We start from the raw sequence: 60,948 nt of genomic DNA, 5'->3' as shown, positions 1-60,948 counted from the left end.
TATATAAGAAAACTAAAAGAAAAGAGTGCGGCATGGTTGAATGATGGACACGAATAAAAGTAATTTTAAGATCTGAATGTATCTTATATTGAATTCACATGATAAGTGGAATGAATGTATATAAATGGGTATGCAGTCCTAATTACTTAACCTTTTGAATTAGAATGCAAACATGTCGCACCCGAAAGTTGCTAGAGTCCATAGAAGTGATCAAATTGGAACAAAATTGTTAGTGAGTTTGATTTTACAGAACTATCGAAACCTTTTACAACACATTCATAGAGTACTGTTACAAATTTTGAAAAGAAAATTAATGCATCAAAACCATTGCATTGCAATAATTAAGTGATTGTACGCATTAACACCGAATTAACTCATTATTCACGAACTTTTAAAAGTAACCACTAAAAATTTTAAGACTTTAATTTCAAGTGTTATTGTAAATTGAGATTTTTTTCTTTCTAAATTTTATTTGAATAGTAGTGTAATTTTCCTTACATTATAATTTTACTATTTCATTTGTAGAATAAATTTTAGTGCAATCATAAAAGCTCAAATTAAAATTTTAAATTTTCTCTCTCAGGCATTCATCATTTAACTTTTGTGATTAAAATTCAAATTATTGATAAATTAATTTTTAATGCTAATTATTTGAGCATTATGGAGAGCAGTTACTAGAAAAATACAGTTAATATTATTGTGAAATAATTAAAAACATATTGTTAATTTTGAAATTATTCACCCATTTTTCTATAAAACCCTAATGGACAATCTAAATTAATTTAGGGTAAAGTGTATTAAACCCCCTTAAACTATTGGTCATTTGTAAGAAACCCCCTGAACTATAAAAAAAAATCCTGAATTATGATTTTGTTGCAATTTACCCCCTTGCATTATTGGTCATTTGCAAGAAACCCTCCTGAACTACAAAAAACTCCCCTGAACTATGATTTTGTTGCAATTTACCCCCCTGAACAATGATTTTGTTGCAATATACCCCCATGACATTAGCTTCCGGCACCAAAAATTTTGAAAAACCAGTTTACCTTTATAACACACTGCGTTGTTTTAACTTATATACTTCTTACATTTTTTTTTTTTTTTTTCCTGCCAAAAGATGTTTTTGCACCCAACACAACCCAAAACAAAGAGCTAAAGAAAGAGAGAGAGAGACCAAAGAAATCCGAAGTCGGCGGGATAACTCGGTCTCGGATGATGGCGGCTTGTGCGTGGAGGACACAACTATGATGAGAGCTCGGTTGACTCGGGCGTGAACTGTGGAGGCGGCGGCAAGCTCAAGGGGGCTTAGCGGTGAATTATGGACGGCTGTGTGCTCGGCTATGGAGATGACGGAATGGGCCGGCGAGCCTGGAATGGACGGTGGAATGGACTGGCGAGTAAGGTGAGCTGAACGGCGGGCAAGGCAGTAACGGCGATGGGCTGACGCAACGGTGCAGAAAAGTGCGATATATATGGTCGACGGGTCTGGCGGGTGGTGCAACGGCTATGATGGAGCTATGACAGGAAACCCATCGATCCCAGCAACAAATTCCTTGGCTTCATTGTCCCTTTCAGTTAATCAATTCGCGCGCGATGGGGTAAACTGCAAAAAAATATATAGTTCAGGAGGGTTTTTTGCACATACCCCAATTATTTAGGGGGTTTTTTTGTAACTTTTATAGTTCAGGGGAGTTTCTTGCAACTTTTATAAATCAGGGGAATTTCTTACACATATCCCAATAATAATTTAGGGAGTTTTTTTACACATATCCTAATAATTTAAGGGGGTTTAACACACTTTACCCATTAATTTATAAATTTTTGTGATTCTCTTGAAAAATTAAGCACTGTCCATCCTTTCCTCTTTCATTCTTTTAATTTTCCTCCCCAACAAACACTCTAAAAAAACACCACGTAACCTTCGGCTCAAGTTAGCAATCCCACCATGCCACCTATAAATACTGAATAGAATACCTCACGCGAGTGAAACACTATACAATTCGAAAAGGACTGTGAAACCCTTCTAAGGCGAAACCCTAAAAACCCTCGTCTCTCAACCCATCACAGTACAACTGATCACAACTTTCTCTCTCTGGAAAATCAAATTCGAAACCCTAGTTTCTCTATTTGCTCAATGTTCTCAAGTCTTTCTTGTACATAATTGATTATTACATATATTTTTCCGATTTTATCATTGAAGATGGACATTGAACAAAAGCAAGCAGAGCACATCGAGTACTTTGTCAAGCAAGCCTCGACTCACAAGGGCTCGTCCCTCGCAAACGTTGTCGTTGAAGCCACTTCTCATCCGTCTCTCTTCGCCTTCTCTGAGATTCTCACAGTTCCTAGTGTTCTTGAGGTCTGAATATCGTCCATCACTTACTCAGTATCTAGGTTCAGTTGATTCTCATTACAATCTGTATCACTTGCATTAGTTTTAATTGAGTGGAATTTTTTGCCCTCTTTTTTTCTTAATTAATTTTTTGGGCCTTGGTTGCGGAGCAAAACGATAAAAAAAGACCTAGGATGTAGTGTTTTATTTATTTATTTGTGGTATTCATGTTCATAAATTTGATCTATTTTTCTTTTTACAATTTTCTGGGCAACCAAACAGAGTCTTACATATTTGTAATAGGTTTATAAGATTTTCTTTCATATAGTAGTTTTATAATTGTTTTGCACACACATGTATATATACACTATGCTTTTGCAGTGCTGTCTCAATAATGTTTTTCATTAAGTTGATGCACCAATTATTTTAGTTTTAATTGGATTCTGGCCTATTGGGAACTTGTTCACAAATATATATCCAGTTGGTATCCTGTACAATTCAATTTTTTTACCTAGTTACTGTATTAACTGAGGAAGCATTGTTGGCGGGAGGACAACAAGGTGTCGTGGAAGCAACTAAAACATTCAAACACCTTCTATGAATTTCAAACTGTGTAAATTGGTGTCCTGGCAAAGATGATGACATCATGAGTGCAATGAAATTTATTTCACTCCCACGATCTAGTGCAGGGTGGTTATGGCATAGTACTGTGCGTCTTTACCGGTTAACTGTTTATATCTTTTATCCTCTACTATCATCAAGAAAGCATTAACAACAACTTTGGCTGGCTAGAAAAGACAATCATTTCATCATTAAGCTGATATTGAGCTGAAATTTTGTTTTGGTTTTCAATGCTTCCCAATGCTATAGCCTTTGATTCCTTTTATGGTTTATCTCAACATTGTCAATTTTTTCTACTCAGTCATGGATATATTTGATTATAAGTAAACCTATAGATGAGGACTAGGCTAATATAAAACTAGATGAGTTAAACCTATACACGAGGATTAGGCTAATATAAAAACAGGACGAGTCTCGTCTGGAAGAGAGCCTTGAGGGCAAAGAATCTGAATAAGCAAAAATATAATTGGACCTAAAACGACTTAGTAAAACCACTAGGGACATGTATTCATCAGCATTGAATGCCCTTGTAAGTGGTAATTTCACGGCGTATAAATTGCTAATGTGTGTGCTTGCCATAACTGTGACAAATGCATGACTATTCACAACAAATGACTTGCGTCTTCTATACCCAGCGGATCTTGATTTTTAGCGCGTGTTCACCAGTGTGGATATGTTCCACCTACCTCTTTGTTTTTATCTCAATGTCTATGCATCAAATACCTCTCATGCTACTTTTTCTCCTCTCAATTTTTTTCTGATATATGGCTGCGCACTGATTAATTGATTTTATTTTCTATTCATAATTATTTTAGGTTAATTTCTTTGGTTAACTAAGTGTCAGAGAATTGTCTTGTGCTGCAAATTACGTTCAAGAAATACTTTGTCCTCTCTCTGGCTAATTAATGGTTTTGACTAATCTAACTGAATTCAGCTCCAAGGAACCGAGAATTCTGTATATCTTGATCTGCTTCGTTTATTTGCTCATGGCACATGGAGTGATTACAAGTGTAAGCATTTGTACTTATAGTTATATACATATGTTCTAGAGCTATATATTCCAATTTGTAACATGACATATTTTATTGATTTTTATGGTGTTTATAATGCATCTGAATTTTGTTATATTGTTTTAACTATGATATTCAATCATTGGATGAATAATTTGAATAATGGTTCAGAAAAGAATGGGCAATGGCCAAAATGAGCTGGGAATGATGATTTGTTAATATTGCCTTTTGGTGCCTTAATGTTCTAGATCCATGATTTGGATATATTTTATTTATTATGGGGCATATTTATTGATTTCCTCTCGTTTGTGGCTTTGGTAATGTGTGATTTGGACACTGGAATTGAATTTTGGTACGGGAATGTTAATGGTTTTCAGGTAATGTTGGTAGTCTTCCACAATTGGTTCCTGATCAAATCCTTAAGTTAAAGCAACTTACCGTGCTCACGCTAGCTGAGACAAACAAGGTACTTTGTTTTCAAGTTCTTTCAGTATTTTTTTTTTTACTTTGATTTGCAATGACGATTAATTGTTTTGAATGCATCAAGCTGCTTGATTGATTGAATGATGTCGGACTGCTAACTGTTTGAGTTGGCAACAGGACTAAGCAATTTTTTGGTTTCCATAACTTTATATCTCTTTCTGATTGGACCTTGTGTTTCACTTTTTGCAATGTAATCAACATTTTTGCTGGGAAAACAAGATAAGTTAGCTTATGGCCAGATATGTCCAACAGTCCAAGCCAATTTATGTCCTGCCTGGTCAAAAGAGCAACTGATTTGGTTTTGTTTAGAAAACCCTGATCAATCATTTATATCTGTCCTAGTCGGAGTTGAATTGGTTTTTTTTTTTGGTCTTGAATAGTTGAAGGGAAATTTCATGTTCAAATTTATTTGAAATATTGGGACTTGTGTATGGTTAAAGGAAAATATCAAGATTTACTCAAAGCCTAACTAGAAGTTTGGTGTACTGCTCAATAATGCTTGATTCATAGTCATTGAACTTCTACCTGAGTTTGTGTATGTACTGACTTGACATTGTTAATAGGGCACATATATAAGAAAGTACTATTTCAAGAATTGTATTTCTAAATTGCATATTATGTTACTACTTTTAGTTGTATACCGTACAACCAATGTATTTGTGTCTTGGCTCCCTTGTTGCGTTGTTATATGTGTTATATGTCGTAGAGCCTTTGTTTTTGTGTTATTTCTTCTATGATCATATGTTTTGGTGACGGGTAAATTACGATGACCTCCCTGAGGTTTGCAAGTTGCACCCACACATTAAATTTTAGTCAAAATCACTCTGATACGCCCTGTCAGAGTTAAAAGCTGTAATAGTCTTAAACATCTAATGTGATTTTACAAATTTACCCTCAACATTGTAGTAGTCAATACTAAAAAACGACACACGACTAATACTGGTCAATTTAGATGTGAAACATGTAATGAAATCCAATTATGTTCTCAGATTACCAGTAATCCAGATTCTGCCCATTATTAGCTGTCATTACTCAAAACTTGTATGCTTACAGTCAATATAAGTTACTGCCTTTCCACATATCATTAACTGTTACATTTCCTCTTCTCTCATTTCAAGTTTTCCGGTCATATATACTTGAGGACCTTGTGGTCACAAGGAAATGAACAGGACAATAGTATGTCTAATTGTTTCAAATTGCTAATTAACTATTAAGCACGGATACAGACACTGCGATATGACAAATTTCAAAAAAATAGGACACATACACGGCAAGGATACGGCAAAAAACTAGTCTTACAATTGTTATTATATATATAAAAAAATAAACTTTTACTCAATTTCTTATATATATATATTTATAAATATGACTCATTTAAATTAGACCCCCACATGAACCATCTTTCTTTTGAAAAACATAAATGTCCACCGTCCAAATTCCATTAGAAAATAAATAAATATATAGCTCTTTATGAAGAAAAAACAATAATAATAACACAATTCTTGTAGCCAAACAAGGAAAGATAAGATGGGAATCTTATTTGATATCTCCCCCTCTACATTGGTGTCTAGTGGGTCATGCCCGGACCTCAAGGGATTTAATTGACATTCGGAGGGGCAAGGGTGGGGGCACATGTTTGCGATTTTTGGAGGGTGACCCCCCTTTGTGTTTGGTGGAGCCTTTGGAAATAGCGGAATAGAAGATCTTTTGATGGGGAGGAATCTTCCATTGGGGCGTTGAAGTTTTCTATTATTTGTTCTCTCTTTTGTTGGGGTTGGGGGAGAAATTGTTCATCTTTAGATGAAATTGTGGACTTTTTGGGTTCTTTGGGTCCGTAGGTCTTTCCCCCTTTCTTTTTTCTGGGTTTTGTATAGCTCTTGGGACGCGTTCACCTTTTGAACGCTTTCTAATACATTTTTACTTATCAAAAAAAAAAAAATCACCAGCGTCTTTGTGCTCCCTCCCTTCCGGCCGATTCTATCTCATCCCCTCCATCTTCTCACTTTTTAGATCTATATGAATTAGTATATACACATGTTATATATATATATATATATGATACCCACAACCGATCTTTTCCATATGGGTTTGGCTCCCTCTTCATCTTCTTCCTCTCTTGCTTCCTCTTCATATTCTTTCCTCCCGGGGGCATGCCTGATGAGTGTCCGGCATGTCCAATCCGTGTCTGACCGTGTCGATATATTAAAAAAATAAAGGGACACGGTTTGGGAGTGTCAAGCATGTGTCCAACCCTCAGGACTCTCCGACATGGTTACGGCACCCTATCAGCTGTGTCTGTGCTTCAAATCTAATTAAAATCAATCTGGACACATCAAATTTGAAGAATTTAACGCTTGTATATATATATTTTTTTACCTTTTTATAATTAAGATTTCATTGAAAGCAAGGAAGGGGAGTGCGGTCGAGGATCTGCTTTACAGAAAAAGAAAGCACTATACCTTCACACTACCCAAAAATTCAGAAAAATCCTCTACAGATATAAATATACTCCCTCGCACCTGAAAGCACCCATATTGGTGTTTCCACACCTTCTATAGATCTATTCCTTTCTTTCCCTAAACCCCACCAAACTCATAATGGACTATTGGACTGACCCTCCTAGCTTCTCGGGTTTGTCTTCCCACTGTACATTCCCTCCAAGACTCGAGAGTTTCTATAATGCTGGTCGGAATGACCCACTACATCCTGAAAACAGTCAAAAGCATAGCCCCAACATCACTTGTTACTGGGCAATTGAATAAGAGATGACTCTTCTCATCTCTTTTGCGCATGAACACCAATTGACTACAATTTGGCGCTGCTTCCTCAAATCGTCCATGGTTATAATTCTTCTTAATGACAGAGTCTCACCTAAAGAAGCCACAGAGAGGGGCTTTTGTCCTTCACACCGGTTTCTATGGAAAAATGGCATCTGAAGCTCCCTTGAGTGACTGATAAAATGATTTGATATAAAATCCATCCTGCCTGGCTACCCTCCAGCACCATATATCATTGATCTCCATATCCACTGGCTGCTGATAGATCAAAGGATAAGGCTACCACCTCTTCCAACTCCCACTTGTGAAATATCCCATGTCACCATTACATTAAACAGTCAACTACCATGCTATGGTTGTTAATCACCAGCCTGAACAGTCTAGGAAATAGATGAGCAAGAGGTCTGCCATCGCACCAAGAATCCAACCAAAATCTAATCCACACCAGTACACCAAACACAAACATGCACGCAACACTCCTGATATCAGTGGCTAAACCAACACTCAGAATGTTGACTTTGGCCTCCCAAATACGGAATCAGATGATATCCGTTTTCACCAACACCATCTCAAATCATAGGCACTGGATGTCATGGCATGGGAAATTGGCGGTGCCTGTGTAGCCCAATCTTCGAGTAAGGAGTGGGTCGTGAGGGTCTGATGATCACCTCAATACTCCCAGCCCACTTCATCTTTGATACGACCACTCCTCCGATGTCCATCCACCTCCTCTGATATCATCATTTACAATGACAGTCAAATTCTTCCAATGCTTCAATGTGACATCCAGAAGAAGCCAGAAGAGAGAGGAAACCCCAATTAATGGCTTCTTTTGGTGAGTAGCGGTGGTCAAGAGGTAAGAGAATAGAGAGATGAGGAGAGGGAAGAGATTGAAAAATAAGAAATCTCAGAGACGAGAAATTTCAGAGTGTTTCCAAGAAAAAAGAAAATAATAAAGTAGAGAGGGTAAATTAGTCTTTTGAAGAAGGGACATATATGTAATTTCCAAATAATGAATATGGATATTTACGTCATTACGTTATAATAGGCAACTTTGGCATTCTAGAGAAATTTTTCCACGGACCACACAAACGCAACGGGTGAGGGAATTTTTGTTGTTTTGTCATAATCTCTATAGAGGTTGAACATAATTCTTGTAAAAGATTAATGTATGAGTACAACATGCAAAAACCTCGGGGAGGTGAGTGGTGACAGTGACTACATATATAGGTTTTTTGTTGCAAGATATCTCTACTTGGATTTTTTTTGGTATTTTCAGGCTCTGATTATTGGGTTCTTTTGCCAGGTACTTCCCTATGATGTACTGATGCAGGAGTTAGATGTTACAAATGTACGCGAGCTTGAAGATTTTCTCATCAATGAGTGCATGTATGTGGTAGGTATTCCAGCACTATTTTGAGATGTACTTGCACGGATAGAATCTGCTTAATTGTCATTAGGAAAAATAGTACTGGAGTTTTTTTTATACATAACGGAGGGTTCCCCCATCTCCTCCCCGAGAGGGGAGGGGGGGAGAAACATAATTCCCTTTGGATACCCACAATCGCCCCCCCAAAATAGTAAAGAAGCTCCTTATGTTAAAGGGTTTGTATTTTGATGTCATGTATTTTGCAATATTTTTGGAATATACTTGCACTGCCTGATAAAAACTATGTAATATTACCAGTAGAGAAATAGTACCGGAGTTCCTTTTGTTTAAGGATTTGTATTTTTTATTTTATGTTATGCATCTAGAGGGCATATAACCATCTTGAGATTAACTATTTGTTTCTTTGCGTAGCATTCAATTCATTTATTAACATTTGAAACATTTATTTTCTTTCTTGTGCCTGCCTTAATTAAAAATACAAGAAGCGTGCTGACTTTTGCTTTGCCTTTTTCTTTTGTTGCAGGGCATAGTTAGAGGAAAGCTGGATCAGTTGCGAAGATGCTTCGAGGTCTGAACTCATCATCTCCACCTTGCTTTCTTTGTATAGTTGCCATTTTTGGCCCTCATTGTATAAATATAAGCTCTGTTGTTGGTACCTGATCTATTTTTTTTGGGGTGATGTTTAGGTGCAATTTGCAGCCGGAAGAGATCTAAGACCAGGACAAGTGGGAAGTATGATACAAACATTAACTAACTGGTAATCTCTCTTACTGGTTTACTGTTTGGTTGTATGTTGGAGTGCTTTAATTAGTAGTCAGTATTGTTGTGGCTTATTCAAGAGAGGTCTCACTGTGCACAAATAAAAAATCTTGTTTGGCTGATCTCGAAACTGCATGCTGAGAAGCAGTCCTGTGTGGCTAACTAGAATTTTTGCTTAAGACTTTTTAAAAATGGTTTCCGAAATTCAAAAATATTTGAAATGACTTGGTCAGAAATGTTATATTGACTGAAACTTGCGAGACTTTTTGTCATTCCTGAAACTTAAGTGCTTTTTCTATGCTATATTCTTCACTCGAATAACTTTTGAGTGGGCAAAGTTATTTGTGTACTGCTGAGTTGGAAGTCATGTATTCAGGATTACAGTTTTGACTTTTTGAAAGCATGTATCAGGTGCATCTTGGGATATGATTTGCAACAATATATCTCATGTGAACCCAGCATATTGATTATTGACCTGCTGGGCTTTCATTGATGACTTGTGTTGCAAATTCTTCAATATTGGAAATATTAAGGAAAATTTTTCTTGCTAGAGAAATCCGAACATTGGGATGGATGTGCAGCTGGACAATAAAAGACATATATATATATAAAAGTAAGAAAAGATAAAATTAGAAATGAGCACATTCTTGGCATGGTTGAAGTGGCACTTATTGGAGATAAAATGAGAGAATCGAACAAAATTGGTCCACATTGAGGGTGATGCTAGGGAAGGGGAAGACCAAATATAATATGGTTTTTTTTTTTTTTTTTTGTTTCTTCTTTCTAAGATATATTTCATTAGAAGACCCTCCAGAGGGGAGCACTCCCAAGAAAGCACTAAGCGGCCAACTATACTCTCAACTATCAACAAGATCCCAACAGATTTACAAATTCTCCCATTGAACGATAAGAATAAAAAACTCAAAATAGTTTATTTGAGAGACCAAATAGGAGTCAAAATGTCACTTGATTATCTATTTTTTCTTTTAACCGTGTTACTTGATCACAAATCATCTGTTCCTGCTAGCTGAAAATCCCTCCAACTCCCACCCCACACTCACCCACTCTATCCCCCCTCGTCCCGTCAATCGTACTAAAAAGAGGAAAAATAAAAATGAATGAATAAGAAAGGAAAGGAAAATAAATCCCGTATGCTCTTCAGGGATACTTGTTAAAAAAGTTATCTTTTCAAGTGTTTCAACCTTTGAGCCATTCTGGTTTTCAGACCTATCAACAGATTCATTCATGTAGGTAGGATATAGAGTGGGGTGTTCAAATCTTAATCATCACATGGATATGTAGTTGTTAAGCTAGTAGTCTTGGCAATTTATCCATGCATTGGCATCTATCTGATTTTGAACATAAAAACAGGTCCCAGACCTTCACGTCGCACCTTGTTTTTCCACTTGAATAATTTTTTTTGGTTGGTCAAATGAGACCTGTAATGACCCTTGTCTTTATGTGAGCTTCATTTCATATTCTTAGGATGTTCAAGCAATTAGGCTCTGTTATGTATCACAGTATCAGGGATGTCCTAGCATGTACTTCTAGCTGCATTATTAACAGTAAATCTTGTTTTCAGTTCTGCTTGTATTTATCCGTGACATTCTTCAAACATTCATTTGATGGAATACATAGGTTGGCTACATCAGACAATCTACTTATTTCCATTCAAGATAAGATAAAATGGGCAGATACCATGAGCGAGTTGAACAAGAAACACAGAAAGGAAGTTGAAGACAGGGTGGACGAAGTAAAGAAGTCGCTCTCCTTCAAGGTCGGTTGAATCAATTCTTTGTTTTATGTTACTACTCATCTGTTGTTTCTTTCCACAATTCAGTACGAGTCAATATTTTGATTGCATTTTTTGGTTCTGGGCTTTGGACGTCTTTTGGGATGAAACTTGACTTTTCCTAAGGCACTCAAAGGTATGCCCATTTTCCTCAATTGAAGTGTAATGAAGCAAAAAGTAGTCATAATGGACAAAAATTTGGCCTCCTCATCATATTAAATGATGTCGTCACACAATCAATAAAATGGTGCAGAATAGATGGTTCATAATGTGATCTATGTAGCATGACACTTTGTAAGTAGAGCCATGATCACGTGACACTGTTGTACACGGCACTCTTCTTATCCTCCTAGAAACCTGTGGGCATAAGCAAGTCAAACATGCATCAAGAACTATTTAATTTGGAAAAACCTACAGTTACAGAAAAGGGAATATAATATGGAGGAAGTAGGCCTTAACAATATTGTGTAAATACTTATCAAGCTTCATTTTTGGATAACATAAAGTTATGATAAAAATTCAAGTAATTCTATCAAATTTACATCCCATATAATGTATAACAATTTACAAGAGTATTTGTATGTAAATGTATATGTGTATATATATATATATTGGTTCACAAGTTAATACACATTCATACGTCGTGTGTTCTGGCTCTGTCAGTGTCTGAGCTTCCAGGAGTTTGTCTTGTCGAAGTGTCTTGTTTTGTATGCATCAATTGTCACGTGTAGTTCATTTTAGATGTCGAGCAGACAATTTTATATCCACTTGATGTCCAAAGTCTGTGGGTGGGTGCACATACAACTATAGTGGGGAGATAGTAGATAGGGAGGGGGATGTGCGGTTGGACTTCAGTCCGATACGTATGCCAAAAAGGGAGGTTAATTGGATGCCAACTAGTATATGATGGACCTGGCTCATTTGAATCTCTAGTGGCTATTATTTGTAGAAACAGAATGTTAAAACGAGTCTTCATTGAATTACTGGGATATGTTAGTCGATGTGTCTTACTTACGTTGTGGCAGAAGTTACAAACTGTAAGCAGGCCGACATTGACTTCCAAGGGCATGAGGAGATCTACTCTGAACCTGGCGGAGTGATGGACTATGAGGAAGACCGAAGCCGACCCAAGAGGTAATGCATGGCACTTTACTCTTTTAGTTGTGATTGTAAATCCATGAAAGTCTGGCTCTTTATATACTGTCATTGACTTCTGTGAGCCAATCTGGCTATCTTTTATAATAGATGGAGACCTCTCCCATTCTCTAGTAAATGTGGTATAACATGATAATGCAATCTTTATGTTTTGGTACCTGAAATTTGTTATATAAATGAGAAAACATGATGAACCATCAGAATGAAAGAAATCCCAGAAGCATTACGAGGGAGAAAACTAATTAAACTAAACCAATGGATTGTGAAATCACCAACTGTTGGCTTGAATGATATCTCCAGTCATCTTCAAAAGGGGGGAGGGAGGCAAACTATATTTATACTGTGACGGTATGCCATATACCGGGGTAATTGTCGGGTGTAGGGTTAATGTCCCAGTTGGGACACAGGACTCTTGCCAAAAACAAAAGGATTGCGAAATTGAAGAGAACTCTATTCAAAGACGCAAGACTTTATGTTTAATGATCTGCACTTTATAGCATCTCTTTGCAATATCTTTCTTTTCTTTGTTTTGGCGGTGCAAAAAGCGATAATTGTTTATTTATTTATTTATGAAACTTCCTAAATTGCAGGAGGCGTCATCCAATAGGTTGAAGATATATTTACCCATAGGTTACCTTGTCAGGCAACTAGCCGTTTTTTGTTCATGGCATTTCAGCAACACAAGGTCGCTTCCTTTGGAGACATATTCAACTATTTATAGTTGCTCTCTTGAATCAGATTCAGAGAAAAATATAAAGTGTTAGCTTGGACTGGAACACATTATTATTCATTTGAGTCAGCAAGAACAATATCAGACGCGTTGCGGCAAAATTTTTTATGGAGTTATGCAAGATTGTAGATACAGTTTTATGCTTCATGTGGTTGCCTTTTGCGTGTCTTTATTCAGTTATGGAAATAGATATTATATGGTCAGATATAAAATGCTTGGTTCCCCAATATATTTTTGTGTCCAATGAGTTTTATTGCTATGTTGTATGTTCTTTTTTGGTAGGAGGGATGGAAATGGTGGGAAGGGACAGTCCATTAAAAAAAAAAAAAAAGAATGGATGCCCAATGCCCGCCCCTGTTTTTTGTTTGGTTAAGTTGGAAGGAAAGAGGTGTACTATTATTTTGTCATTATATTCGTGATGTTTGAAATGATGTATGGCCTTGGTGTAATACTAAGATTGCTCCATTATGACCTAGAGGAAACAAAAATGGCTAGTCTTGACGGATGCATCAACCCTCCATCCTTCCCCACTTTCTTCCAGTTTGGTTTCAAGCTTTATGAGGGATGAATGTTAGTCTTGACGGATGCATCAACCCTCCATCCTTCCCCACTTTCTTCCAGTTTGGTTTCAAGCTTTATGAGGGATGAATGTTTTGTTCTATGAAATCATTTAGGTGCAAAAGGTGTAATGCCAAAGCATTGTGCATTGTGGCGGAATTGTGCTAATATAGTTTTACCAACGCGAGTTATCAATTGCTATATCCTATATCGTGTGGAATGATTCCTCGGCCCGAACCTTTGGCTCATTTGTTTAATGGGGACTGTTTGGATTTGGATCATTTGTGGTTCAGTCTGGTCTCATGACGAGCTTAATTTTAGCCTGGTTTGGGTTCGTCTGGTTATGAATTTGTGGCATTATCACTCTTTTAAGCTTTACATTTTATTTTTTTTATATTTTATTTTATCAATAAAAAGCTAAAAAACTAGTCAAAATCTAGAAAGAAAGATTAGAAGAAATAAATGCAAACGATTCAAATCCATGCTATATTTGCAAGCTCGACTTTGGCTCGTCTGTTAGACGAATGGCAAGTAGATGATGAGATCCTATTGAAATGCAGGAGATGAAGCCTTAAATTTCCTCCTTTTATTTCCGTATGTTTTTATTTTTTATATGGATGGAGAGCAATATTTTGGATGCATGTGTATATATATATATATATACACACACACATTGTATATGAAGAAAACTTGCTAACAAATTCAGGAACCAGGGCCTACAACTCTCTCTCTCTCTCTCTCTCTCTCTCTCTGTTGTCAAGCCAAGAATCAGTTTTAAACATAAAGTATTGAAATGGTAATGGATAGTGTGAAAGTTAGTTCCAAGCCAGGAATCAGAGTATTCTTTGCTTTCCACAGTATATAAACAAGCCATTTGATACCACCTTATTAACTCTCTTTGTTTCACAATATAGACCGACATAATTCAACTTACTTTGGCGTTTTTTCATATTTGGAAGGAAGATGGGGATGGTCATAAGTTTCATGGCAAGAGGTTAGTTAACTCTTGTGTGCTCTCACTTCATTCATTTTTTTTTTTTTGCTCTCTCTGTCTCTCTTCTTATTTTCATCCTCAATGTCTTTGTTTTCGTTTGAATGATAGGATCATCATCAACAAATATGGATGCCTCGATTGGAACACATTACGAGAAGCTCATAAATATCAAAGAATTTGAGGAATTCCACAAGATTATTCTTGATATCTTCAAGTAAGATATTGACATTCACAGATATATATATATATATATATATATAGAGAGAGAGAGAGAGAGAGAGAGAGAGAGAGAGAGAGAGAGAATTTCCCTTTACAAAGACAAACAAGAGAAGGGTTAATGGTGAATATAATTAAATAGAATGCCAGAGGTCTTTCGAGTATAGCATCAAGTTCTAAATTTATTGATTAAATTGCTAAAAAACCAAAGTAGAACAACCTATTCTTTGCTGCATATCTGACTGTTTCTTGACCTTTAATTGATCTTATCCAGCATCTTCAATGCATCATTACCCGGTGGCCGTTATGAAGTTCCAGGGCGGAAAAAAGTAGAGGTCCTCTTTCTCGTCTTTCTTTACACACACACGCGCATATATGACTATTAAACCATATATTAGCAAAAATGCAGGAATGTTTTACTAAATGGAATAGCACCGAGGACGAGTCAAAAAAGAAGGAACTGCTCACTGATTTGGTGAACGTCAGCAAGTTGGATCAATGCACCTTGATCACCGGATTGGTAACACCTCCGGTAGCCATGGCAGCAAAGAAAGCAGGCGAGCGCGTGCCCCAGCTGAGATTGATCAAGTCCATCCCTGACGTTGCCTTTGTACCCTCTGCCACCGTGGTGGCCCTTGTCACGGCCAAGTTTGTTAGGAGGATCTTCCAGGGAAATGTAGCATCAAGTCCATCCCAGACGTTGCCTTCGTACCCTCAGCCCTGGGACGAGGCTACTGCACCTTGGGATGCTGTGCCTTCTTATAATGCTGCTCAGCCAAGTTCTTCATGGGGATCTTCCAGGGAAAATGTAGCATCATGAATGCAATCTTCATCCCATAGGTGTGGAAATGATTGTCAAGTTCTCAATACAAAACAACATAATAAAGTTGCCAAACAAAAATACAATAACATATCCATGAGATGATATAAGTAATTGTGTGTGAAGTTTGTGTTTGCGTGTGTGTGTATATATATGTATGTAGAGAGCGATTTCAATAGGCTGCTTAAGATCCTCCCACAAACCAAAGTCATTACATCTTGATTTTCAAAGAATTTGAATGCATCAATACATCCTATATAATCAAATAACCGTGAACCTGTAGATCACTTGCCATCTGTTAGCCAAGTTAACCGGGCACGCTGACCTGGTTTGGACCAATCCGTGACTTAGTCTGGATTGAACCCCGTCACCAGCATTAGGTGAAAAATGGTTTACATACACGTTTCTTGTGAAACCTCATATTTAAACCAATGACACTCAGAAAATCAAGTATAGTTGAGTGCTTAAATGAAGTCACTATTAAGCAACATGTAAACACATTTTACTAATAAAGGTTACAGAAAATACCCCATGTAGTCTCAGAACAGCTTCTAATATACTATTATTATTATTATTATTTATACAGACTATATAGTTGACATACAAAAACACAAAAAATGGCGAGGTGTTGGTCTTTGGACCAATACTTCACCGGAAGTACTCTTACAAAAACGGTACAAGAAAAAGAAAGATCACATACAAACCTACACGAAACACCTTTAACTAGATTGACAGAGCTTGTTGGTTCTTTATTCAGATTAAGATTACAGAGCAATATCTTCATATGGCCCTTTAAATTGCCAAGCCATGGAAGCTAATTGAGCATGTTGTGATTGGCATCCATTGACTACGTTGATATTATTTTCGGTCTGCGTGACTAGTCTCTAAATTGAAGGTTCTATCTGGTGGTGTTCGAGGTTCCGGAGGACAACTCTTGCAAAGATTTTGGCTTCAAGAGGGGCAGTTGCTGCTGCTGCTGCAGCACGCAGAAGCCGTGGTGCTCCAGCATTCTGTAGAAGGGTCACATGGTGCAGTGCATGCCGACCACCCGGAATGGTGAACTGCAATTTAAGATCAGATTCATGGAAGAATCTCCCATATTAGTTAGGATTTGACCATAATTTTATTGTATTATGGAAGGAAAGGAGAGAAAATAATTATGGATATCGTTCACCGCATAGAGAGAGAGAGAGATGCAGCCTACCTGGAGAAGTGCAAATGCAGCACACACCTTCAGTGTAGAAGATGGATTTCGTAGCATGGCAACAAATCTTCCAATCTCCGCTCCACTGAAGAATATAAAAGTATGACATTAATATAGGATTAGAAAATAAAAGAATTTTAGCAGGAGCACGAAAACTTAGAGATATCCTGAAACAGGCATAGAATTCTAGTTTCAAAAATAGAAGTAAAAACAACAAGACAGCAGACAATTTGAAAAATGAAAGACATTTTTTTATGAGTAGAATTTCCAACCAAGTGTATTTTTAACTAATTAATAATGTTGTGGAAGTGGAGACCTTGATAGAAATGGAAGGAGAGAGGAAAAAGGGTAATGGGAAAATTATAACAACAAAAACCTTTTAGTTTTCTTGTTAATGCTTCGTTTGGTTGGAGGGAAGGATTGAGGAAGGATGGAAGGGAGGAGAGCTAAAGAAGCTTTTCCCTTGTTTGGTTGGAAGGAAGGGAAGAGAATATTTATTACTAAACCTGGAACCAGGCAGGTAACCTTGAAATTTAAACACATAAGAGACTTTTTATGGAAAAATACATTAATTATAATGATTGTGGTATTAGCTCATTACTAATTAGCATTTAGTCCCCAAAGTAGTTTTCTTGTTCTTTCCATGGATTGAATTTTGAAACGTTTCAAAACCTTCAGTATACATATATACCACACTGCAAGCCTGCGTAGCCCCAGGACCTGCCAGGACCAAAACTGTGTAATGTCCCTTCCTAGAAATCTGCAAAGCATTTTTTGAAGTTTCACTAGAACTTCAGATGGTTGTACTATTTTCATTCCCATCCTTTAACTATGACTCATTTGCTATGCCAAGGTTTTCATAATGCGTCTCAATTTTAGAGGTATGATACTGTTCGCAAGAATTGAGATTTTTTAAACTTAAATTATATTAATTTAAGAAATATAATGCACCATATAAAGGATGGCTCTATATTAAAAATAAATTAAGAGAACATATGGTGCTTTGGTTATAGTATTACAGTAGTAGTAATAACAAAGAAGAAAGTGTATTCAGAAACACTTTATGGTGAAGTGATCTGGTAAAATTGATTAGATCAGATCAGTAATCAACTGCGCGCATGTGTGCGCGCACACACCCACACAGAGAAGTGGAAAACCTGCATCTAAGATGACCGGCCTCTTGGATACGAGCTAATTCAGTTACTTGTGTTAGTGCTGCAGAGGATGATGATGCAGCGGCAGCAGAAAATGCTTGCGGTTCAGAAAATGTAAGGACAAATGCTTCAATGTGCTTCAAAGCCATCCTCCTAGCACCATCTAGGCTTACACTTTTAGATGTGCTTTCTGATGAAGTCCCTATCAGTGCAAATTCATCCATTCTGTACAAAATAAGAAAATTTGTGGGAACACGAGTCATGGTTTCAGAAAGGAAAAATCCCATTTTGCAGCAGCCCTTTGCTTGATGGGAAGACAATAGGGATCATAAATAGCCTTTCTTCATTTATACATCTGTAACCTGCATTTAGACTCAGAAGAAACTGATTGTTTCTAATAGGCACCACAAACTCATGAGAATGAGCTGCAATGCAACTAAATTTCATACGAATGCAGCAATCTCTTTTTGCTGTGATACAAATTCTCTACCAGAACAAATCCAAGTCTTTCACTCTTCAGTATACAATACTTTACCATTGGAAAGTTCAACTGGAAAGTACTATACTACTGGAAAAGAAAGCACTACTGGCCTATAAACAGAGAGAACTTGGTTGGACTCTCAACTTTAATCTAAAGGGCTCAAGTCCCTTCAAAGTTTCCTCTACAGTGGTGCAAGCAATTATGTATATACTAATTTAGATCCCAAACATTTTCAGATGAACTCCGAAAAGACGAGATGCTATGAACTTGATATTTGGTTAAGATAAACAAAGACATGATATGATTTAAGTACCTTCCATCAAACATGTAGGCCAATGCCAATGCAGCCATGAAGCGTGCCATTTTAGATACTGACGAAGAACAAAGATGAACAAGGGCTGGAACTCCCCCTTCCTCCACTATACGTAGAGCGTTACCAGGGTTGAAAGCAAGATTCCAAAGAGCTCCAGCAGCAGTCTCATGGACGTCCTGAAAGAGTAAATATATATATATATATATATATATATATATATACATATAGAGATATAAAATTCAATGTGTGCTTTTATTTTTATTTTATAAGTAAAATTCAATATGTGTTTCAATGCATGAAAAAAACCACTTCTTATTAGCTGATGTGAGCACGATTTGCAAGTATAAATATTTAACGAAGATGAAATTGCTGAAGAATCAAAACACAGATTATACACATAACTATGAAAAATATGCAACATACATAACAAAGAAAGAACTCCTCATAGAACATGAGCATAACTTGTCTCCAAGAAATCCAGTAAATATGAACTTGTTCAAGTAACTATTTACAGGTTAAACACAAAAGACTCAAATTTCTATCAAGAATTTGCAGGTCAGTTAATCATATTTGCACAGATTCTCCCAGAATACCAATAATGATGAATAAAAATATAAACGATTTCACCAATGACCAACCTGGTGATTTTGAAAAACAAGCAAAATCAAAAGATGGAGGACAAAGCATTTCCAGAGTTAAGAAATTATATAACAGGATATGTAGTGCTTCAATAATCAAACTCAACATACTAAATGTCTTTCTCATTTATGAAAGCATTCCTTATGTCATGTCATGCGTGACACGGTTTACAAAATCCTCTATATATACATATGCTATAAAAACATGACACCATCCACCTCAAAGCCTGCATGACAGTCTACATGGCACTCTCTCTATATACCATTTAGTTTACACAGTCAAAAATAGGAAACTTAGCATAAATCACAAATTCTCTCCCATATCTCTCTTACAAACACAAACACACACACACACACACAATTACTAGAAATCCCCCTTAAATCTTCCTCTTATCTGTTTTTCTATAGCCGTAGCTTAATTTTTGTGTCCTTTCTAACTGTATTCAAAATATCCAAACCAATTAGGGCATTTATATGTGTGCATGCCCATATATATTAAAGCACTAAAGAAGACGTCTCCATTCAGTGCCTACATGAACTCCCATGCATCACACGGATCACTGCTAGTGTTATTGACTAAAGACCAAACAATGCATCCTAAATGTCAAATAGGGGTGGCAAAGTTTGACACGACCCGCTAACACGACTCGAACACGACACAAGTTAAGCGAGTTTGGGTTGACCTTAAACAGGCTCGGGTCGTAAATGGGTCGACACGATTAACCCGTTTAGTTAATCGTGTCGTGATTGGATTGAGAGGTTCAACCCGTGTATCCTGTTTAACTATACGTGTCATAAACAAATTTCTATTTAAGTTCCAAAATAACTATCTAAACTTATATCTTATAATTTATTCTTTTGTAGATTAGAGATTATTTGGTAATTTGGTTGGATTGAAAGTAATATTTTTCTAGTATTTATTGTTGATTGAGTATTATTAATAATTTAAATAATATAATATTTCATTTTATTAAATAGGTCATTAAACAGGTTACACGTGTAACCCATTTAATAAACAGGTCGGGATCAGGTTAGTGTCGAGGTTTCCTGATACGATTATTAAACATGTCATGTTCGGGTTGAGTTGTTTAGTAGAATATCCTTAGGTCGACATGACACCATTACGACCCACGAACAAGAATTGCCAAATGAGGATCCAAAACCCGAGTATGCATCTAAATAACTATCAAAGCCACTGCTCATTGCCAAACTCAGTAGAATGGCAGTATATTCCATATAAACAGGGTCAGCAAATATCTCATTGCAGAAATAAATGCAGCAGACAAGTCTTCACCTAGAAATACAGATTAGCTTTCCATTTAAAATAAGCTAACAAAAAGAAATATGACCTAAGAGAACAAGGAAAAAAACTCGCCACTTAAGAGATCCTTGAGTTCCTGTCATAAATTAACAAGGGGTTGAAAATCTGGATCCAGTAACAAGTTTCGCTGCTTCGCAAAACGTGAACGCTAGGAGCTTTTGATAAAAGTATTGAAACAGATTCTTAATTTCAAAAGGAAGTCTTGCAATAACCATCATGAAGCCACAGTAAATACAACTTGAACTGGTAAATGGCCCTATATCAGATTCCACAGCCGAGGAACTTCCTTGGCTATTTGCTAACACAGAGATTATTGGACAACCATTCTGCTAAATTTTACATTTAGTAAAATGATGCCCTTATCCATTGTGAGAATAAATTGATATCAAAACATGCTAATTACATATGAATTACAAGCTTAGTGTAGCTCAAAAAAATGAGGATCCAATCCTTCATAAATTTTAAAAATAATAATAATTTTAGAGAATTACTGACTAGTCCAACTTTTCCCTTTCAAGGACTAACAAATCTAAACAATTTTCAATAATACCACTCACTCCTACTTTTTGATAGATGTTTCCACATTAGTTTCAAATCTCTCAAATTTCATTATTACCCTTTGTAATATGAGGATTGTGTGTGTGTGTGTGTGTGTGCATTTTTACATTTAGTTCATTAGTAGCTTTGTTCAATATCTATGCATTCTTTTTAAATTTTAGTGAATTAATGAACATTACATAATGACTTAAAAAAAAATTAACTAATTTGATTTCAATTCAACTTAGAAAATCTTGTCTAGACATTATGTTATGACTTTAAAAAATTTGCCACAATATAAAAAAAAAAAGGTCATTTAAGTATTCTTTGAAAAATATGTAAAACATTTTTGTTACTTTATAAAAAAGAATCAAATTAAAATAGATCTGATTGCCAAGAAGAAAATATTAAACATGTTTACATAGTTAAAAAAAAATTAGTGTTAGGTTATATATAATATATATGATAATTGCAAATTTTTAGTTCTAAAATGCAAAGGGTATAAATAAATGATTGGTAGATTCAGAACTAATATATATATTACATATATATAATCAAAAGTAGAACCTAATGGTCATATTGAAAATTGATATGTACTATTGATCTTTAAAAGGAAAAAAGTATCACTAGTTGGAAATTTCCAAAATACTTTATACAAGATCTTACAAATGATGAACAATGTCCTTATTTCCCCTATAAATCTAAAGCCATCTTGCCTACTTATACGAGCCTTATTCTCAAGAATGGGAATAAGCATGAAACTACTAGAATGAAGAACCCAACGTCATTCTTTAAACCAAATTCCAGGATTTTAAGCCACAAATCCTGGACAAAACACAGATGAGCTATCCCCACATTAACTAGGGCTTCAGCTTTCCAAAACAGTCCATGTCAAAACTAGGAAGTAAAAAGTATAGCTACAAGATAAATGCAAACTGAAGTGCTAAGCAGCCAACCACATTAACGCTTGTACAGTAATAATCAGTCACTCGACAAAACACAGATGGCTTAAACAGCAAAACTTCAGTATAATAGGAGTTGCATTTCACTATCTATAAATGGAAGGGACGAGTTCATGTAATGGATAAATGAAATTTTCCATAAGCAAAGGAGTAATTTCAATACTTACTTCAGCATCAGAGCGTGCAAGAGCTATAAGAGGTGCAACTCCTCCTCCTTGTCCAATCGCAATGCTAAAAAAAATAATAATAATAATAACAACAACAACAACAATAATGCATAAACAATTTGAGAAAAAAAATGGAAATTGAAAGGGAATAAATTTGTCTTAATGGAACAAGGGCCTATTATCATAGAGGATTACACAGCATGACCAAATATTATAATGAAATAATCTTTTTCTGGTAAGCACATTAACACAATTGTAAAAACAGAAGATAAACAGAAACTTATTATTCGGTCAACCATTTTTCTTTTATCAGAAAGTTTCAGTTAACATGCTTGGATTGTTTATACGCCTTTTAGATATCATTACCGATTATGAACACGTTTCAAATGCCTGTACTGTAATCAAGCATAACAACATCGCATCATTACAAGAATGGCTATCAAGTAATGCTTCTTGTGCAAGATATGTTTTACAATTACTTGTATCCACATCCTCTCTCTCTCTCTATATACACACACACACACATATATATTGTTCGCTTTGAACTGAACATGTTTATTTACTTGAAGAACTGAGCTCTTTGGAATTTCTTTTATTAAATGAGCTGAGTCCAAACAGTCATGAGCTTGGCATGATGAGGCTCATGAACATCTGTAAGACGGTAAATATGTAATTATGTGGCTAGCAATTAGTGAGGATGGAAATTGGTCTGTATTGCCGATGCATGTACTCCAGTTGTGTAGTTAGGAGAAATAGTAGAGAAAGTTTGAATAATTATTAAAAAGAAAAGCCGAAGATTGTTTAATTCATTATTGGTGGTATCACATTCTAGCCTGTCGTTGCAATCTCATCCTTTGTTCCTTTATTTATATATACTCTATTCAAATGTGCGAACACTGGTAGTATAAGATCTAATCATCTTAACAAATAAAGATTTTCCATGCCAACTTTCTCAGTGTTTGCTGTCTATAATGCTAACCATCCTAGATGAGAATTAACCACCATCAAAAGCAAATAAGAAGGGGTTGGCATTAGAGGCCTGTAAACTTGATTATATTTTTTATTAGTTCATTTATGTATCTTGTTATTTTGTAACTGCATGCACGCCAACCCTTCAGATGAGTTATGGAGTTATCTACAGACAACTTTTAGAAAAAATATGCCCAGTGCCTTGGCACATGCACCACATCAGTGACCACAACAAAAGGGGTATTCATTATAAATAGAACATCAAAAATTTTGCAGTTGGAATTTGAAAATTAAATCACTTCAGAACAACAAGCTTAAAATATATTTACAGTATGGAGTCACAAGAATGCAAATGCAACTATCCCTGTGCACTAAACATGGAGTCAAGTCTTGTTTCATCTATTGATTTTCAGATCCATAATCACAACAGAAGTCGATCCGACAAATGACTGTAGATCCAACATATACGATATGAATATACATCACCAATGTGAACTTAATTACATAAATGCATTTGATCAAATCGCTACCAAAGCTTTTTATCTTAATTATGTTGTATTTATACATGGAGGACACAAACACAACATGTTGATGCAGTGAGTTCTTAACACAGGAGATAAAGATATATGTGTGAGTATGTAAACACTTTTAAGTCTGTCTCTGTATGTATGTGTGTATATTATATGTATATGGACCAAAAACATAACATGATTCCTCTCTTTTCATCTCCACTCCTTCACAAGGACCATATATCTTATGTATAAAGATGGACAGATATTTAATAACCTTCATATGTCTCATGTCAGTCACACTTTAGGTAATCAATAATTCAAAGATAAAAATACTAATCTTATTAGTAGATTTCTTTTGCATAATTGTGAATTTTATTCTTAAATGTGGACATATCCAAAATAAACAGCATGCATGTTCAAGTGTAGAGAAGATTCATGTCTAACAAAGACCTTTTAAGAAGAAAGAAGCGTTTAATGCATGACATGAAACAATGAGAATATTATTACAGTGAAAATAATGAAAAAAGTGAACTTTCAGACGTACCTATTGGTTTCTGAGACTGATAATCCCCACAGAGCGCCAGCCGCTCTCTCCTGAAGACCTGGGGAAGCATTTGTAGAGGAATGCGCAAGAGCAACCTATATAACCAATAATAACAAATCTTCATATATTAAGATCATTTAGCCTCCATGAAATAATATTATAAATAAGCAAAAATAGAAATATGGCTATTGTAACTCAAATGTAAGAGCACTCAGGAAACCTATTTCATATATATTGACACCAGTCTACGACTCTATGATAAAGATGTTTGAGATAATCCTTGTCGAAAGGTGTCCAAGTAAATCTTTAAGAGTACTCTATTAATTCATGTATATTTTCACCATTCTGGCATTATTAGTAGCTGGGGAGGTATAAAAAAATTTAGAGGGACTCTTTGTGGGGGTAATATAGGGAGGAGTTCAAATGCCATCTCATGGCTTGGAACTGTGAGCTACCTTTGCATCAACGGTGTCTTGGGGTTAGAATTTCAAACTATTCAATCAAGCAGTTAAACAAGTAGATGGAGAAATTTTTATTTTTTTTGATAAGTTAAGTAGATGGAGAATATGCAGTGGCATATAAATGTATGTGGAGAAACATAAAATGGGAATGGAAATAGCGGTTGACATCAGGGCTTCACTTCATCTAATATATGAATAGTCAATTAAACAAATGTGTTTATGACTCCCTGTAAGCCAATACAGTCAGTAGACTATCAAGTAGATGCACATACATACAACGGCCAATAAATTGCCACCAGTTATGAAAATGATGCGCTATCTGCATTAAGGAGTGGTTCTACATCGATAGGGCTGTAAATGAATCAATCTTTCAACAAACTGCTTGAGCTCAGTTCGTGTTCGTTTGTTTAATAAACGAACCAAGCTCAAACAGGAATTTCAAGCTCAATTAATAAACGAGCCAAACTCAAACAACCCTCTACTCAGCTCGTTTGTTCGTGAACATGTTTGATAAGATTTATTTATCAAAAAAAAAAAAACATGTTTGATAAGATAAGTAATATAGATATAAATATACATATTAAAATTTTAATAATAATAATGAGAACCTATACATTAATTTATACCCAACCCATTTAGTTTATATCGAAGGCCCGTTTAAATAGAAATAAAATTAAACTTAAGTCTTAGCCCAATTGAGGCCCATAAACAAATAAACTCCTAAGCCCATATATATATATATATGCGTGTGTGTGTGTGTGTGTATGTATGCCTAACCCTAATCTAACCTCCTCATCTATTTTTCCTTCACATTGCCACACAGTAACTGAAGAAAGCTCTGAAAGCGTCTCTCTTCATCTACAGTGTGTCTCTCTCTCTCTTCAGCGACTGCCATCAAAAGCTAATTTTAGCTTCTACCAACTTCTATCTCTCTCACACATATGTATACAATGATCGACAGCTAATTTTATTTGGAAAATATATTTAATAATTTCTTTCTTTTTTTTTTAATACATTTGTGTAATATATATATATATATATATATATATATATATAGGGGTGGCAATTGGGTAGGTTTGGGAGGGGCTGGTCATGAATGGGCAAGATTCATAGTGGGTCATAAACGGGTTGGGTGTTTAAATGGGTGAATCAATTCACACCCAACCCAATCACCCGAATATTTTTAGACACAAATTGTTAAGTTATTTTGGTTGTTGAATACTGAAAAAAAAATCTGTTACATCAATTTTTTGGTTTCAAACATTACAAATTTTTTATTATAAATAATCTATTGTAATTTTACCTCTTTCCAACGCATACATATATAATACTGTACATACATAAACACACAACTATGTTTGCATTTAGTTTTTTTATTTTTGACAGTGAAGTATATTTGTGTGTATAGATATATACACACTCTTGTATCAATATGATAATATGTTGTCTGAATTTGGACAAAGATATTAATTTGTACGGCTACTAAACATATTAATAAAATGAATTGGAGTATTAAGCTGCTTGAATAAAAAAATAAAAAAACAACTTAAGGAAATAAAAAAATTAGATCCATATGGTATATATATATACCATATATATATATATGGTATATACATATGGTATATATATATACTATTCAGACGGAGTCGAGAATGGAGGAGAGTGAGAAACGGATGAGAGAGAAAAAAGGGGGAAGAGAAAGGAAAACAGAGGGGAGAGAGAGAAACAGAGGAGAGAGAAAATGGGGAAGAGAAGAGAAAACAGAGAGAAAGAAAGGGAAGAGAGAAAAATGGGGGAGAGAGAGAATACTAGGAGAGAGAAAAAAGGGTTTTGTTTGAGTGAGTTAAAATGGGTACCCATTCTTAACCCGTCATTGACCCATCCATTATAATGGGTACCCATTAATAACCCACTCATTTTATATTAATTACCCATTGATTTAATTTTAGTGGGCAGGTTTGTGCGATTTAATGGGTTTGGGTATAAATTGCCACCCCTATATATATGTATGATAATTTGAATTTCTCTCTGAATCTCTCTTAACTTGTATTCCTTCTGAACCTGGACTCCAATATACGTGTGTTTGTGTATATATGTGTGTATGTACGATATGAATTGTGTGATACTCGAGCTCGGCTCGATTGGTCGTGAACTTTGTTCGAGCCGAGTTCGAACACTGAGGTATGAGCTCGAGCTCAAACACACTCCTGTGAAAGCCGAGCCGAGCTCAAACAGCCTACTACTTGGCTCGACTTGGCTCATTTACAGCCCTATACATAGAATGACATATCAGTGTCGGGACTGAACAAAGTTAAGTATGAACTCCTGGTCAGAAAAGTGGTCTGTCATAATAGACTCGTAGACCCATGCTACAATGATAAAAATGATATCGGAAGTTTTGTAGGTTTATAATTAAGCTTCTTATGTAGAATTCTAGTCTTATGGTATATATATTTTTTTTCCTGTTGTCTTATGGTTTGTGCATATTAGACTTTTGTAACTTTTATTGAAGATTTTACAAAGGAGACTGCCTTAAGTCTTATTTTAGAAGTTATTTCATGTATGCTATACTTGTTTTGGGTCAGACTTTGTATAATAGGTTGGAAGTCTCTTCAAGCGTCTAGGGTCAGGAAACAACCCCCCCCCCCCCCACGCGACCCACACACACACGCACGCAAATATAGCCTTGGAATACAATATCACACCCCCTCTTGAAAACCTTTTTCTTTCTTCTCTTTATCTTTCACTTTCCGTCCCCATTCTCTCATCTCCTTTCTATTTCTCGCTTCTTATTTTGGAATGCCCTCCCAAAATTATATTAGTTTAGGAATTTTGGGCATTAGAGCAAGTTCTAATCTTTCGGATTCCTAAAATTATTAATGCTACAAGAAGTTCCAATACGTGTTAAAAAATTGTCAGAAACAATGATAAGTCATTTAAACATTAAACGGTTACATATATAAAAATCACATGAAACAGTGCCAGAAGGACATTGGTAAGGTGGTCAGAAAAAGATAGAACCATTCAATGTGTGAACGAATGATGAGCACAGACACATGCAAATTATTCTCGATGATAGTTTTTCTAAAAGGTAAAAAATAAGTAAAACTACTTGAACCAGACGTTCAAGCTAGTGACCCGTATGGCATAAGCAAGAGATATGGAACTTCCAATTCAAACTACGGAGACGGAATTTCTCAGTAAAGCTCAGAATTTGACAACTGAACAATTTCATCCACACTACTCACCAGCTTCAACAAACAAAAGCTCATTGCCCACCTCCATACCAGTGAAAAATATAGAGTAGCACGTAGCTCATGCACTCTTGCTTTATGTTATGTATAATTTGAACAGAATATGGTATTGCCATCTAACACTGACCATTGTATTTAGTGCCAGTAAGATTCTATTGTCGTAAAGGCTAGGCTTTACAAAGTTTACAAGTTGTTGGCACCAAACAACCACTCAATTGTTACCAGAAATGCTTCTTGAATCAATGCAAAATTTTGAACATGCAATCTCAACAATTGTCAACATCTTTGTGATACCAGTATAAAAATCATACTATGAAGTACTTCCTCATGCAGCCCTTCCAATTCTAGGAAGTTGTGTTGTCACTACCTAAGAATATAAGGTATGAAAAGATATGGCCTCTAAAGGAGAATATCATACCAAGGCTTCAACACCACCAGCTGCTGCAATTGCTTCTCGATTTCTATCATCAAATGATAAATTCCATAATGCACCAGCAGCTTCTTGCCTGTTTTGAGGAAAAGGCACATGTACCGATCAGATAATACCAATTTTAATAACAGTTATCTGGCTTGCAAGAGATGGTCTATAGAGTTTTTACATTTGCTGAAGGATGCCAAACTATATAACTTGCCATAACATGGACAGAAAGATAATTGATATCGATAGATTCTGGTCATGATTTTATTTTTAACCATGAGATGGAATCCATAGAGGAATGAGGGCAAGAGATCAAGATGGAACTTAATTTATTCAAGCACATAAATTTTATATCCACCAAAATTGCATGTATATCTTTATATATTCCCATATTAAAGTAACTAAGAGAATTACAGATTTGCAAGAAAAGAATAATGATGTCACTTAACAATAACAAATATGGGAAAATGTATCAGTTTGATAACGACGTTTAAAACTACCCAATTCATGCTAATGTAATTAAAGCCTGTACGTTTGTTTCCTTAAAGGTGCAACATAAAAGGAGAATGCGATAAATCTAGGGCTTTTTGGGTACAACAAAAATTTCTTACCAGAAAAAGAAACATAATCCAACACTACTTAAGATAGAGGCAACCTTCACCTGTGTTTTTCAGTAAAATATTTATGGACTTATTAATGCAGAATGTGGCATAAATTTGAAAAAAAATCCTATGAAATGACTTTTATTATCAACCGGTACTCTTGGCACATGGTGCATTTATTACACTAGCGTTGGTCCCATAAATACAGCGTGTTGGGAGGATTGGACCGGATTAATGAGGCAACAAATAAACACTATAATCGGTGAAGTAATTACTTAAAATTAAAGAAGTGAAGGAAACGGACAACCAATAAATTTTTCACTAGATAGGGCATCTTAACAAAGAGAATATTTGAAAAAGAAAAGTATATTAGTAATCAAGAACCAGGCTCATCTTACAAACATAGTAAGAGCAAAAGTTTATCTTTTGTCTGTATTCTTATTTCTTTTTTGGTGAGGGTCGTGTCGGTCTGGAAACAGCTTGAACAAAAATGCTATTAAATAGAAGACTAAACCATATTTAGTAGAAGGGTAATGATACACAAACCAAAAACTTGAACTGAAACTCTTTGCAAACTGATATGGCTCATCATTTATATATTTTCATTCTAGAGAACAATGATTGCCACCGTGGCACTGTCCGTTATTTTCAGAAGTGTACAGGCCATTTCAGTCATACGGTGTACTTCCTGTTCAGTCCTTATGGAAAGCATTTCACCAAATAATGTTCACAAATGAAAGCATGCAAGGGAACCTAAAAGCACTGAAATGAATTATCAAAATCTTAGATGCATATTAAATACCTGACACCTTCATGGGAAGAACTGGTAAGTTGCACAAGTGCTTCAAGAGCACCTGCCTCTTGTCCAACAGCAGCATTATTATTGTTGCTATCTCCATGGGCAGCCAAATTAGCTAAGGCACGAGCAGCCTGGACAATTATTGGAAGGGCATTATAATAAAATCACTGGATATAAACAAATGCCACATGAGGGTCCTTGTATGGAGCAAACTTCCAAACGAGACATAGATTTGATTTTAATGGAAATGTATTGAGATCCAAGCCATTGAACTCTTTCACACTATAAGAGCAAGCTACATGTGGATTATAGGGTACATTAAATGAGGAAGCAACTTGCAAGTAAACTTCAAACCCCATAAATTTTCTGAATCAAATTTTCTTTGTAAGAGGGTTTCCCATACAAACAAAAGTTGGCAGCTTTTAATAGAGGAGCTCACACCATCAAACAATATGACTTCCATAACGAGACTGTCAATACCAAAACAAAAGAAAAAAGAAACATCACAATCAGATTATTTTTAACCGTAAGGCTGGAGTATTTAAACCCATAATCTTCTCAAGATATTCCAACCTGACCGAGTTCACAAGCTAAACTTAGATGGCCCACAACATCTAGACACCCTAAATTCCTAAACTTTAAGCATTCATCTAAGTTGAATTCCAACCTTTCAGTTTTAAACCACATAAAATACAAAAACAGAGCTTATAGATATCCACATCAAATGTTAATTTCATATTTGAAGTTACTGCTACCTGCTCTTGCACTCCCTCACACTTGCACTTCCGCGCGAGCATCACCAAAGCATGTACGCCACCTACCAACGCAACCTCCAAGCTACATTTGTCGTCAGCCGCCAAATTTGCTAGTGCGCCAGCCGCACGTTCCTGAAAACAACCAAACAAAAATCAATCCGTAACTTACCAAACAACTCTGACTCAGTTTGTACTTATATATAAAAGAAAACAAAATACAAAGAAAATATAAGGCATTGCATGGAAGTCTGCATGTGTGCACGAACTCATGGAAGTGTATGCATGATAAAAGCAGCACGTACCAGAACTCCGTCACCACCGACAGACCATTTGAAAATAAGATCAACTAAAGCTTTAACACCACCAGCATCAGCAATGGCACCCTGAAAAGGAAACTTCGCTTTATTACGGTCTAAAAGTGAGCATATGATGATCAAAAGAAACTACAAAGTAAACAACCTTGTGCTCTTCTCCAACAGAGAGATTCCATAGTCCCCCGGCTGCCTCTTCAGCAACCAACCTGTTCATAGACTTCGCCAAATTTGCAAGAATACTGATGCCACCTTCTTCCGCAACAGCTTTTGCAACATTGGCATTCACAGACAAGTTTGCTATAGCCTACGCATTCCATAAAATTGAAACGAAACAAATTTATGCCAAAACAAGTGACAAATCTTAAATAGAAAGTTAAAACTGGTGTCTAAATGGGGAAACAGTTAGATGATAATAATGTGTGCTTGAGGCGCATTGTATTGTATCAAGTGGGTCTCGTCAAAATGTAGCTAAACCAATTCAAATCGATAGGGTTGGACCAAAACCATCTAAAATAAATGACAAGATTGATCGAAATGAGGATAGAATCATTATCATTACACTTCCCAATAGTTCTTACCTTTGCTGCTTCTGACTGAAGCCCCTCCCGCCAAGATCTTGCAAGATTTAGAAGAAGACGTATGCCACCATCCCTCATTACTGCTTCAGCCCGTCCAACATCAATGCTAGCATTTTCATCATCAATGACAACAAAAGTTGCAAGTCCAGTGGCTGCCTTTTCTTGAACATCCTCTTGTGAGCTCTGCATTAAACTGAGCAACAATGCTGCACCTTGACTAAGCCAGAAACTATCCAAACCTTGTGGATTGCTCTCAGCAATACGTAGTAGTGAATGGGAAAGGATCCATTCAAGCCAAATCATAATCTCATCCAAGTTCTTATCCTCGTTCTTTGAATTCCTCCAATCCGAGAATACATTTCTCTCTTTCATCGTAATACCGCCAAATCGAGAAGACACTCCTTTGAAAATGTCACTAAAAAGGGTGAGTAGTAATTTAGCTTTATAACTACTGGTAGGAACAAAAGAATCTTCCTTGATAGCTGGACAATTCAAGGCACACAAGACCTTCAAGCTTTGTGAGGATGAAAATAATCTTGATAGTGCAGATGGAATAATATCAGTTCTTGAAACATCTAACCCTGTCAAGTTATGGAGCTTACTCCAATACTGCGAAACCAAACCCCACTTCATATTTGTTGTCCCCGCAACCGAGAGGAAACGAACTGATAGAACATTCCCTAATGCCATCTCATCGACGTTAAGACAGTCTATGAATCCAATTTCAGTCAAACTTTGACAATGCTTAGCCAAAGAGTTAATGGCATTTCCATCAAGATCCCGAATTCCCGAAAGCCGAAGTTTCCGAAGTTTAGGACAGCAAATGCCAATTGCTTTGATTGCATCACTGCTAATCCTTTCACAGAAATCTGGCCCAAGTTGGAGGCTCTCAAGCGCCTCATGTCGAGCCACAATCACAGAAAGTGTAGCATCAGAAATTTTCCTGCAAAAATCACCGCTAATTTCGCGCAACCCCCTAGCTTGAAGATTTATTATTGCATCGGCAGATTCTGCTCCACGAAATCGCAACTTCTGAAGGTCCCGACATCGGGAGGCAAGCGAAGCTGCTATGGAAGCATCACATTTGTGGGCACGAAGATCCAATGAGTGCCACAAACACTGAGAACTACCCAGAGTCCTCCATGTCTGACAGGTTGATGACAAGCTAGCCCGGTCACGATAATTCAGGCACGAAAACAGTTGAATCACAGTATCATCAGGCAATTTTGTCCAGTCCACTACATCTTTCTGATCCAAACTCAATCCCTCGTCATCTATTTCGGTGTAACTTGGCAAAACCTCCACCTCCTTCCCCCTCTTTGCCACTTTTCTACGTACCCTCCGACTCATGTCTCAAACAGTCCAACACAGCCAGAAACTAAACCTGAATTCTTAAGAGAGTAACCAGGCTTGAAACCAACTCTATACCTCCAAGACCCGAATCCCAAAACCAGTAAAAGAACAGATACAAACCTATGAAACCCTTTAACCTCAAAACCTCATATCTTCAACACAGCAAGGAAGTCACACATATTCAGAAACTGATACTCCTTAACCAAAAAGATCCAAAATTTATAACAATAAATGGATCACAAAACCCATAAACAAATTCTCTTTGGCCACAAGTAGTAAAATTTACAAAGCAGTGATGAATCACGTCCTGACCCAGAAACCACTACCCGAAAATCATAAAAACCCAATTTCTAAAATCACTGAAGGAACACACCAGACCCACAAATGAATGCCCTTTAACCCCAAAACCACTAATCATCAAAACCCAGTAAGAATTTGTTGAACACATACCAGACTATATATATGCACCACATAGAATGAAAGGATTCATATTACACAAAAATCCAAACCACCGATGAGAAAACCATCAATCATGAATGCATTACAGTGAATAAAGCAATTGATTTTCTCAAACCTGAGTTCTTAAGCCTTGTTGGTTTGTAGGTAAATCCTTATAAAACTTCTAGACTGCAACAAACCTATTGCCTTGTGCAGGATTTCCTGAAGGAGCTCCAACAGAGCTTTATTGTAGAGAGAGAAAAAGACAAAGCTGATTACGGGTCGGAGAGAATTCAGGCACGTATCAAATAGGCGAGAAAGCCAAACCCAAAGCCAAAGCCAAGCCAAGCCCTCAATGCACTTGTCTAACCCGCGCGCTCTCTCCCTCCTCTCTCTCTCCCTCCTCTCTCTCTCCTCCCTCTCTCCAGTTTTCTTTTCTCGATGCTTACCAAATGTAAGAATTCTAACAATTTACACACAGATAGATTTGTGGGGTTAGGGGTTAAATGGGAGAGGGAAATTATATAGCTTTGCGGTATGGTTTGATAAAATGGTGTAAAGACTACTCTCATCAAGAGCATATAAAATCACCCCACCCCACCTCTGTAATAGAGAATGTTTTCGAATGATAACAATTTTAATATGTGTCCAATTTTAGATCTTTTGAAACATTGCTATTTCATTGCATTACTCAATATGTATGTCTGTATATGTATCGAACTCTATCTAATGTGTGTTCGGTTACACCAAATAACACCCCCACAGCATAAGAGGAATCGAAGAAAATAAAAAGAAAAAATAGTGAGTTGCAGAATAATGTAGAATAATGTGTATCAAGTGGCCTTCATAAAAATCATTAAACTTAGAGATTATTTTTCCTTTGGAGATTGGGTTAATATATTAATTGTTATGTGTAATAATAATATTTTATTTTTTTCTAATACCAGCTTTTCTTTTATTCACTTTTAATGGTGAAGTCAGAATATTTTTGAGTCGAAACCTAGTGAACTCAAATAAACATTCTCGTATGAAAAAAAATAAATAAATAAAAAGAAAAAGAAGTATTGAATTACTTGTTTGTTTACATTGCCCATTTTTATACAAGTCTTACAAAATATACAACTTGATTGACTTGAAGACATACATAACTAAATATAGTATAAAACCACCAATCTTGCAAATGTTTGTGTGGCAATGTTAATGTGTAGTCTTGGAGTGGCATACCCTCCTTCCAAACCCTAAAGAGGAAAAAGGTCAAACTCAATATAATTATGTTTGTATTATCACATTATTGAAACAAGGAAATATGGAAAAAAAACCATATAAATGTTTGCATTCAAGAGGTTAAATAACATGTTCATATACAATGTCGGGAATGTAAGTATTGAGTGGCTAACAAAGTTGTTTGACGGCATTTTAAAATAAAGTACGGTGCCAAATGAGTGAGTGAAAAACTTAATAGCATCATTTTTAAAAAAATTAAGAAAATATACAAAATTGTGGGGATTATAATGAGTTAAATTAAAGAGTAAAGTATTGGAAAAAATAATAGAACAAAGACCAATGAAGAATCCACAGTATGTGAAAACCAATTCAAATTCATGTTAGGGAGATCAACCATGGAAACTATATATTTAGTTAGTTAGGGGTAAGCAAATAGACATATACATATGTATATTTTCATTGACTTATAATTTGGTGGACTCTACAAAGAAAATAAAATTCCATGCAAATAATGAAGAGTATTCAAGATGTTAACATGAACACAAAAAGTAGATTTCTTAGGTGAAACTAGTGAGACTTTTTATAAATGTAGATTACACAAGGGAAAGGTGTTAAGTCCATTATTAGATATTTGCAATACCTTTTAATGAAATACCAAAAGATTTCCAAGAAGATATCCCATGGTATGTGATATTTGTCGATGTATTGTGTTAGTAGATACTTCTAAAGAAAATTCAATAATAAAAGTAAAAATATGGAGAAATACTTTATAATCAAAATGATCGAAAATTAGTCGAACTAAAATAAAATATATGGAATGTAAATTTAATGAAGACTTGATTTATTATAATATAAGGATAACACTTGATAATCGGAAGATTATTCAAAATAATTACTTTTGCTATTTAGGATCAATAATACAAAATGATGGAGAAAGAAATGGCGATATAACTTGTATAATTTGGTCGGGGTGGATAAAATGAAAACAAACTAGTTGCATTTTATATGATAAAAGAATAAGACAATAGTTAAAAGAAAATTTCTATAGAATCGTTATTAGGCCAACTATGTTTTATAGGGAGAGAGTGTTAAGCTTTAAAAAATAAATAAGAATAGCGCTTTATATGTTGGTGGTTGGAATAAGTTTAGTTGGTTTGGGCACATACACCATAGATCTGTTAGCTTTTTTGAATAAAATATAATTTTTTTTAAAACTTCTTATTATTTAAGAGGTGTGACGCCTTATGACTAGTTGTGTCGATTGGCTAAGGGTGTGGAAATAGCCTATAAATATATAGTTATTCTTACATATTAAATATGTTCTTACTTCTCTTATTAAGTTTCTTTTCTAAAAACTCATTCCTTCATTCTTCAACCAAATACTATATTACATATATTCAATTATATATCTGAGTTTATGGGCAATATGACACAAAGACTTGGTGATTCGTCTCTTTGTGAACGTGCTTATAGAGAACACTGGAGATGTATCTTAGAGCCTTTTATAGTCGTCACAACCTGCACGTAAGGAGGCTGTAAAGGCTTTAGGACAGCGCATACTGCGTGTCTCTCCATTAAATAGGCCAGAATTAAGTTTCTTTACTCCTCTTATTAATTTTGTATATTTTACTGGCCTATTATTTCAGTATATTGTTTTATTTATACTATATATATTGTGTTATGATTATATTGTGATATGAATATATAAGTGTAGCATTTTAATATGATCACTTGAATAGATTTAAAATTAAGAATGTATAAAAATATCCAAAATCCCCAACACTCTAAAGCCTTTAACTCGTGTATCCTGTGATTATTAGTGCTTTATATATGAAGCATTATCAATGTTTCATTTTCTTTCTTTTGTATAATAGTTTATATTCTGAAAGTTTGCTCACAAAGAAACTGTTTAATTCATTCTTTTAATATATACACTTTTTAGAATTTTAAGTGGAAAAGAACACTGTATTCTTATTATAGTTTTGAATTCTGTGGTTAATTGATAAGGGTATTATGATAGTTTTCTTTTTTAACGGTTGAGTTTATATATTCTTAAAACGTTTGGGTAAAATTCCAAAACTGTTGAATACTGTATTTAAGTATCGTTTCTCCATCAGATATTTTGTATGGGATCAAGTTTAGAACAACGAACTTTTTAATTATAATAGTAGAATACTTTGTAAGTGACAATTCATGATGCGTGCAACAGGTAATTCATTTATAGAGTCATGCGATTGTAATTACCAATCCCATTAATGATTGATAAGAAATATAAAGTGTTTTATTTTAAAATCCCAGTAGACATAAAATATGGAAACTCGCATTCTTTGAAAGACTCGTATAAACGTTTTATTGTGAATCCAAAATTGTTCAAGAAGAAAGTTTATTATGGTTGAATAAAAATAATGAAAAGTCGTGTCTCTTCAAGAAGAGATATTCAAGTAAACAACTTTTCATTCTCAATCATATCATAATTGGAAGTCTTTACAATGTGATACAAATATGCATAAATTCTAAATTTTGTCTTGTTATGAATTGAAAACAGTGGAGAGTGACCTATTTTTTTTTCAAAAAAAAAAAAATAGAAAAAAAAATGTTAATTTTCTTTTTTTTTTAAAAAAATTCGTTTTGATTTCAGATAGACAAAGAGTTGTGTTTTAGAAAAGTCATGTCTTTTGAATTTTGGATCCTAAAAAAATTTATTACCGTTAGAAAATAATTTACTGAAGCATTACTGTAACTATTATTTACTTATTTTGTTAAAATACATTCTCTAACTATAAGCAACGTCTGTTTAGCCGTATGTAAGAGTGAGTAAGAGTAATTCAATTTTTGTGAAATAGTTTCATTTGGAGAGAAAACTTTTATTTTTAAGATTTAAAAAAAAAAAAAAAGAAAAAAAAAAAGAAAAGAAAAGAAGATGGAAAATTCTATTTGAGATGAATTGCTTTCATCATCCACTCTATTTTGACCGTATTTGAAATACACGCAGTTGTATTTGCAACTATTAGGTCTAAATTTAAAATAAATAAATTAATGAGTAGGATATTTATATTGGGATTTATATGCCCTGGTATAGCAAATTCCTATTTGGATTAAAGTGACATATGTTCCTGATATTTCTGAAATATTTATGCTTTATACAATTAGTGAATTCAATGTATTATGTTTCGATTCATTATAGAATTGATAGTGTCCACTTGATTACAAGAGATATTTATATATGTATGTGATGGCGATCAATACATGAATATAAATAGTAATCATAAATTGTTCATAGTCGGTAATTATGGATGGACTTATAATTAATTAAGACTTGAACTGGATCCGCGTTAGGTTGAGATATATTGCGAGAGCCGTCGTATACAATTGCTCCCTATCACTGTCATGGCATTTGACCCTTAAGCATGAAAAAAGTATAAACTCTTTTATTAATTAATAATTACTTTGATTTGTTCGGCGGATACTTCGGGATCCTTAGACCGACACTTTAGGTAATTATGTAATTAATAGTTAGAGGGTTATATTTTCAATATTTGCATCATTGCTACTTGTATTTATTTTGTATTGATTATTGTTGATCACAAAGTAAATTCGAATGCCTTCGTGTGTTTTTAGACAAAATAATTTATTATATATTTATTTATTTAAATTATTATTTTTGTCAAACAAATATTTTATTATGATCGAGTCAGAAATAATCAATGGTATCAAAATAAATATATTAATTAAGTAGTCGGATTGATGGCTTTATTTATCCGATAACTAATTATGCACAAAGGGGTCAAAGTGCAACATTGACTTAGAGGTTATTTATTATTTAATTGGAGTTCAATTAATTTCTTTTAGTGGAGTAGAAATTAATTTATGAATTAAATGAATTTGGTCTATGGACCTGGCCAATTATTAATTCATTGTAATCAATAAAATAATAAGCCAAAAGATTCTCACTCATAGCCCAACTTGATATTGGAATTCTGTTAGATCTGAGACATGTGAATTAGAGATTGAGAAGGATTTATTGTTTCATTTTCTTTATCTTTATGTTGCCTATAAATATACATGGTTTATGTATATTTTAGGGGTGATTTTTGGGAGAAGGAAAAAGGAATATATTTTCTCTCTCTAGAAAATTAAGGTTAGTGTTCTCATCTAATGGAGGCTCCCACGAGCCTAGTTTTCCAAGGTCATTCATGGAGGCTTATGAGTGATTCCTAAAGACAAAACAATTACCAAGAAGATGGAGATCCAAAGAGAATGTATCTTGTTAAGGGATCTACAATAAGTTAGAACATTCACTTTAGAGGAAAGATTTAAAGGTTTATTCGGACTTTGATGTAAGTATTCAATCTATAAATTGAATGATACATCATATTTTATTTTTGCATAAAACTTGTCTCTATGTGACGAATCAAGATTTATGAATCAAAATTCCTCAAAATGTTTTTAAAACTTACACGTTTCCCAACAGTAAGAACAATCATATGTTATTCAAAGCACTAGTTTGATTGGTACTCAAGCAGTTGTTTGAGTCCAAACTTAAATGAGTCATCTTCTTTGCTTTAGTTAATATCACCGGTGTGCTTTAAAATTTATTTATATAACATTTAATCTTATATTAATGTATTGATTCAAATATAAGATTTTGTGTTCCAATCTTTCCTCATCATTTATTTTATAATCTTGAAATGTGGGGGTAATACATACATGCAATTATATGTTTATCATTATTATGAAAATTATTGTGATGATATTTGCATAAATTAGAGATTCTGAGTGTGCAACTTGATGCAGTGATTATGTATAGAGATGTTTATATATTTAGAGTGTGTACATATCATTTTACGGTTAACCACTGTGTTGTTCTAGCCTTTGAGACAGGTTAACAGTTAATTCAAGTCACATACTTCAAAGATGTTTTAAATAGAAAGACCAACTATCTTTTCTTTCTAGGAGTGTAGTCCAAGAATTCTCTAGAAAAATAAAATAATATAAGAGACTGAAATTCTTAATTTCTATGAGCGTAGTCCTAGAAGTGTCAAGGGGGATGGGCTTAAGCCCCAAGGGAGTCACCTTCGGAAGTAACCCGTCCTTTGTGATTGGAGATCCCATGAATTAGGTTCAACGGGTAGAAACAATCTGTACTGCATGATTTAATTTGCAGCACTATCTTTTAGGAAGTTTCTCGTGAAGATCCACTCCTGAGCGTGGCGATCTGCAAAGCTTTCTCTTCACCAGCCCTTGTGAGATTTTCAATACAAAGGACTATAAGTACGTTCTACAACTACCGCCCCTATTTAAATTCTTTCATTCAACCGTTTGAGATTAAGCTTCCACGGCTCTCAATCAGAAATCAATCCAAGTTTCCTTCATTTCTCGGAACACATCCTTATGGCATCAGTGCTATTTAATGTGATGTTAGGAAGGGTTTTTCCCTGAATGAGCCCGAGGCAAGCAAACTCTTGCAAGGTATAGGTCACATGTACATTTGGAGGACTCACCTAAGTGAGAGTAGTCGTGAGGCAGCGACTATGAGAATTGGGCTATTATCTATTAACTCTCATGAGAATCAAGATACCAGTACATGGCCATTAATAGCGCTGCATCGCTAACCAAGTATTAAGTCAATACTTTGTGTGCTACATGCTGAAGTCTGATTTAAGGGGCCGAGTTCAAGACCTAGTCTCTCAGGTTCCTCAAATGGAGGCAGTAACACTAAATGCAAGTTCAAGTCCGAAAGACTCTTGCACCTATTGCATAATATTCAGTTGCCAAGTTATTTTATTTTTCCATATATCTGTATTTATATCTTTATATGATATTTTGAAGTTTGAAGTTTTAAAAACTTGTGGGGGATTGTTAGGTTTTTTGAATAAAATATAAAAGTTTTAAAAACTTCTTAATTTTTAAGAGGTGTGACCCCTTATGACTAGTTGTGTCGATTGGCTAAGGGTGTGAAAATAGCCTATAAATATATGGTTATTCTTACAGATTAAATACGTTCTTACTTCTCTTCTTCAGTTTCTTTTCTAAAAACTCATTCATTCATTCTTTAACCAAATACTATATTATATATATTCAATTATATATCTGAGTTTATGGGCAATATGACACAAAGACTTGGTGATTCGTCTCTCTATGAATGTGCTTATAGAGGACACTGGAGTTGTATCTTGGAGCATTTCATAGTCGTCACAACCTGCACGTAGGGAGGCTGTAAAGGCTTTAGGATAGTGCATACTGTGTGCCTTTCCATTAAATAGGCCAGAATTAAGTTTCTTTACTCCTCTTATTGATTTTATATATTTTACTGGCCTATTATTTCAGTATATTATTTTATTTATACTATATATATTGTGTAATGATTATATTGTGATATAAATATATAAGTGTAGTATTTTAGTATGATTACGTGAATGAACTTAAAAATAAGATTCTATAAAGATATTAAAAATCCCCAACAAGATCTACCGATACTTTCATGATAACATAAAGGTTAATTTTTGTAGAAGGTAAGAGACGGGAGTTATTAGGTATGATTTTAAAAAATTAAAGATAGCAAATGATATGGCGAGTAATAAAAAAGACTTAAGATGAAGAATTTAAGTGGCCGACTCTCTTTATATGAAATAAAGAAATGACGATGATGTATGTAAAATTGAGAAAAAATGAGAGTCCATTTATATTGGCAACTAATTTTCTAATTACATAGTTTATCCCAATTGTTATGTTTTTGGCCTTTTGTAAAATTAACTTAACCACAAAACATCCATTTGAACTCATTTCAATAATTCTTTTAGTTGCTTTAATAGGCGCAATTGCTGTAGCCCGTCAATAATAAATTTTTAGAACTAAGAATCAAAAATGAGAGTCCATTTATATTGGCAACTAATTTTCTAATTACATAGTTTATCCCAATTGTTATGTTTTTGGCCGTGTGTAAAATTAACTTAATCACAAAACACACACACACATATATATATAAAGTACTCCATAAATTATCACCAGACACATGAAAATTTTTAGTCCAATAAAATCGTTGATTTATGTTTTACTTGCTTGTGTATCAAATAAATTATATTTTCCACTATACTGTTTCTTCCCCGATAAATACGGATATTGAATTGTACAACTAATTTAAAGTATAGCAAAATATTATTTGGTTATTTAAAAATAAAAACATTTTAGAATATATATATATACACACACATAAGGCTTAAAATGTGTTTACTGCTTGATTAATATTTAAATGCTTCTTTTAACCATACCAAATATAGTTTAGAGTAAATTAATTTATGGTGGAGGCATTTTGATTAACTTAACACGAAATAATACTATTATTTACTAATGGAGATTAAACATTGTTATAAGAATAAATGGTCTGTTGGTAAAATACAAAAATAAATAACAAAATAATAAAAAATCTATGGCTTTGTTTGGTAAGAATACTTTGTTTGCTAAGAAGATAAACTCTCATAATAATTAATTTTCATTTATTTTTTTCATTAAATATTACTTAACAAGTTCCAACAATAAACTAATACTAAAAAATATACAAATTTTAAATATAAAACATATAATATTAATTAAATGTTGGTATATGACATTATTATTAATACCATATCCCACCACTTGCACTGCGTGTGAATTTAATGGTATATTTAAAGTATAACAATTTATATATAAAAATGTGTAATATATACTAACAATTTATATAACATGCATATTACATATATAAATGCACATTTTGAAATTATAAATTAGATATATATATACACACACAAAAACAATTTATTTGTTATGTATTTACATGTTTGAATTAGTACATATGAATGCATGGAGAGTGGAAAATATAAGAGAGAGAAAAAATAAAAGACAATTACATGTTTATACAAGCACACATACATGTTTAAGCCTATTATTTTAATAAGTACATCTAGTAATAATAAGTACGCTTAATAATAAAATTATTTTTTTATTTATTTTGTAACAATATTTTTTAAAACATTTCTATTGTTAATTGTAGCATATATAACATCATTTATTAGGATGTTACCATATTTAATAATAACAACTTTATTAAGGAATGAGTGTAATTGTCTTTATAAAAAGTAAATGACATAAATTTTTTTTTTTTTCATAGAACACGTGTATCGGCCCTACAACACACACACACTATTCAAGTCACAAGTGCGGTTCGAAAGCGAGACCTCAATGACTTACCTCCCAGATTCCTGAGAACGCCGCTATGCCCCTAAGGCAATATAGACATAATTGACTAATGAAAAAGAATTACCTAAAATATTTAACCTCTACTCATAATGATTTTTAAAAGTTTCAAATTCAAACTTCATTAAAATGTTCTATTGAGCTAAATTTTTGTAACCATTAAAAGTGTTTTTAATGGCTACAAAACACATCTAAACCCAATTTTTAAAAATAAAAGTGCTTTTAAGCAGTTGAGCGCTTGAGCCTGTTTGAGATTGCTTCTCTACTTTTGAAAAACACTTTTATTTTTAAAAATTGTGTTTAGATGTGTTTGATAACCATTAAAAACATTTTGAATAGTTACCAAATTTAGCTCAATAGGGCTTTTTAATGAAGCTATGGTTTAGAGTTTTCAAAATTGTGTTCTGAGCAGAGATTAATATTTTAGGTAACTTTTTTTCATTAGACAATTTTGTCCTTTTAATTTTATATAAAGATAATCACACTTCTTCCTTAATAAAGTTACTATGGTAAAATCCTATTAAAGGATATTATTGTAAAATTAACAATAGAAGTGTTTTAAAATATATATTACCAAATAAATAACAATTTGTTATCAAACACCTAACGTGTTATTTATTCACCATAATTTTTTGACAACCAACCCAAAAGGGCTTGTTCTTATACATGTGCATTGTGGAGGGAAAGATAAATAAATAAAGCAATATATGGATGTTCTTCATTCACATAGGACAATAGTGAGTAGGAAATCTATACTCACCACGTATGTGGTGCAAGGCTAAACTGACAAGTGTCCTTATATTTAAAATAATAAACAATAAATAATTTGATAACTATCCGAGTTAAACCCAAATGAATTCGAATCAAATTATAATTTTCTCTCCTCCCTTCTTTCTCAGCTTCTATCATGTGGAAGCCCTAATCTAACTCGTTCTCTCCTTCTGTCATACTCATATTTTTTGAGAGAGAGAAACTCACTGACTCCTTGGTCTAATAATTTCCTCCTTGATAGTTTCTCTTCCATCCAAGTTGCATATCCTTTTGACAAAGACTCCAAAAAAAAACCACGGCTCAAAGAGAACTACATGATAAAACCAAGAAACAAATATCATATATTTTTTTCAAAATTGTTTAATTCTTACAACATACATGCAATTTGATTAGTCATTATGGACAATGATTGATTAGATTTGCAATCATGAAATTTTAGACAATTGTTGAAATTAACCAAGAGGGATCTTTTATCATTCACTTGGGAGTTGGATCATTCTTGTTCATGTGGAACTCCTAATCAGGCTATGAGTTACAACTCCCTAATTTAAGAGAATGTATTTACTTGACTCAAAAAATCTTGGTCTTCTATTTCAACCTCTGCATCTACCTCTCTTCTTCTTTCAGTTCTTCAAAGACACAGGTTTCTCTCTCTAAAAATATGAGCATGAGAAAGAGAAGGAAGAGGGAGTGAATGGATGAGATTAGGGCTTCCATAGGATATATAGAAGCATGAGAAAGGGGGGAGGAGATAAAATTAGAATTTGATTCGGAATCATTTTGGTTTAACTCGGATAGCTTTGTGATGAGTATAGATATCCTACTCACCACTGAGTAGGCAAATATTGTCCATTCATATAAAATATATAGGACAATACTTGCCTATTCACTGCCAAGTAAGAAATCTATACTCACCACGTAATGGTGCAAGGCTAAACTGACAAGTGTCCTTACATTTAAAATAATAAAAAATAAATAATTTGGTGGCTATCCGGTTAAACCCAAATGAATCTGAATCAAATTATAATTTTCTCTCCTCCCTCTCTTTCTCACCCTTCTATCATGTGGAAGCCCTAATCTCATTCGTTCACTCCCTCTCCCTCTCTTTCTCTTACTCATATTTTTAGAGAGAGAAACTCGTATCTTTGGAGAACTGGAAGAAGAAGAAGAAAAGTATATGCAGAGCAGTAGAGGTTGAAATAGAAGACCAAGAATATTTGAGTTAATCAGATACATTATCTTGAATTAGGGAGTTGTAACTTATAGCCTGATCGGGAGTTGCACATGAAGAAGAACCACCTAAATGAAGGATGAAAGGTCCCTTTTGGTTAATTTGCGCAAGTGTCTTAAATTTTAGGGTAATTTACATAGACCTCCCCTATGGTTTACCATAATTACAGACGGCACCCTTCCTGTTCCGAAAATTACGCGGACCTTGTGATACCCCTCGATTCTAGAGCCACGGGTGATCAAGTCCGAGCACAGATCCGAGGGATACCAACCAATTAATATTTAACTGAACACAGAATACAAAATGAATTTAATAAAGAAAAGTTTAAAAGCTGAAAAGAATACTAAACATAATCCTTGAAATTAAAATACTTGAAATCCAATTATCCAAAACCTTTTTAGAAAGAATCCTTCAATAATTTTACAACTTGGGAATCCATCTCTAGTGGACCCCTAATAACAATCCCAAACTGAAGGTAATTAAATAACTGAAGATAAAATCCAAACCTAACATAAAGAAATAAAGTCATACATCGTCGGTAAAATGGAAGATCGTCTCTGCTCAGCCCGAACAATCCCTAGACTGGAAACGCCCGTCACCTGAAAAATGATAAGTGGGTCAGGCTCACTAGCAAGTTCTATACTACTACTACCCAAGTAGAGACCCGATAAGCATTTACATCCTAACCAATCCAATAATAACTAATAGTTCGTATATATATATATATATATATATATATATATATATATATATAATCACGCTACAGAACTCTCACTGAACTACAGGCCCTTCTCAACTTGACTAGTAGGCACCATGCAAAACGCACCCGAGGTGGGCATGACTACCTAGACCTAGCAGGGTACACATCTAACCATCATAGCCAACTATGCATCCCAATGCATATACGCTCCCTAGCCAACGGCTCTGAGACTCAGGCTCATATCGTGGCACCATAAAAATATATTTAAATTCTGTTTCAAACCAAAGTGTCACTCAACTATTTAGTGATCTGACACAAAACACAGGTAGGATTTAATTTTTGTAGTTAATCCATCCCTTAATCCAGAATAGGTAGGACTTAGCGTTCTTTTGAGCTAATCCCCCTAGTATGTCACCGTCCCATACCGGTGCATACAAACCATCCATTCAGTATTGATAATATATATATAACAGCATAACATATCATTATCAATATATCCAATCATAAGCATAACAAGAATGTTTAACTAGAATGCTTGTTCAATACATCCAGTACCTGATTCTCTAACAAGTTTTAAATGCAGAGAATAAATATAACCATCTTGTAACTCACAACAAGCATAATAATAATAACAGAATTAACATGCTTATTGATACCTACTCCACAACATCCAATAAATTGATATAAAGAACTCTTTGTAAACATCAACTAATTTCTGATTATATGATAACAGAATTTATATAAACTGACATGTTTAAACTCATACCATTGATACATGATTTAAACATAAAACCCCTAATTCAATTGCTAATTTAGAATTAAACAACTTGAATCGTTTGCAAAATTTCAACCATGTAAACTTCCTTAAAAGTGACTTACTGTCACTTATTCCGATTATAATCATTCTGTACTCTAATATGCTTAATTTAAATTACAGAAACATGATTAAACAATAATCCCATTCCCAGATAAAATTGCAACTCATAGGGTTATGCACTTAAAATCCTCTGCCTCCAAAACAATCCACAAGTTCACTTGAAACTATAACGGTTTAAAACTACCGATTGCTTTGTAATTTATTATGTATTATCACACTCTCAGAATTTTTAATAGGATTTAGATGCTACTGGAATATCCCTGCATAGCTCCTAATAGCATCTGGAAACACCAAATTCTGAAACCCGTAACCAAAACCATCATTGAAAAGGTGAAAAACTGAAAACAGTTGAAGGAGCCGCCTCCAACCAAGTTGGAGCCACCTCCAAAATGATGGCGCCGGCTCCAAAAATTGTTGGAGCCGCCTCCAACTTTCTTTGAGCCGGCTCCATGTTTCCATGGAGCCGCCTCTTCTTCCCCCTCTCTCTCTGATTGCTTGTTTCGTCTCCGGTGAGCTCCATTGTTTCCGTTCCTCTCTGTTATAGCCTCTAACGCTTTTAATTATGCTTTGACTGATTAAACTAAATCCTAGGGTGATCCAGAGTTAATTAGATTCATTAGTAATAAATTAAATTCGATTAACATACACATAGAGAAAAAACATGCTGCTTTGAAGTAAATAACAGGGCAACCAAGTTCATTTATATTAAGCTCTTCCTGGGACTGTATTAGGAATGCAAAGAACACAGGCCAAAGAGATAGAGTTAGTATAAAACTTGCCTGTGAGATTCGGTTCAAAAAATCTCAACGTCTTCTCCTAAGCTTTTCCGGTGATCCTTTGGTTTTCCCTCTCTGTTCTCTCCTAGACTCCTCTATGCTTCTCTCTGTTCTCTTTATGTCGTGAATAGGGTTCTATAACCCTAAACCGAAAGTAAGACATATATTTATAGGTTTACACTAAAACCCTAGTTTAACTAAACCCTAATCTGAAAACTCGGCCCATGGAAAACCTAGTTAATGTTTAGTTATGCCGGCTACCTACATGACCTCTAAAAATCTAATTTAATAAAACACATCTAACGAAAAAAATATAATTAAGTCAAATAAAATAAAATAAATCCAATTAAACAACAATTAAATAAATATATGCATTTAAACAATTAAATAAATAAATTAAATCACCAAATTCTCAATTAAATAAATTAAATCGCAATTAAACAATTAAATAAATACCCGGACTATCCTTTTAAAATTAGGGGTATTACAGACTTCCCCTACTTTTGAAAATATCCTACACAAGCCTCTCTTATGTGTGACGGACCGTTAAATACACTAACGGACCTGTCAAAATTACTAAAATATCCTCATATTATTATCTTAAATTACTAAAATACCCATAATTTTTTTATAAAATTGACGATATATATATATATATATATATATAATTCATGTACTTTCCCAAAACTCACCGGAGAACGAGGAGGTCGAAACTAAGTCCATTAACGGCGGTCACGAATTTGCTAGCAAAATCGAAGAACGGGTTGTTAATACTATTGCTGAATCGAAGGCAAAAGTGGCTGGATGGACTACTGACACATAATCACCCTCTTTCTTACTAAGTAAGGAGGCAAGTATTATTAGACATTTTAAGCAGTCATTGAATTCTCACTCCATATGATATCTTGGAGCACCGGCCGGAGCTTCTCGCTGCAAAACTGATTGTACTCAAGGGTGTCGCCGCCCTCCTTTTTCACCTCCACCACCATAACCGCTGGAGTCACCGCGAATATCTCCCAGCTTCCCTTTCCTCCCCATTTCCCTCCCCTGCAGCCTTACCCTCCCCTCACTCATTTTCACCCCGAACTCCGTTCTCCTCGCCACCTCCTCCAGCCTCAATATCACGCTGCTCACCGGCCTCGCCGTCACAAACCTCAACTTCTCCTCCTTCCTTTTCCCCTCGAACAACGGCGACAAATCAAACCCCTCCGACGAAGAAATTATATGAAATGCATTCAAAGTCTCATTAAACTTGTCTTCACTTTTTTCAACATTTTCACCCATATTTCTAGACATTCTTGTCTTAAACCAGCTCGTCTCCATGAGCTCAGACGTCGTGATCCTAGTCATCAGATTCGGGTCGAGTAGCCGAGTAATAATCCGGTGAGATTCCGGCAGGATGCACGTTGGAAACTTGAAATCACCCCTACACACCCTTCTATACATGGCCACCACATTTTGATCCTGAAATGGAAAATACCCAGCAAGAAGAACGAATAAGATCACACCGCACGACCATAAATCAGACTTAGCTCCATGGTATCCTTTGTTTCCAATCACCTCCGGCGCAACATACGCCGGAGTACCACACAACGTATGAAGCAACCTGTCTTGCTTCAAATGGTCCGATAAGGCAGACAACCCAAAATCAGTCACCTTGAGATTACCATCCTCATCCAACAAGAGGTTTTTCGGCTTCAAGTTCCGGTATTTTGGGAGTTTCAGTTAATTAGTACATGACATCAACATCTAATATATAATATCAAGTATATATAATATAGGCAAGGGCATTTCATGAAAAATAGTAACTGATGTCATCATTTTCCGTCGTTGACTGCCGTTGACTCTAACAGAAGGGAAGTCCGTGTAGGATATTTTCAAAAGTAGGGGAGGTACGCGTAATTTTCGAAACAGAAAGGGTGCCGCCTGTAATTATGGTAAACCATAGGGGAGGTCTGTGTAAATTACCCTAAATTTTATGATTGCAAATTTAATCAATCATTGTCCATAATGACCAATCAAGTTGCATGTATGTTGTAAGAATTAAATAGTTCTGAAAAAATACATGATCTTTGTTCCTTAGTTTTGTTATGTTTTTTCTTGGAGTCTTTGTCAAAAGGATATGCAACTTAGTTAGAGAAGAAACTATCAAGGAGGAAATTATCAAATCAAGGAGTTAGTGATCAATCACTAGAGAGTTTCAAAGTTAATTGTCGTTGTTGGACTATGTTATCTCTTTTTAGTAAATTGAATTGTAATTTTTTTGGACACGAGTTTCTCTCTTTAAAAAATATATGAGCGTGGGAGAGAGAGAGGGAGAGGGAGGGGAAGAGAACGAATTAGATCAGGGCTTCACATGATAAAAGCTAAGAAAGAGGGTGAGGAGAGAGAATTAAAGGCCATGTTTGGCTAGGCTTCCTGAACCCAAAACGGGTTTCTAAACCCAAAAAGTCCCTTTCACAATAAGTCTCTTTGTTTGGAAAAAATTTGAAACTGACTTCCATAAAAAATTAACTCCTTAAAAGCCCGTTCAACAAAAGTAATTCATAGTTGCTTTTAAAACCCACTTCCCTAACGTGAATAATCGTGATTGTAAAATACAATCTTATCCTTATCTTTTTACAAGTTCTCACTCAATTATCTTTGTGGCTTCACCATTAATGGCTGATAACAAAACAAACTGGCTGCCACCGAACCAACACCACCCGATCAAGTGGCCGCCACCACCACTACCACTCCTTCCTCTGCCACCTTATCGCTGGCGACGCGACTGCACAACCCTTGATATCACTTATGTACACTGTTATGCTTCTAATCTATTATTCAAATATGCAACAGATTTGAAAAATTAGAACATAAGAGAAAAAGGTAATGAAAGAGTGGGAAGGGGCTTTAAATGGTGGTAAATTTTCATAGACTTTTTATATAGACATGGTGGATCTATTTGCATATGTGTTAAAAGATAAAATTTATAAATTAAGGGTTCTTTTAGAGATTGAAATAGGGATGAAAATTATGCAAATGAATGATGAAGACAACGAATTTTGTTTTTGGATAATTTCAATGTTGGTCACCGGAATTGTGTATTCTCAAACCACTTCCAGTTGATAAAAATAAAATAAACACCCATCTATAATTATATATACATGCATCGATTGATCTTCTTGCCATTGTTGGCTTGATAAGAGAGAATGAGGAGGTTAATGGGTTTAAAGGAAGATGGAGGAGTACGATTTTCTTTCTTATTGTGTTTACTACATTCTCATTTTGTTGGTTATAATATATATATATATATATATATATATATATTGAGTAAAAAAGGAGATGGGTATTCTTGTCAAATAAAAAATTATTTAATTGTTAAATGACTTGTAAAAAGTGGACTCACCAAACAACTTTTGTCTTAAATTCTTTGGACAAAACTCCTTATAGGAAGGAAGTATCAACAAAAGGACTTTGGTTATGGAGAAGCTCTCCCAAACAGGGTCAAAATTTGATTCGAATTCATTTGAGTTTAACCCCGATAGCTATCAAATTATTAATTTTTTATTATTTTAAATGTAAGGACACTTGTGCCATAAGTATAGATTTCTTATTCACAAGTGAGTAGACAAGTATTGTCTTATCTGTTTTATTTGCCAAGTGTGTGTGTGTGGAATCTTAACACAACAAAATATATTGTTGTTGCTAAGTGATGCTTTTATGCCAAATATTTCGTCACTAAAGAATAACAATTTTGTGTGATGATTTTTTTTTTTTTTTTTTTTTTTTCCTATTTTATTTTTGCATGAACTCATTATCATTTCAAGGTTACATTTTTTGTAGCAAAAATTAGTAACCATAAATTTTATGCAATGAATTCCGATTTTATTACAAAAGCTATTATTTTGTGGTACGTAATTGACCTTTTCATTGCAAAAAACTGCATTTATTGGTTGTAAGATATTCGTTTGTGCGAAACAAATTAATGTTTTTCTAATCTATCTGCCAAAATGTAACTTACATGTGAAAATAACATTTGTTGCAAAAACTTTATACGGAGTAATTTATTATTTCCATTGCAACAACTATTACTATCAAAGATGACACAAGGCTTAAAAAATTAGATTCATTTTGGACCTCCTCAAAGATGACACAAACAGACTGTGGGTTAGGTGGTGCCATTCTCATTTACTAAAGTCCAGGAACCTATGGACATTGAATTATTCTCGGCCTTGCTCTTGGAGTTGGAGGAAAATTTTCCAACTTAAGTACCCTGCTAGACTACTCATAAAGCACTCTATTGGCAATGGTGCTACCACATCCTTCTGGTTGGACAATTGGGCTCATGGGTCCTTTAAGTTCAAGATTTCCAGTTGATCTTCTCACTGCAGCTGGTTTCAATGGTACAATTGTTGGGAAACGTGCTTTAAAAACTTTTCGAGGGATTCATAGATCTTGATTCATCACATAAAGACAAGTTTTATGCAAAAATAAAATATGATGTATCATTCAATTAACATATTGAATACTTACATCAAAGGTCTGAGTAAACCTTTAAATCTTTCGTCTAAAGTGAATGTTCTCACTTATTGTAGATCCCTGAGCAAAATGTCTTCTTCTTGGATCTCTATCTTCTTGGTAATTGTTTTGCCTTTAGGAATCACTCATAAGCCTCCATGAATGACCTTGGAAAACTAGGCTTGTGGGAGCCTCCATTAGATGAGAACATTAACCCTAATTTTCTAGAGAGAGAAAATAGATTCCTTTTTCTTTCTACCAAAAATCACCCCTAAAATATACATAGACCATGTATATATATAGGCATCATAAAGATAAAGAAAAGGAAACAATAAATCCTTCTCAATCTCTAATTCACATATCTCAAATCTAATAGGATTTCAATATCAAGTTGGGTTATGAGTGAGAATCCTTTGGGCTTATTATTTTATTGGCTACAATGAATTAATAATTGGCCCGGTCCATGAACCCAATTCAATTAATTCATAAATTAATTTCAACTCCACTAAAAGAAATTAATTGAACTCCAATTAAATAATAAATAACATCTAAGTCAATGTTGCACTTTGACCCCTCTATGCATAATTAGTTATCGGATAAATAAAACCATCAATCCGACTACTTAATTAATATATTTATTTTGGTATATTTGATTATTTCTGACTTCGATCACAATAAAACATTTGTTTGACAAAAATAATAATTTAAATAAATAAATATATAATAAATCATTTTGTCTAAAAACATACAAAGGCCTTCGAATTTAATTTATGATCAACCATAATCAATCCAAAATAAATACAAGATGCATTGATGCAAATATTGAGAATATAACCCTCTAACTATTAATTACATAATTACCCAAAGTGCCGGTCTAAGGATTCCGAAGAATCCGCCGAACAAATCAAAGTAATTATTATTTAATAAAAGAGTTTATACTTTTATCATGCTTAAGAGTCAAATGCCATGATGGTGATAGGAAGCAATTGCATATTACAGCTCTCACATATATCTCAACCTAATGCAGATCTAGTTCAAGTCTTAATTAATTATGAGTCCATCCATAATTACCGACTATGAACAATTTATGATTACTATTTATATTCATGTATTGATCGCCATCACATACATATATAAATATCTCTTGTAATCAAGTGGTCACTATCAATTCTATAATGAATCGAAACATAATACATTAAATTCACCAATTGTATAAAACATAAATATTTCAGAAACATCAGGAACATATGTCACTATAATCCAAATAAGAATTTGCTATGCCAGGGCATATAAATCCCAATAATTCCCACTTGCCCTCATAGCCAATTCAAATTGCATCTAACTCCAATGTTATCTAGATGACGATCAAAATTATTGATTAATGACACCTTTGTTAATGGATCAACAAAGTTATGTTCTAATGCAATGATCTAGCCACGAGTACATTTTCTTGCCGGACAATATCACGTAGAACATGATACTTCCTCTCAGTGTACCTTATTCCTCTATGGAACCTTGGGTCATTAGTTTGGACTACTTCTGCACTATTGTCACAATATAGCTTGATAGACAGGCTAGTATGCTCCACAACCTCTAAATCAGTGAGATCAAACTAAAAGGCTTCATTTGTTGCCTTTAAGGCTGCAATGTACTCCACCTGTAGGTTTGAGTCAGCAGTTGAAATCTGCTTAACAATCTACTAACTGATTTCCCTTCCATTGAGTGAACATACACCAAGTCATGAACCTCATAATATCTACTTCTGATTGAAAATTAGAACTAGCATACCTGACTAGGACTATATCATCACATCCATAAATGAGTATGAGATCATTGGTTTTCCTTAGGTACTTAACGATATTTTTCACAACAAACCAGTTATCAAGTCCAGGATTGGACTGATATCTTCTGACTATCCCTACAATATAGTGGATGTCCTGTTTGGTATAGACCATGGCATATATAAGACTCCCATATGCCAAAGCATATAGTTCTAGTCTCATTTGCTCAATCTCCTCTGCCAGTCTTGGAAAACTACTTACTAGAAAGAACAATCCATATCAATAAAGTAAAAACTCATTCTTTGAGTTATTCATACCAAACCCGGTCAAAACTTTAGCAATGTAGGATTATTAAGATAAGCCTATTTTCCTTTTAACCTGATCTTGCAAAAGCTTGATCCTTGGAATATAACTTACATCTTTAAAATCCTTCATTTCAAAATAATTGAACAACTACCTCTTTACTGATGACAAAACTTTCCATATCATTCTAAATGAGTAGGATGTTATCAATATATATAGAATTAGAAAAATAATGACATTCCCTTGTACACTCATGATTTATTCACTAAGAAATCTTCTGGTATCTTTTTGTAGATTAACTTGTCTTACATAGGTATCACCCTACTCGAAAGTTCTACAAGATCCCAAATTTAATTAGAATACATATATTCCAACTCTGATTTCATAGCTACTTGCCAAAATGATCTATATCCATATCGGTTCACGCTTCCGTGTAGCTTAATGGGTCCAACTCATGTTTAACAGGGATATCCGTAAAGGTCTCACCTAAAAATATGATTCTGTCAGATTGGATGATAATCCTCCCACTACAATAATGTATCGAAGCAGGAATCTGTGTACTATATGATGCTAACGCATTAGTAGGGAATTCATATATTATTCTCAATCTCTATAATAAGTGTGTTCACATGTTGTACAACTGTTACTCATACCATATTTTCTAACATTATGCTACTAGGTATATGATTCATAATATGATCCTCCTATAGATAAACAATGAGTATAAACAATCAACTTTTATCATTAAGATCATAAAATAATCCATCCTAGTGCATTTAGAGTAGCCATCTGTGATACCCCTCGGATCCGAGACGCGGGTTGATCAGGTCCAAGCCCAAACCCGAGGGATATCAAACAATTAATATGTTAAATCGAACACGAAACACAAAGTGAAATACAAAATAATATAATAAGCTGAAAGAAACTAAAAGAAAATCCTTGTATTTAAATCCGATAATCCAAAACTCCATAAGTTTGCAACTCGGGAATTTATCCATTGGACCCCTTATTAAAATTCTCAAACCAAAACTGAATTAATAGAAATAAAATCCAAAGCTAACATAGAGAAGATTCCTACATAATCGGAGGAATAAATATCTATATCTGCTCTGCACGTCCAAGCTTTAACCCTGGAATTGACGAACACCTGAAAAATAAAGGAGTGGGTCAGGCCCACATGCAAGTCCTGATCTACTACAATCCAAACAGTAATCCGATACGCAGATACATCCTAGGAAGACTCAACAATATTTAGAATAGTCCATATATGTATATAGTACACACTATAGGACGCTCGCTAGTCCAGTAGGTCTGCCCAACCTGAATAGAAAGCAACATGCAAATACGCACCCTAGGGTGGGCATGAGTACTGTGATACCCCCTAATTTTGGAACACTGGTTGATCAAATCCGCGCACAAAATCAAGGAATATCAAAATAATTTTAGTATTTAACAAGCACAGAATACAAAGATGAATAATAAAGAATAAATAAACCGCTGAAGAAAACTAATAAATAAATATTACTTAATGATTCTCCAACAATTACAACTCGGAAATCTCATAACTGAATGACCCCTTAAAACATTATCCAATAGTCCAATACTATTTAAAAGTACACAAGATGAATAGATGAATGACAGTCTCCCAGCTACGGATCCTCAACCTCGAGACTGGAACCTCTAATAACCTGAAAAAAAATCGTGGGTTAAACCTTACGAGCAAGTTTACTCTACCAGGCCTCTGAAAACAATAAGCAGATCATCTCTGATCAATCCAAACCTAATAAAGTTTTAACTTTAATAAAGCACGATATACATGTCTATATATAATTATATATACTATACTAATCACATCCGTTGATAAGTTTATTAAATTTCCATACCTATTAAATAATTATTAAAATAATAATCATACCTAGACCAATCTACCATTTCATTTTAAGAAAAAACTCATTTGACCTTAATCCCATCCTAGTCAGTTGTTTAATCATTTAAATAATAAATTATAATAAAAGGCATATTATAATTAATCCCAAAACCCGATGATGATTTTAACTAAATCACATATCCAAAACTTAGCATTAACAAATCATCTATGTCTTCACCAATATTATTTTATTAATATAAAATAATACACTAACCAGTAAGTACTAGATCATTCTAATTTAAGAATATATAATCTTAATCCAGTCTATACATACAATAACCATAGATGATATTTTAATCATCTAACACATAACAATTTAATTACGCTTTGGCAAATTAACCATACCATTATAAATATTTTTATTGATATATTGGCAACTCAATCATGTCTCCTTAAATATATTTATTTATACATTGACAAATTAACCATGCCTCCACAAGTATATTTATTTACATATTTGGCAAATCAACCATGCCATTATAAATATATTTATTTATACATTGGCAACTCAACCATGCCTCATTTAAGTATATATATTTATACTTTTAAATTAACAATTCAACCATACTTTCTGTGTATGTATTTTATTCATACAAATACTTAGGCAAAATACTTACGCCTATGGCAACTCATCCATGCCTACAATTCAACTATGTATCAACTTTAAATTTAAAAATAAATTAATTCACACATAACCATTTCATGCATATTATATGCATAAGATTAATTTAATAACCAGCCTAATATAATATATCAAATAAGAATAATAATATAATTATCTTAATGATATATACATATACCCATATATTATATAATATATATATATATATATATATATATATGTATAATACCTTCAATAATAATCCTTGATTATTTAAAATCATATATACATATACATTAATGGATATATATATATACATATAATTCCTTCCATCCTACACATAAATTAATTAAATCATATATACACATATATAATTAAGTATATATATAACTCCTTCCATCACCAAACTATTAATTAATGACATTTACGTAAATTAAACGTTACTAAATATCATCACAAATGTTTTCCCATAAATACTCCATATCAGTTTAAATAGTTTTCCGACACCGTCTCACTAAAACGTAACTATCTTCTAGTAGGATGGGAATCTGATAATGAAATTAGTACCATTGGAAAGAGGACGAAAAATCCTTAAATTTGAGCTCAAGAATGACCCAATTTCGATTTAAGATGACTAAGTTATGACCGTTTTAATTTTATGTCACAAACAGGCAACATAATTGGATGAGCTCAAACACTACTGTGAGCGCACCCACACTGGATTAGCTCACTTGAGCTCACACAAATGCACCCACACCAGATTAGCTCACTTGAGCTCACATGTATGCACCCGCACCAGATTATCTCCCTTTCATCAAGCAAATCAAACCGTTGGATTCCGCACGTGCATTAACATATCATGTACCGCAATTTACTGAATCAATCCATTAATAATTAAGTAATCTAATGGTCTAGATCAATGTGCGCACCATTATTCTATGTACCGCGCTACACTGAATTGCTTCCCTATTGAGGCGCCGTTCCACTAACAGTGTATATATGTATAAATAATATACATATATATATTTTCAATAAATATATAAAAATAAATTCTAATAAATTACCAAAAATACCAGAAAAATATCAGAAAATTCCAGAAATTTTAACAAAAATTCCAGAATTTTATAAACACTAATTAACCCCTCTTGGGTCCAAATTCAGCCTATCTGTTGATGTAAACAAAATATACAACACATATATACAACAATAAAAATCTAAAATTTCAAAAAAAATAATAATATAATAATTCATATTTTAAATATTCCGTTCTAACCATCATTTAATCAATAAATTTAACCTTAGATTTTGATACTCAAGGTGAAATCCTTATGAGTTCTAAGAGGAAAGTTAGAGAAGAACTCGCCTGAAGGTTTCAAAACGAAACCGAAGTTTCAAGCCTTGATTGCTTCTTCCAAATCCGATGTCCTTTTTCTCTAATCCAGCCTCCTCTTTGTCGGCCGTCTCCTTTTCTCTCTCTCTCTTATTTTTTTAACGTGTAAACTTTTAACCCTAAAGTCTTATGCGTATATTTATACACATTAGAACCAAATCCTATTCCTACTAGGACTTTCAAATAAAATAATAATTCTTAAATAATATATATCTATAAACACATATTATATTATAAATATATATATATACCTTCCATAATTAATCCATGGGTTAATTAAATCATAGACCTATATATATCCATAAATATATATCTCTATATATATCTTTCCATAACAATTATTAATTAATTATATTTATATATATTTATAATTAATACAAAAATGATCATTTAAATAATTAAATAATCATGGGCCTTTATTAATTAACCCAATAAGGCTTCATACAAGCCCAATACCACATCTTTTGGTCCAACTTCCCTTAATCCCAAATCCAACTAATTTAAATAAATCAAATAATTAAATAAACACTTAAATACTAAAAACTAAAAACTAATTACACTAAGCACATAAACAAAACAATAAATTATAACCAAGTTACACCATACCAATAAAATTAACATGCCAACAAAATAAAACAATTAATCTAAACACTCAATAAAACAAATCAATTAAAAATTAAAATAAACGCAATTAATTCAAATATATCATTTAAAAATTAAATAAAAGTAATTAATTCCAATTAATAAATTCTTTAAAATATCGTGGTATTACAAGTACTTAGACCTACCAGGGAACAACACCTATGTCCAGTTATCCATCCTAGGCTATATTCGCGCCTTAACCATGGTCAGGAGACTCAAGCTCATACCACAACACCATATAATATATATATAAAGTCCGTACTCCTCCTAATACAAAATACCATCCATCTGTGTAGTGGTCTGATAAATGTATAACAAATCCATCCTGAAACCATAATAGGTCATTCAATTTATTTGATTGACATGACACAAGTAGGTGATGGACTTAACTTTTATGGTTAATCCATACCTTAATCCAAGTTAGGTAAGACTTAGTGTTTTGAACTAATCCATTCCCAATATAGGTAGGTCTTAGTGTTTTCAACTAAGCCATTCCTAATATGACACCGTCCCATACCGGTTCATATATATCCATATAAGTAGGACTTAACCTTGTTATGATTAATCCAACTCATTCCAAATTAGGTAGGATTTAGTGCTTGAACTAATCCATACCTAGTATGTCACCGTCCCATACCGGTACATACAACCCTCCAATTAACATAGTTGATAAAACAGTATTAGATGCAAACCAACCATACTCCAGTATAAGCGTACATAACAATCTAACAGGTGTAGGATCGAATTATGCACTTAATATAAGGTTTAGAAGTCCTAAACCAACCTTTAAACTGATCAAGAATAATTGATCATTTAACTCCTCCGAACTGCGTAGTTAATAAAACCACACTATATAATCAACATCCATCCTCCAAAGTATGCATCAATATATATACATACATATATAACAATGTAAGGTGATCACAACAGAACCTAAGTATCATGCTCTAACAAATTTAAATAGCTAGAATCAGTTATATCATTTAAATTCTCATGAAATCCATAAATTGATAAAATTAACAGAATGTATATATCAATTTATTTTAAATCAAGCACAAATGATTTCAAGAACTTACCATATTTATAAATCCGTTTAAATATAGTTAAATAGAAATAAATTATATACCACAGAAAATCCAAGTTCCATAAATAAATTTAAGTATTCAAAATTGTGCGCAACCTTCGAACTTTCCATAGATTCATCCTGATTATTTTCTTAGTCCAGTTGGGAATTAATGTTTTCCAAAGTATTATAGGTATATTACAGTCTCAAACCACATTTAAAATAGTTTAAAAACCATGCCAATACACTGTATAGTCCAAACCCATGCCCAAAACAACATACTGTATGTAAAACTGGGCAAGAGCAGGCTCCAAAATTTGAGAGCCTGCTCAATTTAAAGGGAGAGCCGGCTTTAGGCTCCAAGAGCCGGCTCTAGAGCTGCAAGAGCCGGCTCCCCACCATTTGGGAGCCGGTTCTAAGAGTAGGAAGAGCCTGCTCTTCTTCCCTTAGACGTCGTCGTTCGTTTCTGTGTCTTCTTCTCCAACTCTAATGATTAACAGAGCCTCTGTGGTGTTTTTAAATCCTTGTTCTAGGTTCAAACTCAATCCTAGGTACATCTTAAACCCCTGACATCCTACTATAACATGTATTGAACACAACCTTTTAAAGCAACGACTACAGAATCTCAGTTAAAAACTTAAGCGATTCAAAACAGATTTATTCAGTGAAGTTGAATACTATTTTTAAAACTTGATTTAGGGTTCAATCTTAGACCCAGATTCATTACAAATCATCAATACATAATCATGACCTCAATTTTAATCAGAGCTTAAACGCAACCACCGAGAAGAACAAATAACAGAAAACCATCAAGGTTTATGCAAATCACTTATTTCAACGAGATTAATATAATTCATACATGCATACCAGATTTGATATCATATTTGTTTAATCTATTTTTAGCCTTTAATTAATCCCTGGAGTCTAACTAGGCATGCATAGAACACGAATTAAAGGGAAAGAGAAGAACAGAGACTTGCCTTGAGACTTTGGATTAAAATCTCCAACTATTGTCTCTATCAACTCCGGCAACGTCGGTTGTGTTAAACTACCTCTGCTGCTCCTAATTCAATCCCGAACTCCTCCTTGAATCCCTCCTTTAATCTCTTAAGGTTCTCTCTGTATTTTGTCTCACAAAACACACTCGGTTGTTCCCTATATTCCCTCTGTATCTTATGTACGTGAATATGGTGAATAGGGTTTACAAAAACCCTTAGCAGACGTATACTTATGTATTTATAGGCTTTATGTGAAACCCTAATTTCAAATCCTAAACCAACTACAAGTCGGCTCAAACCTAAGACACGATTTAAATTCACGTACTTAATTTAACGAAAATAAAACACAAGTAAATAACAATAAGACAACAAGTAATTCAAATAAAAACACTTAAATAATTAAACCAATTAATATAATTCAATAAAATGACACATAATCAAATAAAATGCAATTAAATACAATAATTAAATTCCAGAATTATCCTTTTAAAATTAGGGGTATTACACCATCAAATCGAGCATAC

At 34.1% G+C, this 60,948-nt stretch overlaps 3 protein-coding genes and 1 pseudogene across 6 annotated transcripts; 2 read left to right on the top strand and 2 right to left on the bottom strand.

The window, feature by feature from the left end:
* Positions 1–1,977: 1,977 nt before the first annotated feature.
* Positions 1,978–13,278, top strand: LOC132299178 (COP9 signalosome complex subunit 7-like). 3 transcript variants are annotated; one of them, XM_059795658.1, is made up of 9 exons: positions 1,978–2,359; positions 3,888–3,963; positions 4,341–4,429; positions 8,530–8,619; positions 9,137–9,181; positions 9,300–9,370; positions 11,011–11,149; positions 12,162–12,298; positions 12,910–13,278. In XM_059795658.1, the coding sequence occupies exons 1-9, from the start codon at positions 2,201–2,203 to the stop codon at positions 12,929–12,931; spliced, it is 828 nt and encodes a 275-aa protein (XP_059651641.1). In that variant the 5' UTR covers positions 1,978–2,200; the 3' UTR covers positions 12,932–13,278. The 3 variants fall into 3 exon arrangements, with proteins under 3 accessions (XP_059651641.1, XP_059651639.1, XP_059651640.1); XM_059795656.1 differs by having other exon boundaries at positions 1,979–2,359; positions 12,210–12,298; XM_059795657.1 differs by having other exon boundaries at positions 1,979–2,359; positions 12,190–12,298.
* A 1,173-nt stretch (positions 13,279–14,451) lies between these two features.
* On the top strand, positions 14,452–15,814 carry LOC132299176 (uncharacterized). Of its 2 annotated transcripts, none has more exons than XM_059795655.1 (4): positions 14,452–14,601; positions 14,710–14,815; positions 15,092–15,146; positions 15,227–15,814. In XM_059795655.1, the coding sequence occupies exons 1-4, from the start codon at positions 14,571–14,573 to the stop codon at positions 15,635–15,637; spliced, it is 603 nt and encodes a 200-aa protein (XP_059651638.1). In that variant the 5' UTR covers positions 14,452–14,570; the 3' UTR covers positions 15,638–15,814. The 2 variants fall into 2 exon arrangements, with proteins under 2 accessions (XP_059651638.1, XP_059651637.1); XM_059795654.1 differs by having other exon boundaries at positions 14,459–14,601; positions 15,092–15,152; positions 15,227–15,807.
* A 357-nt stretch (positions 15,815–16,171) lies between these two features.
* On the bottom strand, positions 16,172–34,036 carry LOC132299175 (protein ARABIDILLO 1). The gene is made up of 12 exons (XM_059795653.1): positions 31,621–34,036; positions 31,188–31,346; positions 31,031–31,111; positions 30,729–30,860; positions 29,977–30,104; positions 28,573–28,660; positions 24,440–24,534; positions 22,415–22,478; positions 18,790–18,965; positions 17,999–18,220; positions 16,842–16,926; positions 16,172–16,698 (listed from the first exon to the last, which is right to left on the bottom strand). Exons 1-12 carry the CDS (start codon positions 32,968–32,970, stop codon positions 16,522–16,524), a joined length of 2,757 nt encoding a protein of 918 aa, XP_059651636.1. The 5' UTR covers positions 32,971–34,036; the 3' UTR covers positions 16,172–16,521.
* Positions 34,037–48,088: 14,052 nt separating this feature from the next.
* LOC132300987 (CBL-interacting serine/threonine-protein kinase 6-like) lies at positions 48,089–48,929 on the bottom strand (annotated as a pseudogene).
* Positions 48,930–60,948: the final 12,019 nt, after the last annotated feature.

The sequence above is a fragment of the Cornus florida genome, unplaced genomic scaffold, assembly GCF_030987335.1.
Source record: "Cornus florida cultivar Cherokee Brave unplaced genomic scaffold, ASM3098733v1 CherokeeBrave_3.0.0_Hap2_Chr03, whole genome shotgun sequence".
Classification (NCBI taxonomy): Eukaryota; Viridiplantae; Streptophyta; class Magnoliopsida; order Cornales; family Cornaceae; genus Cornus; species Cornus florida.
This window is presented reverse-complemented; position numbering and strand designations above follow the sequence as displayed.

Excerpts from the sequence above, each read along its gene's own strand:
- LOC132299178 (XM_059795658.1), top strand. The coding sequence starts at position 2,201 with ATGGACATTGAACAAAAGCAAGCAGAGCACATCGAGTACTTTGTCAAG. Across the intron at positions 9,371-11,010 it reads ATACAAACATTAACTAACTG|GTTGGCTACATCAGACAATC; the intron begins GTAATCTCTCTT and ends TGGAATACATAG. Across the intron at positions 12,299-12,909 it reads GACCGAAGCCGACCCAAGAG|GAGGCGTCATCCAATAGGTT; the intron begins GTAATGCATGGC and ends CCTAAATTGCAG.
- LOC132299176 (XM_059795654.1), top strand. The coding sequence starts at position 14,571 with ATGGGGATGGTCATAAGTTTCATGGCAAGAG. Across the intron at positions 14,602-14,709 it reads CATAAGTTTCATGGCAAGAG|GATCATCATCAACAAATATG; the intron begins GTTAGTTAACTC and ends TTTGAATGATAG. Across the intron at positions 15,153-15,226 it reads CAGGGCGGAAAAAAGTAGAG|GAATGTTTTACTAAATGGAA; the intron begins GTCCTCTTTCTC and ends GCAAAAATGCAG.
- LOC132299175 (XM_059795653.1), bottom strand. The coding sequence starts at position 32,970 with ATGAGTCGGAGGGTACGTAGAAAAGTGGCAAAGAGGGGGAAGGAGGTG. Across the intron at positions 31,112-31,187 it reads CTGTTGGAGAAGAGCACAAG|GGTGCCATTGCTGATGCTGG; the intron begins GTTGTTTACTTT and ends TTTCCTTTTCAG. Across the intron at positions 16,699-16,841 it reads CTGCATTTGCACTTCTCCAG|TTCACCATTCCGGGTGGTCG; the intron begins GTAGGCTGCATC and ends CTTAAATTGCAG.